General features: G+C 45.5%; 2 protein-coding genes across 3 annotated transcripts; one reads left to right on the top strand and one right to left on the bottom strand.

Moving 5' to 3' along the window:
• Positions 1 to 15239: 15239 nt before the first annotated feature.
• On the bottom strand, positions 15240 to 61051 carry IFTAP (intraflagellar transport associated protein). Of its 2 annotated transcripts, none has more exons than XM_073658144.1 (8): positions 60952 to 61051; positions 46282 to 46431; positions 42966 to 43115; positions 30779 to 30903; positions 30355 to 30420; positions 29201 to 29270; positions 25703 to 25815; positions 15240 to 23767 (listed from the first exon to the last, which is right to left on the bottom strand). In XM_073658144.1, exons 1-8 carry the CDS (start codon positions 60965 to 60967, stop codon positions 23549 to 23551), a joined length of 909 nt encoding a protein of 302 aa, XP_073514245.1. In that variant the 5' UTR covers positions 60968 to 61051; the 3' UTR covers positions 15240 to 23548. The 2 variants fall into 2 exon arrangements, with proteins under 2 accessions (XP_073514245.1, XP_073514246.1); XM_073658145.1 differs by lacking the exon at positions 15240 to 23767 and adding an exon at positions 24690 to 24836.
• A 3325-nt stretch (positions 61052 to 64376) lies between these two features.
• RAG2 (recombination activating 2) lies at positions 64377 to 65942 on the top strand. Its single transcript, XM_073659445.1, has one exon. It carries the CDS (start codon positions 64377 to 64379, stop codon positions 65940 to 65942), a length of 1566 nt encoding a protein of 521 aa, XP_073515546.1.
• Positions 65943 to 72089: the final 6147 nt, after the last annotated feature.

Below are 72089 nucleotides of genomic sequence, written 5' to 3'. Positions count from 1 at the left end.
GTAACTGTCCGGTACAAACGCCTAATTTGTATGTTCGGGTTCACTCATCTCTAGTTTTGGATGCGTGGTACTTGTCTTTTTCTATAGTTAAGTTATTTTACTAAACAAAAATGTGCAGGACACAATTGATAAAATATAAATGTGTTTTATTGTTTTCAAATATTAAAACATAGAAAAGAAAAGTCAGTCAAACACAGGGGACAACAAATAGGTGAACAACCCTAAAAAGTCAAGAGGTGTCAGCTCCAAGCAGGACACACAGAAAAATATGATAAAAGAAAACCCAGGTACAAATGGAAATAACATTATTATGATTATTAATATTAATAATAATAATAATAATAATAATAATAATAATAATAATAATAAAGGCTCACCTGAAAAGCAAAGTGCAAAAAAATACTTGACATAGAAAGTCATGAATATGGATACATTATGAATAAAGTTACAAAGCAAATTTTGATAATACAAGATGCAAGTGCAAAATGAAGAAGAATCAAACATGAAAGTAATGTATATTTAAACAAAAAATTAGAGACTTGAATATATAATATAAAGTGTGAGTGCATGGCTATAATAAGCATACACAGTCGTAATGTACAGTCAAAAAAAAATAAAAGCATGGAGAAAGTAGATACAAGTAATAGAGGAAAGGAAAACCCACCAAAAAAAAACACACGTTTCATTTTAAAATGATGCATCCTGCACAATTTCTCAGGGAAAATCATTGGCTCCGATCTTGGACTAGAGATTAGTAAATTGTTTGTGTCAAATTTTAGGAAATTCACTGGACCCGGCAAATTCGATCAATTTGCAATTTGATTCAAAGAATGAATCAAAAAGTCAAAAAAGGTGTCAATGAGTCAAAAAAGGTGCCCACTGTCATTTTACACAAAGCAGAAGATTGCATCAGCCAAAGAAGACTCACATGATCTCTGGCGCGGCTATATAGGCTTCACTATAATGCCTTACAGCTATTAAATCACATGGTATAACCCAACCAATCAGGAGGGACTGTCATAGCCTGTATAAAAGCAGAGGCAGGGAATGCAGCAGCCATTTCGTGATGAATTTGGATAGTGAAAGGTCACAGCTCAGCAATAGGAATATCAGTCATCCGGCAACTATTCATTATATGCAAGTCCTTTACTTCAGGTTATCTCCTCCTTTGTACTGCGGCAATCGGTCTAAGACCGAAACGTAACGTTTATATTTGGATTGCACTACAATAAATCATAATTCTTTGTTCATTTTGGAATGCCGGACTCCTTGTCTTTATATTGTATCTATGGAGCGGTATCCTATACAAGCAACCAATCACACGAAGTGACGTATATCCCGACTGCATCACATGGTACAGCGCAACCAATCAACAGAGACTATCATAGCCTGTATAAAAGCAAAGGTAGGGAAAGCAGCAGCCTTTTTTTTGGTGAATCTGGATACTGAAAGGGTGTCGCAGCTCAGCAATAGGAAGTAGGGTGAGAAAATCATAAAACACTGAATAAACATTACAGATAATGTGTGACAGCACAGCCGTGATAACAGGAACCAGCAGTTTCCCCATAGCCATACATGTTGAGCTCACTTCGACATTACTAAGGCTGCCTTAAAGAGATGGAAAAGTGTTCAATACATTCCTAGGGGACCTTAAAGTGTCTTTTTCAGGCACTTGGAGGGTTTGCAGTACTTGCAAATTGTGTCAAGTTGTTGGACTACAAACCAAATAAAAGAAAAATTTCAACCGAGCTGGCAAATTCGAATTTCTAAAAATTTGGACATCTCTAGTCCGGACATCAATTTTGGGACCGAAGAAGTCCCCATTTCTTTGGTGGTTGAGTGTAATGGTACAAGGGGGGTGTCCTTATATTCTTACAAGACTCTAAATAAACAATCATCAATAATTTCCAGCGATGGGTTGGTCAGCAGTGCTTTGGCCAAAGTAGCGAGGACAATAAGTTTGATGAGTTTTCAGTACAGAAATGTTTCGATTTGTCCTTGGCGAGCCGACCATCTTGATATCTAAACATTTGATATTCTCGTTGCCGCACACTTCCGTCCACAATCAACTGAGCTCAAGCGATTTTCTTTTACAGAATCTCAGCCCCAGCTCGTTCCCCAGTAATAAAAGAGCCATCAGTTTAGCAATTTCTGCTCCATTCCTCGCTTGGAAAATGCAAATTACTTACAACACACGCAAAAAAAAAAAATATATATATCAGCTATTTTATCTTTTGTCAGCCCTGTCAACCTTGGTTTGAGAAAGTAATTTACAAAATAAAAAAAAAATTATGTTGTCAATGCGCTGAACACTTCTCGAGAACAAGAGTCCAGAAAATGAGAAGATGGCTGCAAGTTCAATCCCGGAGCAATGAGCGGAGAGAGGAGCAGGAATAACAATGTGTAATGTGACATTTCCATCAGCGGTAAGTGCAGCATGGAAGGCGATATATGGAAATAATTGTCCCATGATTCATAATTCATCAGCGGGGTCAAAGGAACTTCTTCAGAAGACGAAGAGGGGATGGGGTCTTGTCTGACCTTCTTGGTACACGGCGGCTCTGATTGCTGGAGCAAGCAAAGTTTAGAGATAGATGACTAGGCGATGTAGAATGTCAAGACGAAAGAGGGAGAAAAGTGATGCAAGAAAATAAAATATAAGAACTTTTAGGCACCCAATCCGCACCACATTCTGGTTTGGAAGGGATTCAGAACCCTTTGGAACTTTTGCACTTAATATTATAAGGCTGGGTTCACATCTACATGCACTAATTCCAGCGTTCCACTCTTGGTACGGTGAATCCTCAAAGCCTCTAGTCCGGATTCGCTGATGGAACACAGTACAGACTGATGAGAACTGACCAGAGCAATAGCAGCAGAGCTGGGATTTTCAGGTTGCACACTTTTGGTAATGTAGCAGACCCCAGCAATGCAGATCTTGGTTCTTCAGGTTTCACACTTGAGGTGAAGTAGCGGACCCCAGCAATGCAGCAGAGCTGTTTTTTTCAAGTTGCACACTTTTGGTAATTAGCAGATCCCAGCGATGCAGCACAGATGGATTTTTCAGGTTGCACACTTTTAGTAATGTAGCAGAGCCCAGTTATGTAGCAGAGTTGGGTTTTTCAGGTGGCACACTTGTGGTGAAGTAGCAGACCCCAACAATGCAGCAAAGCTGGGTTTTTCGGGTTGCACACTTTTTGTAATGTAGCAGATCCCAGTTATGTAGCAGAGCTGTATTTTTCAGGTTGCACACTTGGGGTGAAGTAGCAGACCCTAGCGATGCAGCAGAGCTGGGTTTTTCAGGTTGCACACTTTTGGTTATGTAGCAGAGTTGGGTTTTTCAGGTTGCACACTTGTGGTGAAGTAGCAGACCCCAACGATGCAGCAGAGCTTGGTTTTTCAGGTTGCGCACTTTTGGTTGTAAACTTGTGGTTAAGTAGCAGATCCTAGCAATGCAGCAGAGCTGGGTTTTTCGGGTTGCACACTTTTTGTAATGTAGCAGAGCCCAGTTATGTAGCAGAGCTGTATTTTTCAGGTTGCACACTTGGGGTGAAGTAGGGGACCCCAGCAATGCAGCAGAGCTTGGTTTTTCAGGTTTCACACTTTTGGTAATGTAGCAGATCCCAGCGATGCAGCAGAGCTGTTTTTTTTTCAAGTTGCACACTTTTGGTAATTAGCAGATCCCAGCGATGCAGCAGAGCTGGGTTTTTCAGGTTGCACACTTTTAGTAATGTAGCAGAGCCCAGTTATGTAGCAGAGCTGGGTGTTTTAGGTTGCACACTTGTGGTGAAGTAGCAGAGCCCAGTGATGCAGCAGAGCTGGGTTTTTCAGGTTGTGCACTTTTGGTTATGTAGCAGAGTTGGGTTTTTCAGGTTGCACACTTGTGGTGAAGTAGCAGACCCCAACGATGCAGCAGAGCTTGGTTTTTCAGGTTGCGCACTTTTGGTTATGTAGCAGAGTTGGGTTTTTCAGGTTGCACACTTGTGGTGAAGTAGCAGACCACAACGATGCAGTAGAGCTGGGTTTTTCGGGTTGTAAACTTGTGGTTAAGTAGCAGATCCTAGCAATGCAGCAGAGCTGGGTTTTTCAGGTTGCACACTTTTTGTAATGTAGCAGAGCCCAGTTATGTAGCAGAGCTGTATTTTTCAGGTTGCACACTTGGGGTGAAGTAGGGGACCCCAGCAATGCAGCAGAGCTTGGTTTTTCAGGTTTCACACTTTTGGTAATGTAGCAGATCCCAGCGATGCAGCAGAGCTGTTTTTTTTTCAAGTTGCACACTTTTGGTAATTAGCAGATCCCAGCGATGCAGCAGAGCTGGGTTTTCAGTTTGCACACTTTTAGTAATGTAGCAGAGCCCAGTTATGTAGCAGAGCTGGGTGTTTTAGGTTGCACACTTGTGGTGAAGTAGCAGAGCCCAGTGATGCAGAAAAGCCGAGTTTTCAGGGTGCACACTTGTGGGAATGTAGCAGAGTCCAGAGGTTGTAGAAAAGCTGGGTATGTCACAAGGCACACGGGCAAAGAAAAACAACAATATTAATGGTAGTCTGGATTAGACATACAAGACACCAGCAAAACCCAACAGACCCCTTGAATATAATAGGGTCCATTGGGTTTCCATCATGGTGTCCTTAACTGTATTTTGCCTGGGAATTTTTGGCTAGATCTCTCCTGCAGATGTGAATGTAGCTAAACAGTAACTTGGGCTAATGCATCTTGTTGGTTTCTTGAGATTTTGTCCTGCGCAACTGAAGGCTAGCATACCTCTATCTGTCCTGGATGCTGCAGGACAGTCCTAAATTTGGGGAGCTGTCCTGTTGTCCCAGGTGGTCAGGGTTATGTCTTGACTTCAACTGTGTCCTTTGAACACAATGATAGTGCAGTGAGCAGGACCTTCAGGTCACCTAACACGTCACATAACTAGGTAGCAGAGTCCAGCTCAGCTATCACAGCACGTAGGCAGGCAAATGTGATGATTTTGTAAGGGCATCATACTGCGTGGACAGTACTGTGGGACACTAGGGGTACCACACTGTGCGGGGGCCTGTAGGGTTTGACCGCGCTCCCCCCTATGACTTGCAACCAGACGAGCTGGAAGAGAAGCACCAGACAGCTCAGAGCAATGGTCAGGTACTGGGTGGAGCAGAGCGAAACACGCTGCGAGTCGGGCGGCGCTTACGAGGTGTGCGAGAGGCCAGCATAAAAACAATTATTTGTCCCTCTTTCTTAAAGAAGCCCTCCTCCTCCTCCTCCCATCAAAGTTTGTATCCTCTTAATATATTGCAGTGATCATATTATATAGCACTTTGTACTTACAATTGCTCACTTTGCCTTTCTACCCAGATGATTCTGCTCTTTTCTCTGATCTATGTAGAAAACAGGAAGTCTCCTGTCCCTGCATTTATTATTCCCTCTTCAACTCCTGACCCAGCTGCTCCTCCTTCTGACAGGGACTTTTGCAGTGACTCATGACTCATACAGAGAAAAGAGACCTCCTGTTTGTACACAGAGCTTAGACTGATTCAGCTAGTCAGGTTTTCATCATGTGATGTCATAGACCTAATGGAAAAGAGAAGAATTAGCTGGGTAGAAAGGCAAAATGAGCAATTGTAAGTACACAGTGCTGTATAATATGATGACTGCAATATATTAAGAGGATAAAAATGTTGATGGGATGAGGAGGAGGAGGAGGGCTTCTTTAATTTTCAAAGTCAAAGTTGGGTCAGTTACAATGTAGCAGTTTAGCCGTTCTATTGAGAGTCTCTGACATTCTTCTCTTGGGTTAATTCATTGTACACTGCTCAAAAAAAGAAAGGGAACAGTTAAACAACAGAATATAACTCCAAGTAAATCAAACTTCTGTGAAATCAAACTGTCCACTTAGGAAACAACACTGATTGACAATCAATTTCACATGCTGTTGTGCAAATGGAATAGACAATAGATGGAAATTATTGGCAATTATCAATACACCCTCAATAAAGGAGTGGTTCTACATGTGGGGACCACAGACCACATATCAGTACCAATGCTTTCTGGCTGATGTTTTGATCACTTTTGAATGTTGGTTGTGCTTTCACACTCGTGGTAGCATGAGACGGACTCTACAACCCACAGAAGTTGCTCAGGTAGTGCAGCTCATCCAGGATGGCACATCAATGTGAGCTGTGGCAAGAAGGTTTGCTGTGTCTGTCAGTGTAGTGTCCAGAGGCTGGAGGCGCTACCAGGAGACAGGCCAGTGCACTAGGAGATGTGGAGGGGGCCGGAGGAGGGCAACAACCCAGCAGCAGGACCGCTACCTCCGCCTTTGTGCAAGGAGGAACAGGAGGAGCACTGCCAGAGCCCTGCAAAATGACCTCCAGCAGGCCACAAATGTGCATGTGTCTGCACAAACTGTTAGAAACAGACTCCATGAGGGTGGTATGAGGGCCCGACATCCAAAGATGGGGGTTGTGCTAACAGCCCAACACCATGCAGGACGCTTGGCATTTGTCACAGAACACCAGGATTGGCAAAGTCGCCACAGGCGCCCTGTGCTCTTCAAAGATGAAAGCAGGTTCACACTGAGCACATGTGACAGACGTGACAGAGTCTGGAGACGCTGTGGAGAGCGATCTGCTGCCTGCAACATCCTTCAGCATGACTGGTTTGGCAGTGGGTCAGTTATGGTGTGGGGTGGCATTTCTTTGGAGGGCCGCACAGCCCTCCATGTGCTTGCCAGAGGTAGCCTGACTGCCATTAGGTACCGAGATGAGATCCTCAGACCCCATGCAAGACCATATGCTGGTGCGGTTGGCTCTGGATTCCTCCTAATGCAGGACAATGCCAGACCTCATGTGGCTGGAGATTGTCAGCAGATCCTGCAAGATGAAGGCATTGAAGCTATGGACTGGCCCGCCCGTTCCCCAGACCTGAATCCGATTGAGCACATCTGGGACATCATGTCTCGCTCCATCCACCAACTTCAAGTTGCACCACAGACTGTCCAGGAGTTGGCGGATGCTTTAGTCCAGGTCTGGGAGGAGATCCCACAGGAAACCATCCGCAACCTCATCAGGAGCATGCACAGGCGTTGTAGGGAGGTCATACAGGCACGTGGAGGCCACACACAATACTCAGCCTCATCAGGAGCATGCCCAGGCGTTGTAGGGAGGTCATACAGGCACGTGGAGGCCACACACACAATACTGAGCCTCATTTTGACTTGTTTTAAGGACATTACATCAAAGTTGGATCAGCCTGTAAAGTGTTTTTCCACTTTAATTTTGGGGGTGACTCCAAATCCAGGCCTCCATTGGTTAATAAATTTGATTTCCATTGATGATTTTTGTGTGATTTTGTTGTCAGCACATTCAACTTTGTACAGAACAAAGTATTCAATGAGAATATTTCATTCATTCAGATCTACGATGTGTTATTTCAGTGTTCCCTTTATTTTTTTGAGCAGTGTAGTAACCTGCAACCATATAAAACTCGGCCCAGATCAGAAGGGGTAGTCGGCCTCTAAATGTAAAAAGCAAAGATGCAGGTCTCCAGCGCAAGATCTAGAACATATCCCCTTCCCTAGCATTTAGCATTTATAGCACTAGAACCTGTAGCACCTGAAGTCACCAAGAACTTCGTCAGAACCTGCGAAACGTGAAGGTTTTGACTCTCTGACATTGCAGAGATCAGGAATTAGGACACATAAGTTACTCGCAGATTGTTTTTGCTATTTCAAACCAAACTCAGACGTTCAGGGATATTATACACGGAGTCTCCAATACTAGTAAAACAAGGCGATAGAGAGGGCAAACAGGGCAACTGTCCAGGGACCTTCACCACATGGGGGCCCAAGAGGTTTCCATTAGCCCTTGTATAAACATTATATCAGACAACAGACAGTTATCAGCTTATTATAGGGGTTATACGAGATTGGAATAACATGACAACTTTCATCCAGGAACAGCGCCACTCTTGTTTAATGGCTATGTCAGATACTGCGGGCAGGCCAATGTTACAGGAGTAAGGCATGAGATAGAAGACGTACAGTATATGTGATGAGAGTCGATTCACTCAACTAAAAATATGTTTGCATGGGATCTCTACCACTGGAGTGCTTCCTGTGCTTAGGAGTCCAGTGGGCGGTCCTAATAAACGAATGACATACAAGAAAGGCTGTCAATTACAGCTTAGAACCGCCCACTGGACTGCTGGGATTTAAATAAATTTAGATACATTGGAGTCCAGTAGGCGGATCTAAGCAGTGATTGATCCGCAGGTAGGAGGAGGTTGGCAGGGTTCTCGTCCGGCAGCCATTGGCCACTGGACCATGGTCCTGAGTATTTTGCTCATGTCTATCCGTTATACCAAATCTTTTCCTACAATCCTATATATCAATCCACTCCGCTCCTCCTGCTCTATAACCTGCGGCTGCTGTATTGCAGATACAACCTAGCAGTTTTCCTTTGCATTGTGGTGTCTTCATTTTGACCCAGTTTCGAATCATTTTCTGATCTAAAATCAATTAGCTTGCATTTCCCCTTTAAGAGATGGGCCTTTTTTTTTTGCTAGAACTAATATTAACCAATTTGAATTTTCTGCCTTTTGCCTCTTTTTTTTTTTTTTTTTTTTTTTTGCAAAATAAACATATTGCCCTGCAAATAAAATAATGGGTTTTGCTTTGTGCGTCCGCCATTGTGTTCCCTCACAGTAGGGACTATAAAAATGACCACCGTGATTATCCACCAGCATGGCGGGAGGCAGCACAATTCTCATCTCTCATCTATCCCTCCATCAGGGACAGTGTTTTTCGCCTGTACAGAATTTTTGTATTCACGTCTCTGGGGTTTTCTTGTAGACAGAATGGGTTGTTGTTTTTTTACAATGTAAAAACAAGAACATCTATGATGTTAACTAATTAAAGTACATCCCTGTTTGCCTGCACACAAAGCAGCAAATGTATCCTGGAGTAGTAAATGCCTTATTTATCACATGGTATAATGCTGCCCCCCAGTGGTCGATTACAGTATTGCATATAAAAAAATTTTAAAAGAAATATAATTTATATTAAGTTGGTGTTTTTACTTTTTCATTACAGTTCTTTCTGCAGTGTAGCAGCGGCAAAAAGTGAGCTGTGACTACATGACCAGTGTCACAGCCAAAGTCCCCATGCAGCCCCAGACTTAACGCTACTGTGGTATCAGGCATCAAGATGTTATTTGAAGTGCGGCCTCCATGGATCGGATTTGTTTTTCCAGGACATTCCCCTAGATGCTCAATCGGATTGATATCTGGAGACAATCACTTCAATCTCTTTGTTTCTGAACATTTTTGCAGTCATATAGAGGCGTTAGCCTGGCTTCTTATGCTAAATCATGCGGCAAGGCCCTTTAAAAAGTCAATATTAACGTTTAGGATTGATCTCTCTATTAGGTGAACCTAGAGTTCCCGTCCTTTTCCTCTGTGAAGAGGCTACGGCTATATTTAAAATTCCCATAGAAGCTTTGCGTGGTCTACAAGTCTCCTTACACCATCTTAGAAAAACTTTACCCATTAGATCACCTGTCAGAAGGCGTTCATCCAGCCAAATCAAATCTGCTGCTTTGCACTGATGAGGGGAAAACACCCTGAAACATGTGTCTGCAAATAGAATAATAAAAAGCCAAACCAGAACCTCTATTTGCAGACACACGTTTCAGGGTGTTTGCCCCTCATCAATGCAAAGCAGATTTGATTTGGCTTGATGAGCGCCTTCTGACAGGTGATCTAATGGGTAAAGTTTCTCCAAAATGGTGTAAAGAGACTTGTATGTTATGCAGTGCTCCTCTGGGAATTTAAATATGCAAGTAGCCTCTTCAGAGAGGAAAAATACCGGAACTGTAGGTTCCCCTATTGAAGTTAGCAATCCTAAAAGTCAATATTTACCCTTTAAAGTGCCTTGCCACGTGACTTAGAATAATAAAAAGCCAAACCAGTATCTCCAAGTCATGTGGCAAGGCACTTTAATGGGTAAATATTGACTTTTAGGATTGCCAACTTCAATAGGGGACCCTAGAGTTCCAGTATTTTTCCTCTCTGAAGAGGCTACTTGCATATTTAAATTCCCAGAGGAGCATTGTATGGCCTAAAAGTCTCCATACATCATCTTAGAGGAACTTTACCAATTAGACCACTTGTCAGAAGCCTCTCATCCAGCCAAATCAAATCTCCTGCTTTGCACTGATGGGGGGCAAACACCCTGAAACATGTGTCTGAAAATAGAGATTCTGGTTTGGCTTTTATCATTCTAAGGTCAGGCGGCAAGGCTCTTTAAAGGGTCGATATTATGATTGCTACCTTCAACAGCTAGCATTGGAGTTCCTGTCCGATTGCTCTGAAGAGGCAACTTGCTGAAACAGACTCTGCCGCTATGGAAAGACATTGCCATGAACTTGGTACTTGTTCTGTACAATATTTAGGTTGGTGTTTGGTGCGATGTCACATCCACATTAAATAAGCACCCAAAGATCCGCAGTAGAATATTGCCCCATCACGTTGCCTCCGCAGGCTTATCTTCTCCAATAGTTCCAGCTCATCCCCATGTATGTGATGCTCAGATAGCCAGATTTTTCCAAACTGCTGGGAGTTGTAGTTTTTCAAACATTAGGAGACCACTGATTTAAGATCATATGTTCCTTACATCTCACATATGACATTACTCGCACTGTTCACTTCAGTTTCCAGCGCACATCTGCTCGGTGGCATTTCACAGTTTGGCAAACGACCAAGAGAAGTTTGTAGATCTTCTATTGGTTCACGAACCAACTTCAAAAATCCTCAGGATGACTTCACAGGTTACTGAGCCGGGGGACAAACACCTGTCAACCATCACCAAGACACTTCAACCTGGCCGCCATGACCCAGTAAGGCAGTGGGAAGACCGTGGTTTGGTTGGTGAAGATTGTATCAGCTCTACACCCACCTGTGCCAACCGTCAGCCTCCACAAGAAAGCCTTCTGTGGTGGGAATGCCCTCCGTTATCTCATCTCATCTCTGCGGTGTGTGCATTTGATCTCAGCTCAGCAGCCTGCACCCAGGTCCCCTCCGCTGCAGGTTCACACATATAAGATGAGGTTTAAGAAATACGACAGAATTAATTATTTGTGATGGACCATATCTGCATTTCTTTACGGTCTTCTTTGCAAATTGATTTCTGATATTGAGTTGCATTGCAGCAGGTCTCACTGGTTGGGATAAGACAACTCTATGGGGGGTGCAGCAATACATGGCCCCCGTAAGCCTAAGTGGACCTCTTATCTCTGGAGTGATGGAGTCCGTTTGAGGTGGACTTGACAGTGGTGGAACCTTTGCATGAAGGTGAGCAGCAGTCCATCTTCTCTAAAGCTGGATTATTTCCCTTGAATTGTCCACCGCCGTGCTGAACTCTTAGGTTGGAGCAGATATTGGACAGTAGACTGCCCCATCTATAGCAAAATCATAACTTGAAGGCTCAATGCAAAACCTGCAACTGTGACCCAATAGTAGTTCTATTGCCCTATTTTCAGTAAAGGGGACTGTTGGGTCTTCTCAAGGACCAAGTGTCTCTGCAACCACTCCACTTCCCTCAGCTGCAAAACAGAGGCATTGAAACTTTACGTCACCTTGACCAGCAGTTGAGCTGCCATGTCTAAGGCTCAAAGTGAAGAAGTATGGAGCCTCACTAAAACCTGACAGTGGGAAGAAACGAGTCCACCGTCTTCTTGGGTTCACCACCACAGCTCTTACTGCCTGCTCCAGCGTCACCATCTTTGACGCTCTTCTTCTGTTTTTTTAGCAGTGACAACCTACAAGGCCTATACCACAAAGGAGGGCAGCAGTCGTCATGGCACGGCCACCATTTCTGTTAAGACTCCACTTGAAGTCCTTTTTTTTAACCCTTTCCAACATCTTTACGTCAAGGCGCCGAGATAGCTGGCACACACCTTGACGTACCATTATATCATGGTGGTTGAACGTGCTCGAAAGCTCGAAAGAAATAAGGTGGCCGGGAGCAGAGAAACATCTAATCCAGGTTGCTTAGTCCCTTAGATGCTGCAGTCAATAACGACCACAGCATCTAGGTGGTTATACAATCCTAATGGTGCCCTGTACCGCAATTGCTGAGTGCCAATGGTTTGTAGGCATGGATCCAACAAAGGCACAAACGCCTATGTACCTACTAAGAAATGTCTAATAGATTGCCTGTTAGCTTGTTACTGACAGGAAATTGGAAGTAGCGATCCGAAAAGTCAATATCGACTCTTTTATAGGTGGCGCTAGAGTTGTAGTCCTCTTCCTCTCTGAAAAGACATTTTGCATATTTAATTTCCCAGAGGAGCATGTATGGCTTCTAAGTCTCCTCAATCGGACATGCCAGGCTTGGCTCGTCACTCTCAACAAAAGATAAAAGTTACTCCTAGACCCCCAGTCCAGAGCCTCTCACCTGGCCAAATCAGATCTCATACTTTGCACTGATGAGAGGCAACACCCTGAAACACCGTCAATAAATTGAGATTCTGGTTTGGCTTTCATCCGAAGTCATAATGCAAGGCTCGTTAAAGAGACTCTGAATAGACAATTTGCATATTTAAAATTTCCCAGAGGAGCATGCATGGCTTATAAGTCTCCTCACTCTGACACGCCAGGCTTGGGCTTGTCACTCTCCACAAAAAGAAACATTACTCCTTAGACCTAGCTTACTGAGAGACCTTAATCCTTTGGCATAGTGACAATAGAAGTGATCAGGAGATCTCATTGAGATGTTCCGTAATGGAAGAAATTAAGAAAAAAAAAAAAAAAAAATTCCATAAAAATAAAGTGTTATTTTGCAGAAATGGTTCCATTATTCAGGTCGTTAAGATTGTGGTGATGTATATTTTTTTGGGGGGGAACGTCAGGTTATATAAACCGCATGGTGAAGAATGTAAAAAAATAAATAAATAAAAATAAAATAAAAATAAAATAAAATGTACTGCAAAATGTTTTTGGGGAGAAAAAAAAAAAAAAAAAAGTAACAGATGATGAAAAACAAGAAGAAAAATTATGCTTTGTCCTTAAAACAGGTTAGAGGGGTCTGCCTGGATAATTTTGGCCTCTAACTGTTGTTTTTAGGATAGAATATCCACAAGATGCTCCAATATGAAGGGTCCTGTCCCTTTAAATACAGATGGACTTTTTTTCTTCCTTGCAGACAGGGTTAAAACTTTCTTGACGGAGAGCAGCGAGCACAATGTAAGCAAGAAGTGATCGCATGGCGCCAGCGCAGTCCTGTCCTCGAGTGCGGTTTTAATTGAAGGCTACAGTCAATACTCTTTCATGAACAAATTATTGATTCCTACTAGCAGTTGAATTAGCGGATTTGATTTCTCTGGTAATTACTAGCGAGGGTGCGGAGAATTAAAACGGAAAGCTCTCGCTCTAGAATAGCAGCGGGTTTAAATCGAAGGAGGTCGGGGACTTTAGGAAATGTTATTTTGATAAGGGACCAAATATTTGTCCAGTTCTCGTCATTTCATTAGTACGAGAGATGAGAAAATCAAACAGAGGAGAAAGAAAAAAAAGGAAAGCGACGCCGAGAACGGCGAACGATGAGGACGCCGGAGACCATAACCCGACTGTCCAGTCGTTACCATCCGAATAAATATCAGAACGGTCCTTTCATGACAAATAAACGAGTTGCAGACATTTTGGCGATTCCCTGGTGCTCACTGGTAGAGTTTCTTCCTCCGGTCTTGTGAAATTTCAAATTCCGAGTTTGGAGTTGTATGAACAGACCACTGTCCGGATTATTGGATGACATAATGCAAAAATCCTTCATTTCTCTGTTTCCTTATTTGACTTTATCTCAGCGTAGGAAGAAAAACAAAAATATATTCCTAGAACCAATTCAAAGGCCAATTTTCTCTGCCATGTTTCCTCTCCCCATTAAAAATGAATTGTAAATATACTTTGTCACAGAGAAACATTTAAAATCCATTACACATCTCCAGAGAAGGGACATCTCCCCCCTTAGAATTAATCCCAGATGTTTAATGTAACAGGGAAAGTTAGAGAGAGACAACACCTCCTTTGAAGCAGCAGCCCCCTGCAGGGTCCAGGTAATTAAGACAGGAACCAGATACCAAAATGGACATTCATTTACGCAGAGGAGAACTGCCTTCCCAGACAGAAGCTTTCTCTCAAAGAATGTGTCACAGACAAGCCGATGCCAGTGTACAGATATGAATATTGGGGTTTGCATCTATCCGATATTTATCGGAGAGAGATTTTTGACGTCGTAGGGAAGGGATGAACAGAACGCATTCATTCACATCACTGTACGGCCATTCTAACCCCTCCAACTTAATAACGGACCGATATATGATGCTACACAGGTCATGCAAAGATAAAATCACGATAAGAAATATGACAATATTTACTGCCTGGGACCTCCAGGGGCGAAGATATCCTGTAAGTTTAGGATCTCATAAAATTCTAACAGACCTAGCACATCCCACAATCAGCCCCCATATTAGCTCACAAAGTGGACGTATGTGGGCGTAACTTTGAGCTAATAAAAAGCAGTAGTTGGGTTTGGGTCACTTGTCAGTCCTGGAAGGTACAACTTGCGGTGGGTTGTGGCAGTTTTCCTAAGGGATACCTCTGTCCGCTAAGCTGTAAGCCATTTCCGTGACACAGGTTTAGTACTTTTTCTTTTGTTATCCCTTTTTATCTTATGTAATTGTATATACCGTATTGTCTTGTTTCCATTTTGCATCATCTTGTATATTTTTTATAAACACTGCCTACCTTTCGGGATTAGATATATAAAATTTAATAGCTTTGTTCCTCTTGCTCTGTAAACCACACCCCTGAACCCATACGCTATCTGTAACAGGTGTCCAATCGGCCTGTATAAACAATTGGAGGTGACAGCTGGTGGTTCTTTTTGTTATTGTGGAGTGATCAGTGACCGTACCGGGATATAGATATATATATATATATATCTATTCCATGCATTGGAATCAGGTCTATATACCATACGCTCACTGTGAGTTCCCAAATAACCGGCCTAGTAGTGGAAGCAGCTGTGGCCTTGTCCATCACTCGTCAGCCAATTGCGTAGTTACTCTGATGATTGGATGTGGCGGAGTTGCGTTTCCCTGACGTATTGGTGGCAGCGGTCGGATCTGTGTGACCTCTCTGGTGTAATTTGTGACAAATTGGTAATAGTGGTGGGATCTGAGTGTTATCCTTGACAACTGTCAATTTTAATAATTCTTTATTTTATTAATCAAAACAATTGAGAAACAGTTTTGCATAAACAAGAAATGGGAAAGACTAGTGATATGAAAAGTGCAAAAACGTGTTATAAAAGGCGAAACACAATAACAATAGATGCAGAAACTACTAATTGTGAACCTGAATATGGCGCACTAATGGAAGTGGCTGAGGTGGGACAAATTTCGGTATGAGTCTTGGGAGATGAGAGGCGTTGTGAGGTGGGGTACCATCTGCAGGAAAGGAGGGGTAAAGGTACATTTTTAGGATGGGTGTGGTGAAAAGGAGGTATCTTTTGAGATTAGGTCTGGATATTTCTTTATCCAATGTATCCATATTTTGACAAATTTCGGATGAGTGTTTCCCAACTGGAAAGTTCTTCGAGTGATTGGATTTTTGTGATCCGTGCAATGTGGGTGGGGGGGGGCAGGGTGTAGCCAGTGAAGGAGGATTAAGTGTTTCGCCGCTCCCAGAAGAAGGTCCAGTAGATCATTTTTGCTTAGTTTGAAGTTTATGGAGGGGCAAGATACGAGTACTTCAGAGAGGATCAAGGTGTGGATGATTAGACCTAGGACACGCAACGCTGATTCTATTTTGGCCCGTGTTAATTCATCATTAATACTCATTTTTTAAAGGGGACGTCCAACGAGCTGATCTCCAAGATGAGCTAGTTCCTCCAGAGGGAGAAGTGGCTCCTGCTTTCTACTCTGGCAACAGAAAGTGGTCTAAAGTAGACAACCTCTTTAAATTAACATTCGCTAAAACAAAACAACTGAACACAATAAAGACCCCCAAAGACATTACATTGCTTGGCTCGCCCGAGCTCTCCTAGGTTCTCTATGAGAGCCGCTGCCAGACAAAAGAATCAGGTGTTGGACATCCAATTGGCCGGATTAGTCTCCCCCCGACATCACCTGTCAGCTGAGAGTCACGAGGCCCCGTACTTTTTAAACTGTCAGCAGATATCGTCAGGTTTGGCCGACATTGGTCTAATGTCTATGGGGGCATTAATGTTGGTACTTGTGACCCAGGCTTAAAAATGCACCATTATCCCTTTAAGAGTGGGAGTGACTCAAGAACAGGATCCCCAACTCTCCTGTGAGTCTGTCAGCAGGATGAGATCAGGACGGATGGTGAGGAAGTCTACTGTTGGATGAGGCCTACTGCAATCGTTTAATGCGTTGCAATAGTTTTAGAATAATCTATTATTTTGGAAATCGGTAATAACACTTTCCTCCCATTTTATGACTTGCATCCCGCAGTTTTCCCCTCTTTAGGATCTCTTGGGGCAAGCGGATGAAGACGAGCTGCTAGGATGATGTCTCCCATATGCAACACACGCAGACGTGAATAATTCCTGCTCCCCTATCTCTATGCAGCACATCTGCAGAAGCAGCAGCATGGAGGACATTATACAGCAGTACTGAGCAGTGTAGCTGTGAATCCAGCTCTGGAGTAAGGTAAACAGGTCTGTGTTTATGCCTCTCCCGCTCTGCTCCTTCTATTACCCCTCTACATGGACTTCAATAGGCAACTGTAACCTGATCCCTCAATGAGATGGCAGTCCTTGTCTTGAGTAAGTCAGATTTTATCAGTTTTTCAGAGAGCATGATGACTTCAGGAGATGAGGTTTTGAGAGAAAAAATGTCTTAAAAAGGGGAGAAAAGACGTAGTTACTTACCGGTAAAGGGATTTCTCAGAGCCCATGACGGCACCACGGAGAGAGGGGATCCGCCCTTCAAGGACAGGAAACCTACAGATAAAAGGGCGGTATCTCTCTCCCGCATCAGTTGTTTACAGAGCATGAGAGGACCACCAGGTTAGTAACACGAAATTTTACAATTTAAGAACTCGTCAGAGTCACCACGTGGCTACAACAGGTAACTAATAAATGTGCACACCCACACGTGAAGGGAAGGAATGTACGGGTGCCGTCATGGGCTCTGAGAAATCCCGTTAAGGTAAGTAACTACGTCTTTCTCCTTCCCCCATGAGGGCACCACGGAGAGAATTACAGAGAAGTGACTCATTAAGGGGGGACCACAGCTTCCAGAACCCTTCTCCCGAAAGTAAGATCCGAAGAAGAGGTTAAGTCTAGCCGGTAGTGATTAAAGAAGGTAGAGGGGGAAGACCAGGTTGCCGCCCTACATATCTGCTCTATCGTAGCACCGGCCTTCTCCGCCCAGGAGGCTGCCACTGCTCTTGTTGAGTGGGCCTTCAGTTTCTCCGGGGCAGCTTCTCCACGTGAGGAGTACGATAGTGTGATGGCCTCCCTTATCCATCTGGCCAGCGTGCCCTTAGAAGCTTTCTTCCCCTTACGAGGGCCTTGAAAGCAAACAAAGAACTATCCTGCCTACTCGTGTCGCCTCTAGATATCGGATTAGGCACCTTTCTGACGTCTAGTGTATGCAAGACCTTCTCTTTCGTGTTCCTAGGGTTAGGGCAGAAAGAAGGAAGGGTGATTTCCTGTGACCTGTGAAATCTTGACGCCACTTTTGGTAGATAGGCAGGGTCGGTTCTCAGAGTAACCCTATCCTCCGAGATTTGTATGAAGGGGGGGCCTGCCGATAGGGCCTGAATATCACTAACCCTACGTGCGGATGTGAGAGCTACCAAGAGAATTTTTAGGGATGCTTCCGACAGGGGTTCAAAAGGGGCCTCCGTTAAAGCGGAAAGGACCAAGTTTAAATCCCAGGGTGTAGTATTTCGGGATGGGATGGGTCGGGATCTAGCTGATGCTTTAATAAACCTAGATACCCATCTATCCCTAGCTAGGTCAAAATTCCAGGATAGCGGCCAATGGAACCTCCCCATCCAACCTGGAACCTGAGACTGAAAGGAATTTCTTCCAGGTTTTCCCGTACAGCTCGGTGGTCACTGGTTTTCTACTTTTAAGTAGTGTGGTGATAAGATTTGGGGAGAAACCTTTGTCTTTCAGAAGAGCCCTCTCAAATTCCAGGCTGTCAAGCGTAAGCTTGAAGCCTGAGGATGGAGAACCGGACCCTGAGAAAGAAGGTCCGGAAGAACCCATGGGTCGGAGATTGATAACCTCCTCATCCATGAAAACCATGCCCTCTTTGGCCAAAAGGGGGCTATCAGGATTACCCTCGCTTCCTCTTCCCTGATTTTCCTCAGAACAGCTGGAATCAGAGAGGTCGGAGGAAAAGCGTAAGCTAGAGGGTAATTCCATGGGATCATGAAGGCATCCACGGCTACGGGGTTCCCTTTGGGATTTAGGGAGCAAAAAGTGTGTTTTCTTGTTCCGATTCTTGGCGAACAGATCTATGGAGGGCCGGCCCCACATTTGTACAATCTGCCGAAAAACTGACTGACTTAATTCCCACTCGCTCTGCTTCAGCTGTGTCCGACTCAGAAAGTCTGCGGTGCGATTTTCTATCCCTTTTATGTGTAGAGCGGATAGGGATTGTAAGTTCTCCTCGGCTAAGCGAAAGATAACCTCTGTCGTCTGCATTAGGGAATGGGACCGTGTACCCCCCTGGTGGTTCAGGTACACCACTACTACTCGGTTGTCTGAAAAGACCCTCACGTGATGTCCTTGTAGTGTATGCATGAATTCCCGGAGTGCCCGCTCTACCGCTAGGAGCTCCTTCATGTTTGAGGACATTAGTTTTAGGCGCTCTGTCCAGACCCCATGAGCTACAAGGTTGTCGAGGCGAGCCCCCCAGCCCCCAGGACTTGCATCTGTGGTCAGGATTTGAGGTGTCGGGATAGTCCAAGGAATCCCTCGGCCTAGATTGTCTATGTTTCCCCACCATTCTAGGGAAAGTGTGGTTACTGCAGATAGCGTTAGCTGCCCTTCTAAATGCCCTTTTAGGGATTTTTCTGCCTCTAGAATTTCCCACTGTAGGGTCCTGGTATGTATTTGAGCCCATTGGACGGCCGGGAAACATGCTATCAGGGAGCCTAGAAGGGACATGGCTTTCCGTAGGGACATGGATGGGTGGGACTTTGCCCGTGACATCAGTCCTATGATTTTGCAAATTTTCTCTGCGGGGAAAGGACACTCCTGTCTTTTTGAATCCAGCACGATGCCAATGTATTCCTGTATCTGGCATGGTAGTATTTTGGATTTCTCCAGATTCAAAAGCCATCCTAAGAGAGTCAAAGAATCCATGACATTTCCCAAATGGGATTTGCAGTCTAGGAAGGTGCTGCCTATTACCAGGAAGTCGTCTAGGTATGGGACGACCAGGGTATTCTGTTCCCTTAGATGAGCCATTACCTCTGCAATAATCTTGGTGAAAACCCTTGGGGCTATGGCGATGCCGAATGGGAGTGCAGTATGTTGATTGTGTCTGACCACTCCACGGATAGGAACTGCTACTCTGAGGAACTTCCGGTAGTCTTTGTGTATCGGGACGTGATAATAAGAGTCTTTTAAATCCAGGACGGCCATAAAACAATCGGGAAACAGGATTTTTACTGATGATTTTATTGTTTCCATTTTGAAGGCTTCCACCTTTAAAAGTTTGTTTAGCTTTTTTAGACTCACAATCGTCCTGTAAGTCCCATCTGGTTTTTTTCGCAGTTACAACGGAGAATAGAATCACTTGCCTTCCTCCTCCCCCGGGACTTCCTGAAGGACTGCCTTCCCTACCAGTCCCTGGATTTCCTGCTCCAAGGGCCAGCTGCTCCTCGCTTGAGGACCTTTCGGGGGTCACGACAAAGTTTTGTTGAGGGAATGTGAGGAACTGAAGTTTCAGGCCCGATTGTATTAGGTACAGAATCCATGAGCTGTTGGATATTAACTCCCAGGCCGGGAGAAAGCCCGAAAGCCTCCCCCCCACCCCGGGGCAAATCTTCATTGGGAGGTCTTTCTGCTATCGCTAGGGGGGGTTTATTAAATAGGAACCCTTTGGTCTTCCTTCTCCTGTCTTCCCACCTATCCTGGTCTTTAGTGGGTTTTCTACGGATAAACCTCTTACTCCGAAAAGGTTTTCTGTAAGCATTGTTAGACAGGATAGGGAAACGCTTCTTATTGTCCCCTGCTTTTTCTAAGAGGTCATCAAGAGCAGACACAAATAGAAACTCTCCTTCACAGGGGATGGAGCACAATCTTGATATAGTCTGTAGATCCCCAACATTTGAGCCAGAGGGCTCGTCTGGCCGCGTTAGCAAGCCCTATCGCTGTAGCACCTAATCTGACGGAATCCGCCGAGGCGTCAGCTAGGAAGGCCGCTGCTCCTTTCATCATCGGGATAGATTCAAGAATCGTGTCTCTATAAGTTTTCTGCCTTCGTTGCGTTTCAAGCTGATCCAGTCAGACCATTAATGACCTGGCCGTACATGTGGCTGCTACCGCAGGTTTTAGCCCCCCCCCAGTGGCTTCCCAGGAACCCTTTAGAAAGGAGTCTGCTTTCTTATCCATGGGGTCTTTTAAGACGCCCATGTCCTCAAAAGGAAGGGAGTATTTCCTTGAGGCTTTGGCTATGGAGACGTCCAATTTTGGCGCTTTCTTCCCAAAGGAACATGCAGAGTCCTCCAACGGGTACTTCCTTTAGGCGAAAGGAAGCCCTTCCTCTCCGGTTTACTCCACTCCTTCTTAATTAAAGAGAGGACATGCTCATTTAGTGGAAAGGACCTCCTATTTTTTTGATCTAGCCCGCTGAACATTATATTTTAGATAGATTTTTTGGGCTGGGGATCTGCTAACCCCCTGGTAGACCTGACTGCTTTAATGAGGCTGTTTCCTCGACAGAGGAGGACAGAGCTGCTTTGCTATCTGTAGACGAGGAAGAGGAAGAGGAAGAGATCGATGTGTCCGAATCTTCGCCATTTTCAGAACTGCTAGATCGGGACTCGGGGGATATGTTTTTGGCTTTTTTTAACCTTTTACCCCCCCGGAAGGATTTAATGGTATTTTCGACTTGTGACTTAATTAGGTCTCTAAGCTCAGAGGCAAATTTCGGGGTTCCCTCACATATAGTTTGCTCAATGCAGGAGCTACAGAGTCTCTTATCCCAAGTAGTGGGTAGGGCTTCTGTGCAAAGTGCACAGGTCCTATTCTTTAATTTCCCTGTACTCTTTCTTCCCTAATAAGAGACAAAAAGAGAGAGAGCGAGGGCCCCTAGTTACAAAGTGGACTTTCAAGAAGATCACTTACCAGACAGAAGAGCGGGTACCGGTTCAGGAGGTGGAGCCATCTTTGTAGTCCTCCTGGAAGACGCTGAGGTGGAGTCTTTGCTGCGCTGCGACGATCGGCCGGAGCGCCCGCTTCCACTGCTACGGCCCTGGTACCCCGTTTCTTCCGGCTGCTGACAGCGTGCCAGAGCTTTAAGAAGCATCTTCTGGCGTCCTCCGCTGTCTTTTAAGGCACTGGGAGATCCTCCCATAGTGCCTGTGGTGACCCAGCGCCCCATCCTCCCCCGCACCTGCGGGAGGACGGCCGCGCCGACGCATACTGGCTACCCAGTCATGCATTGCGGCGCCGCGTCATTCGGAGGCGCCCGGCGCGCTCGTGCATGCGCGGCAAAACCCGGAAGTACGAAAGAACGCTTCCGGGCAGTGCCGCGCTCCCACCTGCCGCAACCAGGGGGGACCAGCACAGCACCTCGGCGGGCCCCGACCGGCTCTGTCTTCTTCGTCTGGACCCACCCCCCGCACACCCTAGAGGCCCACTAACCCCAGCGGTGGCGCATCAGGGCACTGCAGCAGCCAAGGCAGGGAACCCCCGCTGCCTGGATCGGACTGGCCGGGCATCCCACGACGTTCATCTTCTAGCACCCCGCAGGTATGCCTCCTCAGGAACCGTAGGATCCCGTCAAGGACAGGAAACCAACTGATGCGGGAGAGAGGTACCGCCCTTTTATCTGTAGGTTTCCTGTCCTTGAAGGGCGGATCCCCTCACTCCGTGGTGCCGTCATGGGGGAAGGAGAAAATAAGATTTCTCAGCTAAGATACATTACAAAGTCTCTCATAATCTTATAACTGTCGATTTATGCAGTTTGTTAAAGGGAATCTGTCAGCAGGTTTTTGCCATTTAATCTGTGATTCAGGGGGACAGACCCCGATTCCAGAGATGGGCTGTGTTTTGCTGCTTCAAGATAATCAGTGTTTTATCATCAGGAGATTATCACTACAGGACTAGGTGTCTGGTGTCTCCTAATGCAACTCCGCCTCCAGCACTGATTGGCAGCTTTCTGTGTTGTGGGCGGGGTTATAAGGGCTCAGCATTCCGAGCTCTGTAGCTGAGACAACTGTGATTGTATCGAAATGACAGCGAGTCAGATTGATGAGGTCTTCATTTTTAGTGCAGCAAAAGTGACAGCACATGGTCATGATTCCCCTGTACTGGCAGCACGAGTGGGCGGTAACGTGACAACAAGTATACAAATTGCTCACATTGCCAATACAGGGGAATTGCACGATTGGACAGACTGCAGTCACATCAACTGACTACAGGCTTTTCTTTCCAATCCCTTCGATTTACACCGCTTTTGTGGTGTAAGCTGTCATGAATTTGTTAAGCCCTGCCTGTTTCCACTAAGCTCTGCCTACTCTTCAAAAAGTTAGTAAAAAGCAGCGTAAAAAGTTGCAAAATTTTTGCAAGCAGTGCAAAGATTTATAGCAAAATTTCAACTTTACATCATATTTCTGGCGTAAACTTTCGAATTGACTGCGCATTTTTTTCTAAATCTGACAGATGCAGAGTATAAGAGCCAGGTTTAACTAAAAGGGGTGAGAATTAGTTTTGCTTAAAGAAAATTTATAAAAGATCCACCTCTTTTTTTTTTTTTTTTTCCCCAAACCTAATATTCTCATATTCTAAGTGCAGAAATCTGCAAAGGGGAATAAATCCCATTGTCACTATTATAATCAGGCAAAGAAAAATCCATTGTCCTGAGGGTTGTAAGCAGAATTCCCAGATTTGTGAACTGTATGGAACAATACCCATTTGGCCATTGTGGTTGTCATCCAGCTTTTCCGCAGATGTAAACCAAATGAAGGGTGACTCAAATTTTTTTTTTAGCATTCGACAGGTTGCATTGTGTGCGGCGCCGTGTGCTCAGACGGTGGCGCTCCTGCGAGCTCATCCCTTACAAAACACACAGACACGATGAAACAAAGCAATAAGCGGAGCTAGACAACGAGTCAGAAGAAGCAGCATGAGCTCGACACCAGCAGAGTCTCGTCTACACACCTGACCACCCGAATCAGCGGCGGCGGCTAAGCGTCGCCCGAGCCGAGCACACGCCAAGTACTAATTATATGAACTCAATATGGTGCGCATCTCGCCATCAATCTGCCGCTCGCTAATTGTATGTGATCTCTTCTAGCACAGAACACCGGGAACTTTATTTCCGTCATCTGCAGAGTGAAGAGCGGAGACATGAAGGTCCCTCGTCAGGTCTGCCTCGCCGTCTCCACCTCCTGAGGTTCCCGTAATTTTCAGGAAGTTCATCTCCTCCGCAGAAACTTTAGAGGTCAGCACCACGCGGTCATAGTCGAAGCTTTGATCCAGAGAAAAGGGCTGAATGTCGTCACCGAGATGCTGTAAGGGTGGGGAAACGACAATGGAGAATTCCTTAAAATATGGGCAAGAATGGTAAAGACTGAATTAGAAATTTGGGGACATTTAAGGGTTTGTTGTTTTTTTTTTTATCACTGATTGCTGGGTGACCCAAATTCCTCTGTGTAAACAGAACGGTAATGAGCATGTGCGACCATTGCTTTATTGGTGGTCGCACGTGCTCAGAACTTCTCCACGCAGAGAGAGGACTTTCAGCTCTCAGGATCAGTGGAGGTAGGGGTCTCAGCAGCAGCAGCAGGACCCCCAGTGATCATACATTTAGCATCTATCCTATAGATATGACAAATGTTGTTTGTAAGACGACCTTTTTTAACTCTATATTGCCCTGCAACACCCATTCCTTAAGTCGCTTTCCTGGGAAAACAGGACTGCTTGCAAGTAGGAACGGCTCCTGGTTCTAGTTCGCAATCAATATGGATCTTGGATGTTCTTGTCACGTTTGGCGGATTTCCTTAATCATTGTTCCAACATGCAGAAAAGCGTTTTTTTTTCTTCCATCACCAATTAATCCAATATTTGCAGATCAGTAATATATCTGGCAGGATCAGATCATTTTACCTCCTGTCAACCAATCAGATCTAGCTGTTCCTTTTCTACCTTCTTTAACAACCAGTGAGAATCCAACTTTTTCTTTTAGGCCTGGTGGCCCTCGGATTGTCACAAGGTGTCCCTATGATAACACTGATACAACAGTAAATGGAGTTTGGTTCTTTACTAGAATTTATTAAAACTCTTTATACAAATTAAAAAAGGAAAAATAAACTTCTGCAAATCAAGTGACCCGAGACTGAGAATGGTTGTGTTTACAAGGAGAGCGTAAATCCATTTGTATCACTGCCGGGATATTATTATGCAGACAGAAATGCAATAAATGCACTCTTGAAATTTATGAACCTCTCGGCTTCGCTTCTTGAGACGCTCCATCTAGTGAGCTTAGAGTAAGATTACGGAGCGCGCTAGACGCCGGCGATTAGGAAATCCTCGCCACGGTAAATAACAGGCGTCCGCTCCGGTAGGAAAGTGCGCAGGTCTGCAGAGGAGAGCGAGCAACGGGGAGGGAGAGGAGAGGCGTGTGAAGAGGTCAACATGGTGGACAGCAGGGTGAAAATAACTAGGGGGCAGCAGGCAGGGCAGGAGTGTGGGGGGCAAGGAAACTGGGGGGTAGGAGTGGTGAGTGCAGGAAGAGATAAGCATAATGGACAGAATGGCGTGAAAGAGGGGATAAAAGTGTGCAGACCAGTAAAAAATACGAATAAAATAAAAAATGACAATGGCATGAAGAAAGACTAAGCCGAGCGGTTAAAGGGCGCCAAAGACTAAGCCGAGCGGTTAAAGGGCGCCGAAGACTAAGCCGAGCGGTTAAAGGGCGCCGAAGACTAAGCCGAGCGGTTAAAGAGCGCCGAAGACTAAGCCGAGCGGTTAAAGAGCGCCGAAGACTAAGCCGAGCGGTTAAAGAGCGCCGAAGACTAAGCCGAGCGGTTAAAGAGCGCCGAAGACTAAGCCGAGCGGTTAAAGAGCGCCGAAGACTAAGCCGAGCGGTTAAAGAGCGCCGAAGACTAAGCCGAGCGGTTAAAGAGCGCCGAAGACTAAGCCGAGCGGTTAAAGAGCGCCGAAGACTAAGCCGAGCGGTTAAAGAGCGCCGAAGACTAAGCCGAGCGGTTAAAGAGCGCCGAAGACTAAGCCGAGCGGTTAAAGAGCGCCGAAGACTAAGCCGAGCGGTTAAAGAGCGCCGAAGACTAAGCCGAGCGGTTAAAGAGCGCCGAAGACTAAGCCGAGCGGTTAAAGAGCGCCGAAGACGGAGTAGAAATTAGTATATGCTTACGAGAAAATACAGACAGCTAGATGCAGAGCACATTACATAGCACTGTATCCCCAATCATTGGCTCAGTGCTGTACCTCCACTGCTGTACTCTCCACCCCGGAGGACGTGTGACTCTGTAGACACGTATTTCTTACAATGGTCTTATTTGAACCATCCAGATCCAGTTCAGCCTCTCCAGGAAATAACACTGAAAGGGGTAAAAAGAGAACTAGATTTAGAAAATAACTATCTAAAACTTTATTATGGGGCTACAATTCATTCGTTTTAAATAGGTCTATAACAATGTTCATCCTTAGCAGCAGAACAATCGGCTTCCTTTCCTATACATTTCAATGGTGAGGGCGGCCACCACCCCTCTCCGCCCCAGGTAAGGGCCCCAGAGGCATCTGCTTATGTTTCAAACACTCTTTCGAATGTTAATTCAAGCAAAATAATTTACATGGATCGGTTTCATCACTTGGCACCAAGGGGCATAAAAAAAATATTTTAACATTTTTTATATTGGACTATAATAACCATAAAATATTCCTCCTTGATGTAAAACATGGCAGCAGTAGTAAATGTCAGATAATAACAAGGCTCAAAAATTGTCAGGGACTATTTTTAAAGTTAAGTGAAGTAACAAACATGTTTGCAATCCTCCTCGGTCATGGCCACAAGAGCGGAGCAATCAGCCGGTGTTTACGGGGGGAACGTGTCAGGTAGAGAACGTCTCAGCTCTAAATTTAGCCCTGTGTGACAGTAAATGAAAGCGTCTAATCTGCAGGCTTCATTCTGCCGGGTAATGTTTAATCAAGCAGCTACTTCACAAGCAAAAAGTCTGACAGCAAAAATCAGGAGGGGCGGATGACTGGAGAAGGACGAGAACGGCACCAAGTCACAGGCTCAGAACACAGCCCGCATGGATTAGGAAGTCAATCCAGTCCTGGTCCACTTAGTTCTCTTCTCAGCAGGATCTCAAGGGGCCTTCTCTTCTCAGCAGGAGCTTGGCTGCTTGACCTGGGCTCGAAGGGCTAGTCTACTCTACAAGATATCAAGGGGCTACTCCGCTCATCAGGACCTCAAGGGGCTCATCTACTCTGCAACATATTAGTAAGGAGGTCAGCTGCTTGGTAGGACCTCGAGGAGCTTGTGCTCCCTGCAAGATATTGGGGAGGACAGTCTGCTCAGTGGGACCTTGAATGACTCATCTACTCTACAAGATATCAAGGAGGCCCCTATGCTCAGCAAGACCTCATGGGGCCCTTCTCTTCCCTGCAAGATAATAAAGGGCTACTCTGCAATATACTGAAGTGGCCTCTCAGCTCAGCAGGACCTTGAGTGGCTCATTTACGGTGCAAATATTAAAAAGAGGTCTTCTGCTCAGTAGGACCTTGAGGGGCTCATCTACTCTGCAAGGTACCGAAAGAGCCCCTCTGCTCGGTGGGACCTTGAAGGGCTCATTCACTCTGCAAGGTACTGAAAGAGCCCCTCTGCTTGGTGGGACCTTGAAGGGCTCATTTACTCTGCGAGATATCAAGAAGTTCCTTCGGCTCTGCCAAACCACAATGTGCTTATCTTCTCTGCAAGATAACAAAGGGCTACTCAGATTGTCTGCTCTGCAAGATATTGAAGTGGCCCCTCAGCTCAGCAGGACCTTGAGTGGCGTATTGAAGGTGCAAATATTAAAGGAGCTTGTCTACTCGCTGGGACCTCAGGTGCTTATCTACTCTGCAAGATATCGAAGGAGCCCCTCTGCTCGACGGGACCTCGAATGGCTCATTTAATCGGAAAGACATTGAGGGGGCCCCTCTGCTCGGTGAGACTTCGAGGGGCTCATTTACCCTGAAAAATATAAAAAGGGCTCCTCTGCTTGACAGACCCTCAAGGGGCTCATCTACTCTGCAATATTTAAAGAGGCTTTTCTGCTTGATGGGACTCTACGCTCATTCAAATCTCCTAGTATAATCCTGGATGTGTCAGGACTAGATATTTTGGATTCAATGGTCAGTAGAGGAAAGCTTATTGTTAAAGAGAACATGCAAAAATTTTAATATGAAATCAAATCCTTAGAGTCTTGTGTTTGACCCAGGAAGGCAAAAGACCGAGCAGCTTAATCACCATGATAGTATATAAAATGCTGTAAAACTAGTTAAAACACTGATTTTCCATGGTCATCCCGGGGGGATTCCAGCGCTCCCGCTCCTTACGGCTGTCACAGTACCTGCCAGGAGCTAACTAACAAGGGACAAGAGCCAGGTTACAGGGAGATTCTTGCCAAATGAACATTTTTGCAAATACCAGAGTAAATTAATTGGAGTCCATTCATTATGCAGTCCAATTACTATGAACCAAATAAGAGCAGATCCACATAGCACTCCGCCATCTCCCTCGGCTGCGAGCTCCTCCAGCCTTTGTGAATATTTGATCCCAGCACACGCAGAGCTCGCTCGTCTGCACTGACCTGAATATTTTCACTTTTCCTATACGTTTCAATACAGTTTTTACTTTTTAGATCCAGCCGACTGCTGCGGAGGAGGAGGCCGGGTAGGAGTTGGGGGGTCTACATAAACCATTTTATACCCCAGGAAGTTGGCTCTTGGCACTTGAGCGGCATAGGCCCGTGATGATCCTAATTAAGCTGCTAATTACGTTCTCGGTGGAGGTGATTAATGAGCAACAGGAGTGCTTTGCAGGCTGCCAATGGCGGCAATGAGACAGATAATTGAGTAAGTACTGACGTCTGATGCTAGATGCAGTCTGCAAATTATTTTACTAGTTCCCCTGGTTCAAAAGACACTTAAGGCAAAGGAAATCTGGAAGGAAGCTGAACAACCTGTGGCTTTTAGTATAGAACTACAAGTCTCAGCACAGACATGCAAGGAGAGTGAACGGTATATGCTCCAGGTTTTGCAGACGGACCACTGTATCCTTTAGTTGGCCGCCTGTTACTTTAAGTTGAGTGAACTGGGCCGGGGACCATGACCGGAGACGGCACCGCCATCCCATGACCACCACCGATGCCATCTTCTGTATTGAAGCATCTAATGAGCGTGTGCAAAGGTCATTATGAAGGGAGAGGGAGCAGGGGAGCTCTGACATCACCTATTGTGAATGGTGGATCCTGTGTTATCTACTGTATATAGAGGTATTATCAGTCATTGTACAGGAGGAGGAGGTGAGCTGAGACATCACCTATTGTGAATGGTGGATCCTGCGTTATCTACTGTATATAGAGGTGTTATCAGTCAGTGTAATCCTGCCTCTGCTGATAATGAGCCTGCTGAAAATGCTTCCTACAAGAACAGCAAGTAGGAGTCTAACAAAAGCCCCAATGGCCACTGAAAATTGTACGATTATTAATTTTGTTTAGTAAATATGGATGAGAGGTGACACTGAACACTCGCAGTCGGGTTCGCCTGCAACAACCCCTTTAAAAAGCTGCAGTTAGAATGATAAACTGGCGTCTATATTAATTCCAATGTCATGTCCACTTTAAGAGTTTACACCAAGAGTCGACCTGTTACACTGAACAGTAAAAGCTTTTCTTGGTATTGATCGCCGCGTCTATAAAGCAAAGAATAAGGACATACAAACACCGGGACCGGTCTCGTCATTGTCCGAGCCTGTGTCGATATCTGAAGAATTGAAGTAATTGTCCACCTGAGAAAAGGAGAAAAGAAGCAAGATCAGAACACAAAATAATGTGTAATAATGGCGCCAACGACAACAACTTATATATAAAAAAAATAACAAAAAGGACGCGCATTGGCAAAATCAGTATAAAAAGAAACCTTAGAGCAAATGTGTCAACAAGTGTCTTGATTTAAACATTAAAGGTTTTATTATGTTTTCCATATCACTATTTAATAAAAAAAAACTGAAATCTTACAAGTTTTACACTCACCACTAGGAGAAAAACACTTCCTGTTCTAAATAGATAACTTTTCAGCAGTCTCGTTATTATTACAGACAGAATTACAATAAAAGGTAACACCTCTATATACAGTAGATAACACTGGATCCACCATTCACAATAGGTGATGTCACAGCTCACCTCCTCCTCCTGTACAATGACTGATAACACCTCTATATACAGTAGATAACACTGGATCCTCCATTCACAATAGGTGATGTCACAGCTCACCTCCTCCCCCTCCTGTACAATGATTGATAACACCTCTATATACAGTAGATAACACTGGATCCACCATTCACAATAGGTGATATCACAGCTCACCTCCTCCCCCTCCTGTACAATGATTGATAACACCTCTATATGCAGTAGATAACACAGGATCCACCATTCACAATAGGCGATGTCACAGCTCACCTCCTCCTGTACAATGACTGATAGCACCTCTATATATAGTAGGTAACACAGGATCCACCATTCATAATAGGTGATGTCACAGCTCACCTCCTCCTCCTCCTGTACAATGACTGATAACACCTCTATATACAGTAGATGACACAGGATCCACCATTCACAATAGGTGAGAGTAACGTCTTGGGCTCGGGAAGGAGCATGCAATAGGCGGCTCCTCTCCACGTTCTCCTCCCACCGCCCTGTGATTGACAGGTGTCTCCTTTCCAATGTATAGAGAGATCTGTCAGTCACAATGAGCAGGGCAGGAGAGTGAAGAGGCGATGCCCATCGGACCACGTCTGACACATCCGCCACTAATTTTACTTTCTTGACCTCTGGCTTTTTACAGAGTTACTCCCCCATCCCAGAAACACTCACCTGCACTCTGCCCGGATGGGTCAAGCTGTGACAGATGCCCACTGTGGTCCCTTCACCAATGGTCAACTGCAAAAAGAAAAGATCACCTTACTCATTCATTCAGTGCTGGCACCTCCCAGGATCAGTTCTGGCCCGGACCATGGATTATATGACCCAAAAGGATCTATAATGCAGCAACTTCAGGCTGGTAGAGGAGATATTAGGCCGGGATTCGCAGAAGTTCGGTCATCTGAGCGAACCCTAACATGGAGAGTCATTCCCTACAAATTGTCTGGAACGTTTACTAAGACTGGTGTCACACGTCAGACAAAGGGTTAATAGAAACCCACTATATTGGCCTCCGATGATGCTTTGGGGGCTCCTTCGTCTGATAGTCTACTTTCTAGTCCAGACGTACATTAATTACAGATGATGGTCCCAGTACCTGCTCGGGTTCGTCTTGTTCGTTACCAGCACCTGTCTTATCTTCTGTTCTTTGAGGGGTCTTTAAGGAACGAGTCTTCATTTGTGAGCCATCAAACATGACCTCGGGCTGCTGCCGACCGGTCCCTAATAAGCAAATGTGGCAGTAAACTGCTGCATCAAAAGGTTTATGCAAAAATAATAATAATAATAATACAAGGTAAATGAAGTCTGACATAGACAAATGGAAAGTTACACACCCGGGACAAGAAAACTAATTTTACAATTAAGTAAATAAATGATTAAACACTTGGTAAAACCAAAACTGAGATATTGGACCGTCAAATCGAGGAGCAAGCAGCTGATAGCAAGGCAAATAAAAATAGGCGATGTCACAGCTCACCTCCTCCTGTACAATGATTGATAACACCTCTATATACAACAGATATCAGTCATTGTACAGGAGGAGGAGGTGAGCTGTGACATCACCTATTGTGAATGGTGGCTCCTGTGTTATCTACTGTATATAGAGGTGTTATCAGTCATTGTACAGGAGGAGGAGGTGAGCTGTGACATTACCTATTATGAATGGTGGCTCCTGTGTTATCTACTGTATATAGCGGTGTTATCAGTCATTGTACAGGAGGAGGAGGTGAGCTGTGATATCACACATTCTCCAACGGCCCCCAACTATAAGGGGTCTTTATTAAAAATAGGTCCTGTGGCTCCTGCACCCACTACAGTTATGCCCTCAAGATGACAGTATAATAGGACAACTTTTCTTTCTTCGAGGATCGCGAATATTTTTACGAATGCCACAAACATTTCTTTCCTATTCGTTTACCTAAACAATATTCTGCCAACCAACCCGGCATGCCCCAGATGCTCATTTGGAGAAGTGATACGACACTTGCCGATTACCATGCCTCGAGTGATGTCACGTGGAGGCCATCTGAACTGAGGCATATTTTTACTTTCATGCTACATGTGCTATGAAGTGCTTGATCAAATGTCCTCTGGAATTACACACTATGGGGCATAACAAAAAAAAAAATAAATAAATAAAATATATAATAATCAAAGAAAATCAATGTTTTATGCTCTGGCGCGATTCGCATGCTCCTAGCCCCCCTACTCCCCGCTGCTTGTTACCTTCTGCTAAGCCCCTCATAAAAGTTTCATCCTTGCTTAAGCTCCTTCCGTCAAGACAAAGACATCTGTTCCGAGATGGCCCTTCACAGCCGGATATGTATCAGGTATGAAAATAATATTCCTCTGAAGATTGAAGAATAAAAAAAAAAAAAAAAAAAAAAAAAAAGTCCTGCGGTCTTGAAATTTAGCTCTTCACATCAGACAATAAAAGGGAATCTTTCATCGAAATGAGGAGTATATGGTCTCCAGAAGAGAAGACAATTCCGAGCTTATTGCCTAGATCCTCGAGACTCAAGCCAACATCAATTACTAATCACCGGCTGGGCATGTAAGAGCTCGCCTCCTGTTATTTGACACTTTTATTTTGCTGGGTGCCCTTCTCACCTACCTTTCATGTGGAGCCTAATCTTGCTACCGGTGCACAAAGGCGAGGAGAATACCTTTTTGGTAATCTCTCTATGGGGCTTTACAGAAAGGGGAAAAAAAATTAGGAACCCAAGAGAGAGGCTCCTTCTGAGCTTAGCCATGAAACAAAGGATTTGTTAAGGATCTTACAATGGAAAGTTTTATTCCCCGATGAAAGGAAAACGTGTCCTTTATTTTATAGAATATTTATACATTTTTTCTTGCCCCCCCCACCCAACATGGGGCCCTTGAAGACAAAAAAAAAAATGTCTTCGCATAAAGTAAGAAAGAAAATTTCATTTGTTTGCTTGCTGTGAATTAGACAGCATTGCGAGTTTTATTTCGAGACGTCTCTAAATGTGGAAGACGTTGGAAGAGATGGTGGATTTTTAACCCTCTCGTAGTTGACCCTACACTTCATATTGAAAAGGACTCTCTTTGATTGTTCAAAGTCTCTTGAAATTTCATGGACCTGGCCTTGGATCAAAAGTCTATTTTACAAGTGGAAGAAGACTTCACGAGATCAACTTGTAGGTTGAAAAGGTCGTCTCAATCGCAGACGGTGCCGGACAGAGGATCCTTTCGATGGTTCAGCATCTATACTAAAGATGATCACATCCACAATGAGTATCATGGCATGTCCGTAATGTACACACAGAACAGGAGAAATGTCAGAGTGTGATGTCAAACGATTTATGAGCGGAGAAAGACTTCACAAGATCAACCTCTAGGATAGAAAGCCATAAATTAAAGACAGTGCCAGATGGAGGATCTTTGGGCTCCTCCTGAAGGTCTAACACTTTGTCAGATTGAGGCTCTCTGGGCTAGTTCTAGGGGGCCGACGCTGTGCTAGACTGAGGCTCTTTACAGGTTTCCACCCTGGGCTAGAATGAGGCTCTTTGGGCTCGTTCCAGGTTTCCACCCTGGGCTAGACGGAAGCTCTTTGGGCTCTTTCCAGGTAGACTGAGGCTCCTTTGTTTTTTTCTGAGTTTCCACCCTGTGCCGAACTGAGGCTCTTTGGTCTCTTTCCATGTTTCCACCCTAGCTAGAATGTGGCTCCTTGGACTTCATGTCAGGGACCACCCTGTGCCGAACTGAGGCTCCTTGGGTTTGCTCCATCTAGGGATTCATTCTGTGCTGGACTGAGGCTGAGGTTCAGGGTACATCCTGTGCCCAACTGAGGCTCCTTGAGTGCATTCTCAGGGTCCACTTTGTGTGCTGGGCTAATGCTATTTTGGCTCCTTCTCAAGTTCCATCCTGTGCAAGACAGGCACCCACCGAGGGACCATCCTTCATCTATACAGGACAAGTGCACATCCAGTACTAATGTCAGGGCAACCTCTGCTGTCACGTTGTACACAAAAGATATGATATTTATTAAGATCTGATCGGTTATTTGCAAATCAATCCATAAGAAATAGACCCAAACCCAACGAAAGTCCGACCATTAAAGTAAAAAAATGAAAAGTTGTGCTCTTCTGGTTTTCGGGGTACTGGTTGTTCTAAGAGTTCATTATTGTGTTAAGAGTCTCGGCCCAAGAGTATTGTCTATTATGCCAATAGCCCAATTCAACTTTGGAAGGATCTTAAACCCAGAAGAAAGTTTTTTTATTACCATCAGGCACTTAAAAGTGTTTACTAATAAATCACCTATCCACAGGGTACATTATAAATGAATGATCGCTGGGGTCTGACCACTAGAACGCTCATCGATCCCGAGAAGGCCCCAAAGTTCCCCACGTCAAGAGGTCCGGTGTTGTACATGCCTCCACCATTCACTTTTATGACACTGATGAAGAGAGCTGTTCTGTCAGTCCCATGGAAGTTAATGGAGGGATGGTCACACATGTGCACTACCACTCCATTCACATAGGGGATGTTGGGACCCCGTTCTCAGGATCAGTATAGGTATCAATGGCCAGACCCCCAGAGATCCTTTATGTGTCACCTATCCAGAATTTTGGTTACAGTACTTTAAGTATTTGTAGTTAATTGCAACTTTTTGCAAAAAAAATCTGAAGCAAATTTGCACACAAGTTGTGAATACCATTTTGTGTATACAGCTTCTATGCAATGCGTCTCCATGGTTACAGACCACAAATAAACTATGCAGTCTGATCTTACATTCACGGGTCAAGCCAGCCAAACATGCACGCTCGTACAAGCTGAGTGTGCATGTGTATGGAGGAAATGGGGAAAGATAACTGTCTATTGTGCATGGCAAGACTGACTTTTTACAGAGAGGAATATTAAAGAGAAAGTAACATATGGCTGCAAAAGCAGCTTTCACAGGGTTGTGAGTAACCATAGACACACATAGTACAGCAGTGGGGCTGTGTGCACAAAACGGATGGATATACAAGTATATTATACCCTGTATAATATATATATATTATGTAAGGTGGCAGCTGGACAGGTCCTGGACAGTAGGCATTTGTCAACAAGGTGGCAAGCCTCAGTGATGTTGGACCCGGAGAGAAGCAGGTTCCAGCACATATAGTGCTGGAAGGTGTTTTTTTTTTTTTTTTTTTTTAAAATGGGCCCAGATTTTGGGTCCGGGTTTTAGGAACGCCAATAACCTGGGTGGGACCGGTCGTTCCCTTACCTCCAATTTCAGGATTTGGAACAGGCTGTAAAAGGCCGTTCAGCTGCTTCATTCAGGGTCTGGGAGCAGAGGTGGAAACACCTCTGTTAGGGTCCTGACAAGCTGCAAGTGTCTCTGAACGGGTGAGCCCGTACCTCAAAATGGATCATTTACTTTTAGGTTATCCCTTTATGCCCGAAAAGGCTGTTTTATTTACCTGGACGGTTTATGGACATTTAATAAAGCGCTCATCTGTTTTGAATCAAAAGTCCCAGATCTTTGTGTGCACCAGCATCTACCAGAAAGCTGATCCTTTACAATAGAATATAAACTTCTATACATTTTTTTTTTCTTTATAATATGAGACGTTTAGGAATCTAAGTCTTTTTTCTAAGATCTCCGTTTCTCTCTTCAGGTGAATGACTTTTTTTTAATCTTGCATTAATGTATTCTTCATGAGAATATGCTGCATTATACATAAGACGTCTCCATGATATTCTAATCAGACTGGACACTGGATCTCATGCGACTGTCGAGATTCCTCTTCGCTGGAGAAATTTCACCTAAATGAAGCGGCTGCCGGAAGGATACAGCTCTCTGAATGATTAATGCTTATGTTCAGTTTAGTGCATTTTGCTGATATGAAACATTCAGGAACATGGTTTTTTCCCGCGGTCTGTTACAAATTAAATTGGTTAAAAAAAAAAAAAAAAACAAACCCGTCTGCTTTTGACTTTTTTTTTTTCTTAGGGATCGTTGCACTGTTACTCTTTCTGGAAATGTCTGATGAATTGACAACTGGGTGTTACCCTTCTCTGTCTCTTTGTCCAAGGGGTGTGCACTTGACGCTGTCTGATAAGCACCGACAATAGGGATAGATCTTATTGTAAAGGGAATAGTATCGCTCCGCTATCAATTTGTACATTTCCAGAAGTTACGGGAAGAGCTGAATATTTTTAGCTGAAGAAAGATGCTAAGCAGTTGCCTGTGCTCATCCGCGTCACAGACGGATGCAGGGACCGCCTGCTATTACATGCACGGCTCTCGTCCATAAAACGGATGACACTAGTGCAGAGGTCCCCAACCGCCGGTCCGCGGACCAGGACCGGGCCGTTGGGGTTTTTCAGCCGGTCCGCGGCACCGCCACAGACAATCACTAAACATTGACAGTGTGCTCTGGTCTGCGGTGGCTCAGAGCACACTGTGTGGGGTGGATGCTGCCCGCTGTTCTAGACTCCCGCAGGGTAGACCTGTAGAGGACCTGTGATGACATCAAGGTACATAACTGTGATGTCACCACAGGTCCTGAAGCAGGATGAAGCAGGGGCGGAACTACCGCCCGTGCAGCCGGTTCATTGAACGGGGGCCCCGAGGGAGAGGGGGCCCCTCCAGCAGGGCCGCCATCAGGGCATGACTGCCCTGACTCCAGTATGGGGCCCGGCCGGTAGGAGCCCCCTCGGAGCCCCCCTCTTGTGCTTCTCTCTCCTCATGGGGCCCCCGGCCCCATGCAAAGCGCCGGGTCCAGGACATCTCATAATTCCTCTGACTTCCGGTCATGTGACGGCGCCGTCACATGACCGGAAGGCAGGAGAACCTGGTGTCAGCGATTTGGACGAGCGCCAGGATTCTGCAGGGATCGCATGGGGGTAAGTATAACAAGTTTTATTTTTTTTTAAATACAATTAACTAGGAGTGGAGGGAATGGGAGATGCACATGGGGGGGAGGGGAGAGATGAGAGATGCACATGGGGGGGGAGGGGAGAGATGAGAGATGCACATGGGGGGGGAGGGGAGAGATGAGAGATGCACATGGGGGGGGAGGGGAGAGATGAGAGATGCACATGGGGGGGAGGGGAGAGATGAGAGATGCACATGGGGGGGGAGGGGAGAGATGAGAGATGCACATGGGGGGGGAGGGGAGAGATGCACATGGGGGGGGAGGGGAGAGATGCACATTGGGGGGGAGGGGAGAGATGCACATGGGGGGGAGGGGAGAGATGCACATGGGGCGGAGGGGAGAGATGCACATGGGGCGGAGGGGAGAGATGCACATGGGGCGAGGGGAGAGATGCACATGGGGCGAGGGGAGAGATGCACATGGGGCGAGGGGAGAGATGCACATGGGGCGAGGGGAGAGATGCACATGGGGCGAGGGGAGAGATGCACATGGGGCGAGGGGAGAGATGCACATGGGGCGAGGGGAGAGATGCACATGGGGCGAGGGGAGAGATGCACATGGGGCGAGGGGAGAGATGCACATGGGGCGAGGGGAGAGATGCACATGGGGCGAGGGGAGAGATGCACATGGGGCGAGGGGAGAGATGCACATGGGGCGAGGGGAGAGATGCACATGGGGCGAGGGGAGAGATGCACATGGGGCGAGGGGAGAGATGCACATGGGGCGAGGGGAGAGATGCACATGGGGCGAGGGGAGAGATGCACATGGGGCGAGGGGAGAGATGCACATGGGGCGAGGGGAGAGATGCACATGGGGCGAGGGGAGAGATGCACATGGGGCGAGGGGAGAGATGCACATGGGGCGAGGGGAGAGATGCACATGGGGCGAGGGGAGAGATGCACATGGGGCGAGGGGAGAGATGCACATGGGGCGAGGGGAGAGATGCACATGGGGCGAGGGGAGAGATGCACATGGGGCGAGGGGAGAGATGCACATGGGGCGAGGGGAGAGATGCACATGGGGCGAGGGGAGAGATGCACATGGGGCGAGGGGAGAGATGCACATGGGGCGAGGGGAGAGATGCACATGGGGCGAGGGGAGAGATGCACATGGGGCGAGGGGAGAGATGCACATGGGGCGAGGGGAGAGATGCACATGGGGCGAGGGGAGAGATGCACATGGGGCGAGGGGAGAGATGCACATGGGGCGAGGGGAGAGATGCACATGGGGCGAGGGGAGAGATGCACATGGGGCGAGGGGAGAGATGCACATGGGGCGAGGGGAGAGATGCACATGGGGCGAGGGGAGAGATGCACATGGGGCGAGGGGAGAGATGCACATGGGGCGAGGGGAGAGATGCACATGGGGCGAGGGGAGAGATGCACATGGGGCGAGGGGAGAGATGCACATGGGGCGAGGGGAGAGATGCACATGGGGCGAGGGGAGAGATGCACATGGGGCGAGGGGAGAGATGCACATGGGGCGAGGGGAGAGATGCACATGGGGCGAGGGGAGAGATGCACATGGGGCGAGGGGAGAGATGCACATGGGGCGAGGGGAGAGATGCACATGGGGCGAGGGGAGAGATGCACATGGGGCGAGGGGAGAGATGCACATGGGGCGAGGGGAGAGATGCACATGGGGCGAGGGGAGAGATGCACATGGGGCGAGGGGAGAGATGCACATGGGGCGAGGGGAGAGATGCACATGGGGCGAGGGGAGAGATGCACATGGGGCGAGGGGAGAGATGCACATGGGGCGAGGGGAGAGATGCACATGGGGCGAGGGGAGAGATGCACATGGGGCGAGGGGAGAGATGCACATGGGGCGAGGGGAGAGATGCACATGGGGCGAGGGGAGAGATGCACATGGGGCGAGGGGAGAGATGCACATGGGGCGAGGGGAGAGATGCACATGGGGCGAGGGGAGAGATGCACATGGGGCGAGGGGAGAGATGCACATGGGGCGAGGGGAGAGATGCACATGGGGCGAGGGGAGAGATGCACATGGGGCGAGGGGAGAGATGCACATGGGGCGAGGGGAGAGATGCACATGGGGCGAGGGGAGAGATGCACATGGGGCGAGGGGAGAGATGCACATGGGGCGAGGGGAGAGATGCACATGGGGCGAGGGGAGAGATGCACATGGGGCGAGGGGAGAGATGCACATGGGGCGAGGGGAGAGATGCACATGGGGCGAGGGGAGAGATGCACATGGGGCGAGGGGAGAGATGCACATGGGGCGAGGGGAGAGATGCACATGGGGCGAGGGGAGAGATGCACATGGGGCGAGGGGAGAGATGCACATGGGGCGAGGGGAGAGATGCACATGGGGCGAGGGGAGAGATGCACATGGGGCGAGGGGAGAGATGCACATGGGGCGAGGGGAGAGATGCACATGGGGCGAGGGGAGAGATGCACATGGGGCGAGGGGAGAGATGCACATGGGGCGAGGGGAGAGATGCACATGGGGCGAGGGGAGAGATGCACATGGGGCGAGGGGAGAGATGCACATGGGGCGAGGGGAGAGATGCACATGGGGCGAGGGGAGAGATGCACATGGGGCGAGGGGAGAGATGCACATGGGGCGAGGGGAGAGATGCACATGGGGCGAGGGGAGAGATGCACATGGGGCGAGGGGAGAGATGCACATGGGGCGAGGGGAGAGATGCACATGGGGCGAGGGGAGAGATGCACATGGGGCGAGGGGAGAGATGCACATGGGGCGAGGGGAGAGATGCACATGGGGCGAGGGGAGAGATGCACATGGGGGGGAGGAGAGAGATGCACATGGGGGGGAGGAGAGAGATGCACATGGGGGGGAGGAGAGAGATGCACATGGGGGGGAGGAGAGAGATGCACATGGGGGGGAGGAGAGAGATGCACATGGGGGGGGAGGAGAGAGATGCACATGGGGGGGGAGGAGAGAGATGCACATGGGGGGGAGGGGAGAGATGCACATGGGGGGGAGGGGAGAGATGCACATGGGGGGGAGGGGAGAGATGCACATGGGGGGGAGGGGAGAGATGCACATGGGGGGAGGGGAGAGATGCACATGGGGGGGAGGGGAGAGATGCACATGGGGGGAGGAGAGATGCACGGGGGGGGGGGGGGAGGAGAGATGCATGGGGGGGGGGGATGAGAGATGCACGGGGGGGGGGATGAGAGATGCACGGGGGGGGGGATGAGAGATGCACGGGGGGGGGGATGAGAGATGCACGGGGGGGGGATGAGAGATGCACGGGGGGGGGATGAGAGATGCACGGGGGGGGGGGATGAGAGATGCACGGGGGGGGGATGAGAGATGCACGGGGGGGGGGATGAGAGATGCACGGGGGGTGAGCTGCACATGGGGGGGTGAGAGCTGCACATGGGGGGGGGGGGTTATGTTTACATAACTTTGTTGCCTTATGAAGGGCGGGGGGGGCCCCCAAAAATTTCTTGCACAGGGGCCCACTACAGTCTGTGTCCGCCCCTGGGATGAAGTAAATGCAGCTGCCCTGTCCTGCTGCAGGGCGTGATGGGGCCTCAGTGATGCGGCTCCTGGCACAGCACATTATGTGGGGCTCCTGGCATAGCTCCTGGCGGGGACCTGGTCTACACTATATGATAAGTATGCACTAAACTCCAAATCCCTCCATTACCCCGCCCCCATATGACCAAAGCCCCGCCCACCCCACCCCCTCCTTGCTGGGCCATGGAAAAATGATCTTGCTTCAAGCCGGTCCCTGGTGCAAAAAAGGTTGGGGACCACTGCACTAGTGCATGCTGAAATTTTTTTTCCAGACATGAAAGGGATGTGTTCCCCTTTAAAACTTTATTTTTTTTATTTATTTTTTTTTTACTTAAATGCATACATATTGGGCTAAATATATTTTTCGCTATTTGTGTTTCATTAAAATTTTTGCACTATTTTGATTTTAGAGGCTCTTAGTTTCATTGCACATTGCTGGCTGCAGAATGAGTTAATGGAGAATATGTCAGTGAGCTCGTTCTGAGGGGAAGTTTATAACCTTTTTACTTGTCTTTCTCTGAACTCTTCACAGCAGATATAAAGTTAGGTCCATATATATATATTATAATTATTAAATTATTACATATATGATTATATATTTAATAAAAAGTTATATGTAAAAGATAGAATATATATGAATAATACTACATTTATTATAATATATAATTTTTAATTCATTTTTTTATTTTAATAATTGTAATACATTTAATAATTATAATATATATATTATAATATATATATAATTTGTAATTCATTTTATTGTAATTATAATATATATAATTTTAATTCATTTTTTTATTTTATATTATTTACCTTTTCATATGTACTTCATTTTTTAAATATTACTAAATGGTGTCCAAATTTGATGGAGATTTTTTTATTAAGTTTATTTATTTTTTTAATAAAAAAAAAAATCTTCTCCATCAAATCTGAGCACAACTTTGTAATATTTTAAAAATGAATAAATAAATCTGAAAAGGTAAATATAAAATAAAAAAAATTCTATATATAATTATTAAAAATATATTGTATCTATTACATATGTGATAATTTTTATTAAATGTGTATATATATATACACATACATGTTATAATTTTTTATTAAATATATATATATATATATATATATATATATATATATATATATATATATATATATATATATATATATATATATATATATATATATACATATACACATACACACACTACATTTATCAGATATATCTATTACAGTCATTTCTGAAAATCCCTTTTGTTATTTTATGATGCGCAGTTTGGATATTTGGATTGTTTTTCTGATGCCCTTGAACAAGTAATGGGTACGGCATAATCCAGAAGCTGTTTTGGTGCCGTTCTTGGGGCAGCGCAGGTTTTCCAGTTACTTTATGCCTGGTTAGCAGAACAATAACAACATTAAGATAAAAGGAGCAGATGTTACCAAGTGGGCTGTGAACTCAAAACAAGCCGAAATATTCACGGGGGACTCTGTACGCTCAGACCGTAAAAACCACAACTTTCCACCCTCCGGCCGCCCCTCCGCACATTTCAGGAATCAAACTTAAAAGACAACGGGCTTTACTCTGTTATGTGCGATCTTTGCACGGTGCTAGATTTGCCCTTTGGTGTTTAGGCCAATGCATTCCTATATATAATCATGCGCCGAATCTCAAAAAAAAGAAGAAAACAAAAACCGCAGATACATGTGACGTGTATATTTTTTTTGTAAGTAGAAAATATTAAAAAAGTGCATTTTATTACCTTTTTTTTCTATAGGGTTCAGCTCAATTTTTTAAATGGGTACAATTGCTTGTAAAAACGAGCAACTTTGCAACTGGTCTCTTTAAAAATACTCTCTGTTCTCAAGAATGGAGGGTTATTAATGCTACAGTTTACAGCTCGTTGCCTAGGTTATTAACCACCGCTGCAGTCCATCAGAGGTGGCCGTTCTCCTAAGCAAAGAGTGCAGCGCTTACAAGCTGTTTGCTAGAGCTTGTAATCGCGCTTCTGAAGCTGGCCGAATCCCTGGCTCCAGTCATCTTTAGTCCCCCTGCGCTCCTCTGATGCGCCCTCTGCTTGCAGCTTGGGACAGCGCACAGGGCAGGCTAGCAGCGCAGCCATGACGCGCGCCCGAACTGTCAATCTTCATTCGCGCACAGTCCTTGGTGAGCAGGAAGTGTGCTCCATCCTCATTAATATTTTATTATTGCAGTCAGAAGGGGGTTTTTTTCTGATTAATTTTTCTAAATATATTAGTCAGTTTTTTTGTTTGTTTTTCTCTGCCAATTTTTTTTTTTTTTTTTTTTTTTTTTTTTTTTTTTTGAGTAATTTTTGTGATGTATTGTGTTTTTTTATTTTATTTGTTACAAAGCTCCAAATCCCTTGTAAAGACTTAAAGAGCAATTCACTTCCAAAAATTATCTTTAGATGTGTCAGGACTGTAAATATAAGCAACTTACTAATATATCTATGTGTATAAAGGTGAACCAATATCATTATCTGACCGCCCGCGGTCCTGGTGGCTCCACTTCTGACTTGGTTTCCCGTGTCGGCACATCATCAGGGTTGTGCCTCAGGGGGGCTGGCCGATGGGCTCATTATAATAGTCAAGCCTGCCCCGTTCTCTGTATAGACAAAGAGGCTGTCTTAGTAACTGAGCAGTCAGCCAGCCCCCTTCACCCACAACCTTGATGTGCCGACACAGTTAAGGAACACAGAGCCAGAAGTGGAGTGATGAGTACATTGTGGACCCACTGGAAAGAAAAAAGTACACTATGGGCAAGCGGGTCAAAGTCTCCGCAACGGAGAGTGCCTTTAATAGGATGCCAGATATTTCAGCACTCCTCGATATAAGGCCCTGTGTATTAGTGGATCGTACCTGGTGGGAGACGGGTGAAGGTGGACAGGAATTCTTCATACGTCTGTTCTGGGACACTGATAAAGCGACTTAAAACGCTATTTGCCATTTCATCATCTGTTACAACCGGCGGTGACGTCTCATCAGAGCTGGGCATGATGGAGCTCCAACCTACAGAGTCACATCGACAGAAAACACAAAGGGAAAATGCGTTAGCCGGGATCATAACTGTGGGACTATTTTCAATTAGTGATGAGAGAGCACTAAAATGCTCGGGTGCTCGATGCTCGGGTCGAGCAAATTGTAAAACTCTGTGCTTGACCCAAGGAACGAATATAATTGAAGTCAATGGAAACTCTAGCATTTTTCCGGCCCCCTGACCCACCCTGAGGTCTGGAGAGGGTCTAAAAATTGGTCAAAATCGATGGAAGCAGCACTGAAATGACATGGGAACAGCATGGTGAAGACCCCTGGAAGCATTTCTGACTCCCAGGTCACTGCTGAGAACAGAGTATTACGCCACTTTTACGGACTCACAATAAAACATACAAAAATTAAACCAAAATGGATTTTCCTGGGAAATATGTTAAGGAGCTTCCTTTCCAGGGTAATGACTTGTATATAAGGCAAAATAAATAAACAAAAATGCTCCTCCACACCTTGGATATGTTCACATGTAGCGTTTTTGATGCGTTTTTTGCACTTTTGCATTGCTTTCAAACCAAGACAAATGCATTCACCGTGAAATGTCATTTTAACATTTTACAACCTTATCTGGCCATGTGGTGTGTGACATCATCAGACACATGCATATAGTGCTGAAAAGACATGGGAACAGCATGGGGAAGACCTCCGGAAGCATCTCTGACTCCCAGATCACTGCCTAAAAGTGTGCCCATCACAAGTGATCCTTGGCGCATGCGAAGATGCCTCCCGCCATGCACCGGTCGTTGCAGACTTGCAACAATCACCGTCCACGTCCTTGTCCCACTGCAGCGTTCAGTTGTCCCTACCCCATTCCTTGGAATGCAAGCGCTAGTATGCAGCCAGCAACCCACCCACAGGTTGCAATACTATACTGAGAAATTTTTGACAGCTGTTTGCACTTGAAATGTGGCCTTTTAGGCTAATGGAGGCGGAAGCTGTCCACAATCTTATGGCGGCGACCGGGTATCCATACTCGGTCCCCAGCCACCACTATTTCTCCCGATGTTGTCTCCGCCACAAGCACAGGTCCTACATTACCCGTGCCCTCCCCAGTGCACTTAGGTGGGAAGTACCGCCTAACCACAAACATGTGGACAAGTGAATGTGGGCAGGGAGGGTACGGAGCCAGTCCACATTAAAAATGCAGCCATAGAGTGTCCGGGAACCTTCCCACACACTTTTCTTAGCCAGGACTGCTTCTCAGCAGGGTTGGACGGGCCCACCAGAAAATCCTTGGGTGGGCCCTGGCTTCTCCATCAGGAGAGTTTATGATAGGCGCAAACTTTGCAGCTGCTATGGGGCTCTTGAGCGGGGGAGAAAGGTGAGCCCTCAGAATCAAATCCACTTTTTACGGACTCAATAAAACATATAAAAACGAAGATAACATTTTTTCCAGGAAAATCGATTTTAAGGAACATCCTTTCCAGGGTAATGACTTTCACATAAGGCAAAATAAATATACAAAAATGCTCCTCCACACCTTGGACTATGTTCACAAGTAGCGTTTTTGAAGCGTTTCTTGAACTTTTGCATTGCTTTCAACGGTGAAATTTATTTTCACCAGTAAATGTCATTTTAATATTTTACTACCTTACCTGGCCATGTGGTGTGTGAGACTTGATCAGGCACATCATGTTACATTTATGAAGGAGGGACTCAAAGTCACAAAGCCTATTTTTACAAGGCCATCAGGCCATCTGAGGTGGGCAAATTTTCTTTTTCATATTAATACTGTAAAGTTTGAAACTTGGATGTCCAGCAGGCAGCCCTCACAATTTATAGAGCGCCAGCAGGCGGCTTCCACTATTTTTAGAGAGCCAGCAGGCGTCTTGGAGAACGTTGAGACCAAGATAGTAAACCACATCATTTAAATGTTTACTGTAAATGGAATGAGGCCTACAAATAAAAACACAGTACAATATGGTGGAGGTTCAAAGATATTTTGATGTTGTTTTGCTGCCTCTGCACTGGGTGCCTTGACTGTGTGCAAGACATCATGAAATCTGAAGATTCCCAAAGGATTTTGGGTTGCAGTGTAGTGCCCAGTGTCAAAGCTGGATTTGCATCCTAGATCATGGGTCTTCCAGGAGGATGATGATACCAAATATACTTCAAGAAGCACCCAGAAATGGATGGAAACAAAGCACTGGAGAGTTTTGAAGTGGTAATTCCAGCTCCAGTAGCGTTAAGTCTCCCACCACTACCTCTTACATACAGAAGCTACAAATAAACTGCGAATGACACATTAAATCAGTAAATTTCTGTCAAATTTTCAACTTTGATGAATTTGTGAGTACAGATCACCGTAAAAATTATGAATCGGTCAGTGAGTGTATGGGAAAAAGTCAATCTAGTTATGGACTGTGGAAGAGATGTATGTGACCAGAATGAACACTCATTTCCAGCAGATGTTACCACCTAGCACCTGTCCCTATTCTAAATACAGAAAACAGCGGTATCAATGGGGAATAGAATAGTTTGTTTGTTTTTCTCTGCCATTTTTTTTTTTTTTTTTTTATATATAATTTTTGCATTCAGTTTCTTTCTTTTTTTTTTGAGTAATTTTTGTGATGTATTGTTTTGTTTTTTTTTTGTTTCGTTTTTATTTTATTTGTTACAAAGCTCCAAACCCCTTGTAAAGAGTTAAAGAGCCATTCACTTCCAAAAATTATCTTTAGATATGTCAGGACTATAAATATAAGCAACTTACTAACATACTTATGTGTACAAAGGTGAACCAATATCATTATCTGACAGCCCGCGGTCATGGCGGCTCCACTTCTGACTTGGTTTCCCGTGTTAGCACATCATCAGGGTTGTGCCTCAGGGGGGCTGGCCGATGGGCTCATTATAATAGTCAAGCCTGCCCACTTCTCTGTATAGACAAAGAAGCTGTCTTAGTAACTGAGCAGTCAGCCAGCCCCCTTCACCCACAACCTTGATACGTCGACACAATTAAAGGAGCACGGGGCCAGAAGTGGAGTGATGGGTACATAGTGGACCCTCTGGAAAGAAAAAAGTACGCTATGGGCAAGCGGGTCAAAGTCTCCGCAACGGAGAGCGCCTTTAATAGGATGCCAGATATTTCAGCACTCCTCGATATAAGGCCCCGTGTATTAGTGGATCGTACCTGGTGGGAGGCGGGTGAAGGTGGACAGGAATTCTTCATACGTCTGTTCTGGGACACTGATAAAGCAACTTAGAACGCTATTCGCCATTTCATCATCCACTACAACCGGCGGTGACGTCTCGTCAGAGCTGGGCATGATGGAACTCCAACCTACAGAGTCACATCGACAGAAAACACAAAGGGAAAATGAGTTAGCCGGGATCATAACTGTGGGACTTTGTTTTCAATTAGTGATGAGTGAGCACAAACGCTCGAGTGCTCAATGCTCAGGTCGAGCAAATCGAAAACGCTCTGTGCTCGATCCAAGGAAAGAATATAATTGAAGTCAATGGAAACGCTAGCATTTTTCCAGCCCCCCGCCCCACCCGGAGGTCTGGAGGGGGTCTAAAAATTGGTCAAAATCGATGGAAGCAGCACTGAAATGACATGGGAACAGCATGGGGAAGACCCCTGGAAGCATTTCTGACTCCCAGGTCACTGCTGAGAACAGAGTATTACGCCACTTTTACGGACTCACAATAAAACATACAAAAATTAAACCAAAATGGATTTTCCTGGGAAATACAGTTAGGTCCATATATATTTGGACAGAGACAACATTTTTCTAATTTTGGTTCTAGACATTACCACAATGAATTTTAAACAAAACAATTCAGATGCAGTTGAAGTTCAGACTTTCAGCTTTCATTTGAGGGTATCCACATTAAAATTGGATGAAGGGTTTAGGAGTTTCAGCTCCTTAACATGTGCCACCCTGTTTTTAAAGGGACCAAAAGTAATTGGACAATTGACTCCAAAGCTATTTCATGGACAGGTGTGGGCAATCCCTTCGTTAGGTCATTCTCAATTAAGCAGATAAAAGGCCTGGAGTTGATTTGAGGTGTGGTGCTTGCATTTGGAAGGTTTTGCTGTGAAGTAAACATGCAGTCAAAGGAGCTCTCCATGCAGGTGAAACAAGCCATCCTTAAGCTGCAAAAACAGAAAAAAAACATCCGAGAAATTGCTACAATATTAGGAGTGGCAAAACCTACAGTTTAGTACATCCTGAGAAAGAAAGAAAGCGCTGGTGAACTCATCAATGCAAAAAGACCTGGGCACCCACGGAAGACAACAGTGGTGGATGATCGCAGAATAATCTCCATGGTGAAGAGAAACCCCTTCACAACAGCCAACCAAGTGAACAACACTCCAGGAGGTAGGCATATCAATATCCAAATCTACCATAAAGAGAAGACTGCATGAAAATAAATACAGAGGGTTCACTGCACGGTGCAAGCCACTCAAAAGCATCAAGAATAAAAAGGCTAGACTGGACTTTGCTAAAAAACATCTAAAAAAGCCAGCACAGTTCTGGAAGAACATTCTTTGGACAGATGAAACCAAGATCAACCTCTACCAGAATGATGGAAAGAGAAAAGTATGGCGCAGGCGTGGTACAGCTCATGATCCAAAGCATACCACATCATCTGTAAAACATGGCGGAGGCAGTGTGATGGCTTGGGCATGCATGGCTGCCAGTGGCACTGGGTCACTAGTGTTTATTGATGATGTGACACAGGACAGAAGCAGCCGAATGAATTCTGATGTATTCAGAGCCATACTGTGTGCTCAGATCCAGCCAAATGCAGCCAAACTGATTGGTCGTCGTTTCATACTACAGATGGACAATGACCCAAAACATAAAACCAAAGCAACCCAGGAGTTTATTAAAGCAAAGAAGTGGAATATCCTTAATTGGCCAAGTCAGTCACCTGATCTCAACCCAATTGAGTATGCATTTCACTTGTTAAAGACTGAACTTCAGACAGAAAGGCCCACAAACAAACAGCAACTGAAAACCACCGCAGTGAAGGCCTGGCAGAGCATCAGAAAGGAGGAAACACAGCGTCTGGTGATGTCCATGAGTTCAAGACTTCAGGCAGTCATTGCCAACAAAGGGTTTTCAACCAAGTACTAGAAATTAAATAATTGTACATAAAATGTTCATCTGTCCAATTACTTTTGGTCCCTTTAAAAACAGGGTGGCACATGTTAAGGAGCTGAAACTCCTAAACCCTTCATCAAATTTTAAGGTGGATACCCTCAAATGAAAGCTGAAAGTCCGAACTTCAACTGCATCTGAATTGTTTTGTTTAAAAATCATTGTGGTAATGTCTAGAACCAAAATAAGAAAAATGTTGTCTCTGTCCAAATATATATGGACCTAGCTGTATGTTAAGGAACATCCTTTCCAGGGTAAGGACTTTCCTATAAGGCAAAATAAATAGACAAAAAACAAAAATGCTCCTCCACAACTTGGGCTATGTTCACACGTAGCGTTTTTGATGCGTTTTTGCACTTTTGCATTGCTTTCAAACCAAGACAAATGCATTCACCGGGAAATGTCATTAACATTTTACAACCTTATCTGGCCATGTGGTGTGTGACACATCATACACATGCATACAGTGCTGAAAAGACATGGGAACAGCATGGGGGAAGACCCCCGGAAGCATCTCTGACTCCCAGGTCACTGCCTAAAAGTGTGCCCATCACAAGTGATCCTTGGCACATGCGAAGATGCCTCCCGCCATGCACCTGTTGTTGCAGACTTGCAACAATCACCGCCCACATCCTTGTCCCACTGCAGCGTTCAGTTGTCCCTACCCCATTCCTTGGAATGCAAGTACTAGTATGCAGCCAGCCACCCATCCACAGGCTGCAATACTATACGGAGAAATTTTTGACAGCTGTTTGCACTTGAAATGTGGCCTTTTTGGTTAATGGAGGCAGAAGCTGTCCACAACCTTATGGCGGCGGCGACCGGGTATCCATACTCGGTCCCCAGCCGCCACTATTTCTCCCGGTGTGGTCTCCGCCACAAGCACAGGTCCTACAACATTACCCGTGCCCTCCCCAGTGCACTTAGGTGGGAAGTACCGCCTAAGCACAAACATGTGGACAAGTGAATGTGGGCACGGAGGGTACGGAGCCAGTCCACATTAAAAATGCAGCCATAGAGTGTCTGGGAACCTTCCCACACACTTTTCTTAGCCAGGACTGCTTCTCAGCAGGGTTGGACGGGCCCACCTTGAGCGGGGGAGAAAGGTGAGCCCTCAGAATCAAATCCATTTTTACGGACTCAAAACATACAAAAACAAAGATAAAATAGATTTTCCTGGAAAAAATGTCAAGGAACATCCTTTCCAGGGTAATGACTTTCACATAAGGCAAAATAAATATACATAAAATGCTCCTCCACACCTTGGACTATGTTCACACGTAGCGTTTTTGAAGCGTTTCTTGAACTTTTGCATTGCTTTCAACGGTGAAATTTATTTTCACCAGTAAATGTCATTTTAATATTTTACTACCTTACCTGGCCATGTGGTGTGTGAGACTTGATCAGGCACATCATGTTACATTTATGAAGGAGGGACTCAAAGTCACAAAGCCTATTTTTACAAGGCCATCAGGCCATCTGAGGTGGGCAAATTTTCTTTTTCATATTAATACTGTAAAGTTTGAAACTTGGATGTCCAGCAGGCGGCCCTCACAATTTATAGAGCGCCAGCAGGCGGCTTTCACTATTTTTAGAGAGCCAGCAGGCGTCTTGGAGAACGATGAGACCAAGATAGTAAACCACATCATTTAAATGTTTACTGTAAATGGAATGAGGCCTACAAATAAAAACACAGTACAATATGGTGGAGGTTCAAAGATATTTTGATGTTGTTTTGCTGCCTCTGCACTGGGTGCAAGACATCATGAAATCTGAAGATTCCCAAAGGATTTTGGGTTGCAGTGTAGTGCCCAGTGTCAAAGCTGGATTTGCATCCTAGATCATGGGTCTTCCAGCAGGATGATGATACCAAATATACTTCAAGAAGCACCCAGAAATGGATGGAAACAAAGCACTGGAGAGTTTTGAAGTGGTAATTCCAGCTCCAGTAGCGTTACGTCTCCCACCACTACCTCTTACATACAGAAGCTACAAATAAACTGCGAATGAAACATTAAATCAGTACATTTCTGTCAAATTTTCAACTTTTATGAATTTGTGAGTACAGATCACCGTAAAAATTATGAATCGGTCAGTGAGTGTATGGGAAAAAGTCAATCTAGTTATGGACTGTGGAAGAGATGTATGTGACCAGAATGAACACTCATTTCCAGCAGATGTTACCACCTAGCACCTGTCCCTATTCTAAATACAGAAAACAGCGGTATCAATAGGGAATAGAATAAAAAAAAAATTTGTTTGGTTGAAGCAGCAAGGAATATAAGGCAATAATCCTTGTCTGAATGCGTGTAATATGCTCTCTGTAGTGTGATAGCTCATCCATACATGAATTGCAGATGAGAAGTAATATTGTAGAATATAAAACAGATTTTAACCGGCCCGAACAAGGTTTTTTTTTGGACATGACAGCACCAAATTGAAGGAACGCAAGCAATCCTGCCTCCTTTGATGAATTTCTGAGTGCAGATTATATTAAAAACATGAATCTGTCAATGATTTCTTGAAAAAAAGCAATCAAGTTATTGACAGTGTAAAAGATGTATGCGACGACAATGAACACTCATTTCCAACTGATGATACCTAGCACCTGTCCCTATTCTAAATGCAGTTAACAGCGGTATCAATAGGGAATAGAATAGATTTTTTGTTTGTTTGGTTGCAGCAGCAAAGAGTATAAGGCAATAATCCCTGTTTGGATGCATGTAATACGCTATCCATAGTGAAATAGCTCACCCGTAGACGAATTGCAGATAGGAGAGGCAATATTGTAGAATATAGAATCGATTTGAATTGGCCTTCCCATCATTATTTAGCGGGTCTCCTATCATGTTATTGTGTATGCAGTAAGTGCAACGGCTGCCAAAAATTAGGACGCACTCCAATATCCCTTTGAAGAGCAGTGGAGGGCCTCAGTAAAAAAAAATGGTTTCCGATTATTAAGGAATGGGTCTCCTAGACTGGTAATGCCCATGCACTAAGGGCATGGGCTGAAAAACATTTACCCCTGGGGAGTATACATATATATTATATGGAATGTTAGAGGTAGGCCTCTAAAAATGGTTCCTACGGGCATCATAAAACACCCTTAAAAAAATTAATGGGGGTTTTGCATGATGGTCACCCTGGTGATAAGGTGGTGGAGGATGAGAAGGAGGAGGAGGATGACATAAAAAAGATGAAATCCTGAAGCGTATACCCATGTGTGGGTGTGAAGAGGTGCATGGGAATAGACCTCAAAAAAAAAAAAAAAAAAAAACACTGGATTTGAGTTTATATTCCGCTGCTATCATCCGGTGGTGTCGAGGAGTCTGGGCCAATCCAGCCCTTGCTCATTTTGATAGGAGTCAGCCTGTCAGCATTTTCAGATGACAGGCGGATGCGCCTATCAGTTATAATACCAAGGCGTAGAGAGACAGTTCATGCCACGTGTCCAGCTTGGATACCCAATAGGTGTAAGGCACAGAGGAATCACGGAGGATGCTGGTACAGTCGCCAAGGTACTCCTTCAGCATCTTCCAAAACTTTTCCCTCCTTGTGAGACTACCGCGCGAATTAGGGCCTGGGCACTGGGAGGGTCTGCGAAAACAGTCCCAGACCTTTGACAGCGTTCCCCTGCCTCTGCTGCATCTGGGTTGTGTTTCCCTCGCCTGTACTCCTTGGTTGTCAAAGGAACTGTGACCTCTGCCGCCAGCATTGTCAGATGGGAATTTTTTTTTAATAATTCTTCAACAAGGGTCTTCTGGTACTGCAACATTTTATTAGACCTCTCCAGGGAAGGAGAGATAGAAAGTTCTAATTTTAGCGCCACCAGGTTCCGGCCATTGTCACACACGATCATGCCTGGCTGTAGGTTCAGGGGTGAGAGCCACAGATCTGTCTGCTCCGTTAAACCTTAGAACTCTTGAGTGGTGTGCTGTTTGTCACCTAAGCATATTAGCTTCAGCAGAGCCTATTGCAGATTGTCCGAGGCAGTGATGCAGTGCTTCCAGCTGGCGGCGGATATTGACGTTCCCGGAGATGGAGGGTGAGGAGGAGGAGGTGCACGAACTGCTGTAAAAGGTGGGGACAACCCTGACTGACCCAGGGCCTGCAATCCCCAGCGTCAGTACGACGTGTTCCATCCCAGGGTCTGACTGGGTCACCAGCTTCCACAATATTCACCCAGTGTGCAGTCAGGGAAATGCAGCGTCCCTGCCACAAGCGCTTGTCCACGTGTCCATGGTTAGGTGGACCTTCCCAGTAACGGTGTTGGTAAGGGTACGGGTAATGTTAAGGGACAGATGCTTGTGTAAGGCAGGGACAGTACACCAGGAGAAATAGTGGCGACTGGGTACCGAGGGAAGGCCGCCGCCATGAGGTCATGGAAAACTTCTGTCTCCACAAGCCTAAAAGGCAACATTTCCAAGGCAAGCAATATGTGGCAGTTTAGTATTGTGGTCTGTGGGTGGGTGGCTGCGTATTTGCTCTTGCATTCCAAAGACTGGGGTAGGGACAACTGAACTCTGTGCTGAGGACAACGACGTGGTTGCAAGTGTGCAATGACAAGTGCAGGGTGGGAGGATTCTTCACCTGCGTCATAGACAGGGGTATTTGGCGTGCACGCACAACAGCAGAAGAGGCAATGGTGCCACCCACAGACACCATCTCTGGACCCTGGCGTTCGGCCCAACTAGTCGGGAGCTTTGCCGTCATGTGCCTGATCATGCTGGTGGTGGTCAGGCTGGTAGTTTTGCTGCCCCTGCTGATGCTGGCATGACAGATGATGCAAATAGGCTTTTTTGGGTTAACTGGACAGTCTTTAAAAAAGTGCCAGACTCGGGAAAACCTAACAGTTGGACTGGTAACTTCCTTCGTGTTGGGGTTCTGGGGAACAGTTGCCCGCCTTGTGTCTGTGGCCACCACACTGCTTCTTCCTGCCTGTTGTGGTGCTACGGCTCCCTCCTCCTCTGCGCTGCTGTCCTCGCTCAGCATGTCACCTTCCCAGGATGGGTCAGGGACTTCATCGTCCACCACCTCACCCTGGTCCTCCTTCTGACTTTCTGGCAATTGTGTCTCATCATCATCCACCTCTTGCGACAGTAATTGCACTGTCCCACCGTCGCCTTCGTGTGATCCTGGCTGTTCAAATATTTGGGCACCACTACATGCAATCTCCTCTTGCCCTGCTTGAAGCGGACACAACGAGAGGCCAAAATCTACACTGCTCAAAAAAATAAAGGGAACACTTAAACAACAGAATATAACTCCAAGTAAATCAAACTTATGTGAAATCAAACTGTCCACTTAGGAAACAACACTGATTGACAATCAATTTCACATGCTGTTGTGCAAATGGAATAGACAATAGATGGAAATTATTGGCAATTATCAAGACACCCTCAATAAAGGAGTGGTTCTGCAGGTGGGGACCACAGACCACATCTCAGTACCAATGCTTTCCAGCTGATGTTTTGGTCACTTTTGAATGTTGGTTGTGCTATCACACTCGTGGTAGCACGAGACGGACTCTACAACCCACAGAAGTTGCTCAGGTGGTGCAGCTCATCCAGGATGGCACATCAATGCGAGCTGTGGTAAGAAGGTTTGCAGTGTCTGTCAGCGTAGTGTCCAGAGGCTGGAGGCGCTACCAGGAGACAGGACAGTACACCAAGAGACGTGGAGGGGGCCAGTACACCAGGAGATGAGCAGGATGCTTGGCATTTGCCACAGAATACCAGGATTGGCGAAGTCGCCATTGGCGCCCTGTGCTCTTCACAGATGAAAGCAGGTTCACACTGAGCACATGTGACAGACGTGACAGACTCTGGAGACGCCGTGGAGAGTGATCTGCTGCCTGCAACATCTTTCAGCATGACCGGTTAGGCAGTGGGTCAGTAATGGTGTGGGGTGGCATTTCTTTGGAGGGCCGCACAGCCCTCCATGTGCTCGCCAGAGGTAGCCTGACTGCCATTAGGTACCGAGAGGAGATCCTCAGACCCCTTGTGAGACCATATGCTGGTGCGGTTGGCCCTGGGTTCCTACTAATGCAGGATAATGCCAGACCTCATGTGGCTTGAGTGTGTCAGCAGTTCCTGCAAGGTGAAGGCACTGATGCTATGGACTGGCCTGCCCGTTCCCCAGACCTGAATCCGATTGAGCACATCTGGAACATCATGTCTCGCTCCATCCACCAACGTCACGTTGCACCACAGACTGTCCAGGAGTTGGCGGATGCTTTAGTCCAGGTCTGGGAGGAGATCCCACAGGAGACCATCCGCAACCTCATCAGGAGCATGCCCAGGCATTGTAGGGAGGTCATACAGGCACGTGGAGGCCACACACAATACTCAGCCTCATTTTGACTAGTTTTAAGGACATTACATCAAAGTTAGATCAGCCTGTAAAGTGTTTTTCCACTTTAATTTTGGGGGTGACTCCAAATCCAGGCCTCCATTGGTTAATAAATTTGATTTACATTGATGATTTTTGTGTGATTTTGTTGTCAGCACAATCAACTTTGTACAGAACAAAGTATTCAATGAGAATATTTCATTCAGATCTAGGATGTGTTATTTCAGTGTTCCCTTTATTTTTTTGAGCAGTGTATAAATGGAAATGTGAACAGCTCTTCGGAATGTCCAAGTGTGGGATCAGTTGTCTCTGGGTACTCGGCATGGTGGGAGGAAGGAGGATCAGGGTGAGGATTATGCGGTCCAGACTCAAGGCTGCTGAGACTGGACCGTGTGGAAGACAGGGTGGTGCTGGCAAACTGACTAAAAGCATTATCTGCTATCCAACCAACCTTTTCACACTGGTCTGGCTTCAAGAGTGGTGTTCCACGGACCCCTACAAAGTGGCACAGGAAGCTAGGTCAACATGATGTGGGTGTTTGTTGTGCTCCCTCAGCAGGTACAGTTTCACCTTGCCCACGACCTCGGCCTCTGCGTGCACCATCAATATCACGTCCACTTCCCCATCCCCTACCACGCGCCTTGCCCATTTTAAAATGGGGTGTAATATTTTGCAGGTTCAACAAAATTTCACGATTATTATCGCAGTAATATTTGACCACCTCAGATGGACAAGTTTCACGGCTTGCACTATATAGCAATGCTATTCAAATCAACCCAGTGTGGCTGTGGGCTGTTAAACAAACGGACCAGTATAAATTATGTATTTTGCTTTTCACAAAAATTAGCAGGATTAAGAGCAAAAAGAATATTATTGTCCCAGATATCTAGGGCTATTGATCTGAGTTCCAGTAGCAGAAGAATGTGCAATGGACCCTATTCTGTACTATACTAGCTCTCCACAAACTCTGTCTAACGAGTGCCATCAGCAGTTCATTTGAATGGCAAAAAAGAATAAAACACAAAGTAAAATTAAAAAAATGCATATTGCCATGAGATTGTACAAACCATTGATGTAGATGTTAAACCCTAATGCACGACCCCTGCCCAAACGCCCTTTTTTTGGGAGGGCAATGCCCTGTTTGGACAACCCCCTTTAAAGGGTTATCTCATTAAATACATAGGTATCTACAGGGTAAGTGCTAAAGCTATGACCGCTGGGGGTCCGAGGGTTGGGGCTTTTAGCAGTTTCGAGTATGGAGGTCCAAGAAAATTATTCCAAGACGCCAGGAAAATCTGAACGGGAAATAGTCGCACTCGCCGACTCCAAACCTCTTACTTGACACCGCTGCAGGGTTTGTCGTCCCGAGGGGCTCAGGCGGCACTAACCACATCATCTCGGTGGTTTAAATGCAAATTTTGGGGGTTTTAGAGAAGGAAATATTTTCTTGTGTTTTCCAGGCTCCAGAATACGGCGGTTTATGGTTTACGCAAGAAAATGAATACTTGACAGACAGGACAGGGGCAAGAAAAGTCAATTCTTCCCCTAATCAGATGCATTTTTCTTTTAATCAGAATGAAATTCCGAAAATTGCGACCCTTTTACTTTCAGGGGCCACATATCAGCCACTTGTACATCACTGCGCCTGGTTCCCACTAATGCAAAATCCCTGGTCTGAAGATGGACCCCTATACTAAATCCTTAAGAGGATCCCCATCTACAATGATGGTAGTAAAGGGACCATCTCCCAACACCAATAAGAAAAACACCCTCAACAATCTGGAAATTCCCACTTTTAGACGTTATTAAGATAATCTCCATCCCTTTTCTGGCCCACTACCACATCTGGAATATTGGGACTGTTGACACCAATGGGCCCGATTCACTTGCAATTTTTTTTTTTTTTTTTTTTTTTTTTTTTTTTTTAAGTCACTTGACTTTTTTCTTGTGGTATTCGCTGCCTTTTTTGGTACCAAATTCATCAAAATGTTGCAGAAGTTCACACATTTTGCAAAAAATTCTATAAAAGCTTTTTAATTCTGTCTTCAGCGCAAAACGTTGTATAAAAAGTGTCACAAAAATTGCCTAAAAATCCACTCTAGGCAGGGGAGGTCAAGACTGGAGTACATTTGCTCCAAGTTTTCCAACTTTTTTGGAAAAGTTGTGAATAGAGCAAAAACTTCTGGAAGCCCTAAACTCTGCCGACATGGGCAAACTTAGAAAAAAAAAGCAGATAAAGACATAAAAAAGTGCCTTTAAAAAAAGCGCAACCTGAAAGATAAATGAGGCACAAAACACTAAACTAGACAAAAAAAAGGCACAAATGCAAAATTACGTCTTGTGTGCGATACTGGTGATTTCTAATGTAGAGGATGGGTCTGTGGGGCCCCTGAAACACTGGACCCGGGTGCATTTTCTAGCTCTGTACCCCCTAGAGCTATATAGTCACCTGATCACAACAATGTTTAATGATAAAAACTCAAATAAAATAATATTTAAGAATTTCTATTTAAATTTTACACATAGTTTTTGCTTTTTTTTTTAATAACTTTTTTTATGTTTTCTTTTACTGAGGGTGAGGAATGGGTTAAGAGCGACAAGTCTGGGTAAAGCGGTCACAGACGGTTACCCACATCACCCTGGGGTGAGGGGCACATCTGCACAGACAGTTCCTGGTACATTCAGTTCATTGCTGGAAGACGAAGACACTGAGGGGAACATATAACCAGGTGAGTCCTATATGCCACGGATTCTAGAGCTCCGACCCCCCCCCCTAAGCCTGGGAGACTACTTGTCCTGCACATGTGAGACCCCTTCCATAACTATTCCTGCCACCTACCTTCACATAGCAGGCTCCCATTGATTTCTGACGCTACCACACTGTAACAAACCCCCAGCTCTACTCATTCCCAGAACACTATCGCTCCTGCTTTTTTTTCAGGAACAGCGCCACCCCCGATCACAGGTTGTCTCTGGTATTGCAGCTCAGCCCCATTGAAGTGAACGGAGTTGAGCTGAAATACGAACACTTAGAACCCATGCTCATGTTGTTCCTGAACAAAAGCAAACGTGTTTTCTAATCCAGGATGGACAAACCCTTTAAATTAGGTGGGAGATCTCTAATAATGAAATCCCATAAAATTAGAAAGTAAAGTTGACATTTTTCTAGTTCCGTATTTTGCAAACAGATCTATGGCACAGTGCCGGCATTATCTGGGTTTGCAGATTTGCATCAGCCTCAGCATTTGCATCTGAAATAAGTGACTGTCTCAAAATCTGCACAGAAATTTTCTGTTGCATGTGAACACTGTTGTAACAGTTGCAATTTGTCATAGAGACCCCCAGCCCCTCTCAGACCCTCCTCGCTCACTCACTTATACCCTATCCTGGACCCTCCGCGCTCACTCACTTATAGCCTATCCTAACACTAAGGCTATGTTCACACAAGGTGTTTTTTCAGTGTTTTTTTAATGCAAATTTTCAGCTGCATTTTACAGGATCAGCAAAGCCTATGAGATTTCAGAAGTCTCATACACATTTTTTTTTTTGGACAGGATTTTGTGCTTTGCAAAACAGAACATATCACTTTTTTTCACCCATTGGAAGTAATGGGTGGTGAAAAAAAAACGCACCAAAAACACAAGTTTCAAGTTTTCAGTGTTTTTTGTGCCGGAATGAGATTTTTTTTTTTTCCACTCAACTTTATGTACATGCATAAAGGGACGAAAGGACAGTAAAAAAAAAAAATGCACCAAAAATCCTGAAGATCAGAAAAAAACAAACAAATGTGTGAACATAGCCTTAAATATATGTTTCGACTCGTCACTTTTTCAGGATCTCTGCTTGCTGAGAATGAACGGGCCGCACTGACTCCCTATGCTGAGCTGGGTGCACACTGGATAATTCTCATAGCTGAGACTTTGCTAATATTGTATCCAATTCTTGCAAAACAATGAAACTCCGGACTGATACAATGTAACAATGTAATAAGGGAGAGATCTGAGCTCACAAAGGATCATCTGGACTGGATACAATTGTGAAAACTCTCAGAAATATGGAGAATTTTCCGCCCAAGATGTGAATGACGTCTCCACTCACTGACAGCAAGCAGAGACCTTGAAAAATAAATATACAGGAACAGAAACAGTAGGAGACAGACTTGTTTGGTGTCACAACCAGCGAGGATTTTAGAAAGGACGGAGCGAATTAAGGAACCAGTCTGTAATATTTAGGAGAGTAAGGCATAGTGCCCACGATGCAGAAATTTTCCTGAGCATTTCTGCATCTCCTTGGCAGAAAAACGCATGCGTTTTTTGTTGCGTTTTTGATGCGTTTTTGCATACAGATTTGCCATGTGTTTTTCCAATGCATTGTATAGGCAAATACGCATGCAGAAAACCACAAGAATCGGTCATGTCTGGATTTTTTTCTGCGAGAGAAATCCGCGCAGAAAAAATCCTGACCATGTGCACAGAACTTGCAGAATGTCATAGGAAGTCATGGGATAAGGTATGCAATGCGTTTCTGGAGCGTTTCTGCGCTGCAAATCCGCACCAAAAAACACATCATGGGCACACAGCCCAACAAGGGTGCAATAAATAATGCACAGGATAAGGTTTCACAGCTGATTGGTGGCAGCAGCAGCTGCCGGACCCCCGCTGATCAGATATTGGTGGCAAGATTGATACATAAGTAGTGAACAACCCCTTTAATGTACAGCACTAATGAGTCCAACTGGTCTAGAAACATGATACAATATTAAAAAAGGTACAGATGTAGCAGAGTGGAGCTCGTCAGATGTAGTGCATTACGGAGCTGAACAGCGCAGCTCTGCCGACTGTATAGTGGCCGCAACCGGTACTGCACATCTGCTACCTATTCCGTTGACGGAACTGGGCAGCACCGCAGTTCTGGACACCGGGAACAGCTGATCGGTGGGGGTCACCAGGTGTAGCGCCCCCACCGATCAGACATTGATACCCTATCATAAGTATAGGCCATCGATGCACATTTCCACATAAACACGACTTATTATCCATGTTCAGCCTTCCGAGCGTTTATTTAACCATTTCAGTTCGTCAAAGAATCCAAGCAGTTAAAAGTGACCCGACCTTCCTTCTAGCATTTTCCGCTCTATACTTTACAATATAAGTCAATGGAAAGACGCCCAAGTGTCTTTGAGTGTTTTTTTTTTTTTTGCTAGCGGTTTATTCATTTTTGTTTAAATAATTGTTATTAACATTTTTATAACTATATACAAGAAAATAATAGGGAATATAACATAATAACTAGTATAACAACGGTTTGTTCATTTTAGAGTACGTCTCTCTAAAAATATAGGAAAAAATAAAAAGCTTGAAAACGACCAGAAACATTGAAAGAGCGCTCAGAAAATAAAGCACTAAAACAGTCGCTTTTACCGAAGCTTCTTCTTCTTGCAAAATTCGGCAGGTTTACCTGTCTGAAAAGGATGCAGAGTTAGGCCATGTCCACACGGTGTGTTTTTTTTTTTTTTTTTTTTTTTTTTTTTTTTTTAAATTTCCTGCTGCAAATCCACATGGATTTGCCCCCAAAACACATTGCAAGCCTTATCCCAGCATTTTCTATGGGATTTTTTGGAAGATCTGTGCACATGATCAGGAATTTTCCTTACAGGATTTCAAGTGCTGAAAAAGAAGCCGCATGTGCATCCTTTGTGCTGCATTTTTCCTATACAATGCATTGGAAAAAAAAAAACGCATGGCAAATCAGCGGGCAAAAAGACAAAAAGAAAGCATCAAAAACGCGAAGAATTTCCACAGTGTTTGGTGACGCCAAGACTGACGCTCAGCGCAGAATGAGGTTTTTTTCTTTTTACTTTTAACTAACAGGATAACGTTTTGTAGTGGAAAACCCTCCAGCAAACTTTTTTTTTGGAAGAGCGTTTCACCTCCCTAAAGAGTTTTTGCAGCCTTCTGATTGGACGACGCCTATTTTCGAACGTTTTCCATCAGGAGCCGCACTTTCTTTTTAACCACTGGGTGTTTGTCAAAACCTGGAGCAAAAAAAACCCTCTCCAAACACTGAACAGCAGAGTAGAAATGACTTCATGTGACTTTTGAAGCGTTTTTTTAATGGACCCATTAAGACAAGGAAAAATAAAAACAACTCAGTGTGCACATACCCTTAATTCAGAAGTCCATTTTTTAGCCAGACCAAAACATAAGAGTAAATAGCTAAATACTGAGCAAACAGAGACAAATAGATGCAAACAGAGGAAGCAAACACTCAGGCACTACAGGATTCAGCATGCCCTGTCAGTCACACAAAGGCCGCATAGATAACGTTAGACGCCATACCTGAGCATCCAAACATGCAGCAAGGCACGAGAAAGCTACAGGGAGAAAAAACTGACTGGTGTATAAGGGGGAAAATGGCTGACGGGAAATGTAGTTCATTTGTAGAAAGGACGCTGTCAAACAGATGAGAAACAAACTACATCTCCCAGGATGCATTGTTCAGGTTCCCCGCTTGAGGACGATGTGTAAAAGCAAGTCACGGTTGTCAAGACAGTCACTGGTTTGATGGGAAATGTAGTTCATTTGTAGAAAGAACGCTCTCAAGCAATGGAGAAAGAAACTACAAATCCCAGGAGGCTCAGGTCCTCCGCTCTACAACGTTGTGTAACTGTTGCCAGGCAACCACTGTGAAACTAAGAAGTTATACAATGGTGCAAACGGAAATCCTGAAGTTTTAGGGGTGTTTTTTAGGTTTGGGTTCCTTTCAGTTAAAGGGGTTTTCCATTACTCTGACAACACCTATTTAAATCCTGTAACATAAAAAAAAACTTCCACTGTCTCCCATTCTGCATCAGCACTATTCCAGCCATGTTGGCGCCAGCATGTTTGACCACCATAAAGTCATGTGCCCTGATCGCATGGCCCTGATCACAGTCGCTGCACCTTCCCACATGGCCCTGATCACAGACACTGCACCTTCCCACATGGCCCTGATCACAGACACTGCACCTTCCCACATGGCCCTGATCACAGACACTGCACCTTCCCACATGGCCCTGATCACAGACACTGCACCTTCCCACATGGCCCTGATCGCAGACACTGCACCTTCCCACATGGCCCTGATCGCAGTCGCTGCACCTTCCCACATGGCCCTGATCGCAGACACTGCACCTTCCCACATGGCCCTGATCGCAGACACTGCGCCTTCCCACATGGCCCTGATCGCAGACACTGCGCCTTCCCACATGGCCCTGATCGCAGACACTGCGCCTTCCCACATGGCCCTGATCGCAGACACTGCGCCTTCCCACATGGCCCTGATCGCAGACACTGCGCCTTCCCACATGGCCCTAATCGCAGACACTGCGCCTTCCCACATGGCCCTGATCGCAGACACTGCGCCTTCCCACATGGCCCTGATCGCAGACACTGCACCTTCCCACATGGCCCTGATCGCAGACACTGCACCTTCCCACATGGCCCTGATCGCAGACACTGCACCTTCCCACATGGCCCTGATCGCAGACACTGCACCTTCCCACATGGCCCTGATCACAGACACTGCGCCTTCCCACATGGCCCTGATCACAGACACTGCACCTTCCCGCATGGCCCTGATCGCAGACACTGCACCTTCCCGCATGGCCCTGATCACAGACACTGCACCTTCCCGCATGGCCGTGATCGCAGACATTGCACCTTCCCGCATGGTCCTGATCGCAGACACTGCACCTTCCCGCATGGCCCTGATCGCAGACACTGCACCTTCCCGCATGGCCGTGATCACAGACATTGCACCTTCCCGCATGGCCCTGATCGCAGACACTGCACCTTCCCGCATGGCCCTGATCGCAGACACTGCACCTTCCCACATGGCCCTGATCGCAGACATTGCACCTTCCCGCATGGTCCTGATCGCAGACACTGCACCTTCCCGCATGGCCCTGATCGCAGACACTGCACCTTCCCGCATGGCCGTGATCACAGACATTGCACCTTCCCGCATGGCCCTGATCGCAGACACTGCACCTTCCCGCATGGCCCTGATCGCAGACACTGCACCTTCCCACATGGCCCTGATCGCAGACACTGTACCTTCCCACATGGCCCTGATCGCAGCCACTGCACCTTCCCACATGCCCTGTGATCGCAGCCACTGCACCTTCCCACATGGCCCTGATCGCAGACACTGCACCTTCCCACATGGCCCTGATCGCAGACACTGCACCTTCCCACATGGCCCTGATCGCAGACACTGCACCTTCCCACATGGCCCTGATCGCAGACACTGTACCTTCCCACATGGCCCTGATCGCAGACACTGCAGCTTCCCACATGGCCCTGATCGCAGACTCTGCACCTTCCCACATGCCCTGTGATCGCAGCCACTGCACCTTCCCGCATGGCCGTGATCGCAGACACTGCACCTTCCCGCATGGCCGTGATCACAGGCACTGCACCTTCCCGCATGGCCCTGATCGCAGACACTGCACCTTCCCGCATGGCCCTGATCACAGACACTGCACCTTCCCACATGGCCCTGATCGCAGACACTGCAGCTTCCCACATGGCCCTGATCGCAGACTCTGCACCTTCCCACATGCCCTGTGATCGCAGCCACTGCACCTTCCCACATGGCCCTGATCGCAGACACTGCACCTTCCCGCATGGCCGTGATCACAGACACTGCACCTTCCCGCATGGCCCTGATCGCAGACACTGCACCTTCCCGCATTGCCCTGATCGCAGACACTGCACCTTCCCACATGGCCCTGATCACAGACACTGCACCTTCCCACATGGCCCTGATCACAGACACTGCACCTTCCCACATGGCCCTGATGACAGACACTGCACCATCCCGCATGGCCCTGATCGCAGACACTGCACCTTCCCACATGGCCCTGATCACAGACACTGCACCTTCCCACATGGCCCTGATCGCAGACACTGCACCTTCCCACATGGCCCTGATCACAGACACTGCACCTTCCCACATGGCCCTGATGACAGACACTGTACCTTCCCGCATGGCCCTGATCGCAGACACTGCACCTTCCCACATGGCCCTGATCACAGACACTGCACCTTCCCACATGGCCCTGATCGCAGACACCGTACCTTCCCGCATGGCCCTGATCGCAGACACTGCACCTTCCCACATGGCCCTGATCGCAGACACTGCACCTTCCCGCATGGCCCTGATCGCAGACACTGTACCTTCCCGCATGGCCCTGATCGCAGACACTGCACCTTCCCGCATGGCCCTGATCGCAGACACTGCACCTTCCCGCATGGCCGTGATCACAGACACTGCACCTTCCTGCATGGCCGTAATCGCAGACGCTGCATCTTCCTGCATGGTCAATGATCGTAGATGCTGCATCTTCCACATGCCCTGTGATCGCAGACACTTCATCTTGCCGCATTTGTCTGAACTCTGTCCACTAAGATCCCCAATGGGCGCACAATTTTGTAACCAAATCCTGAGGCCATTGGGCATGGAGTTTGTCTGGAGTTTCACATGCATGCAGCAAGACGCAGAGTCTGCAATCACAGGCGATGATTGAAGATGCAGCGTCTGCGATCACTCTACACATGGACCCCATTACTCAACAAACAAGCAAATCGCATCTTTCATGAGGCTTAAAAATAATCGCTGTTGGCAACACATATCCCCCCCGGGTGTAATTAGTTAATTATGTCATCATTGATGATCTGTGAGCATAACGATAAACTTCATGCTGTCTTCTACAGGTGTGATGACCCTTCAGACATTAGTCGCCTCCAATTATACCTCTCTGATCCAGCCAGGATTCTCCTTCTTTCGGTTCGGAAAACATGTCTTCTTCTTCGGACAAAAGGGATGGCCGAAACGTTCCTGCCCCACAGGCGTGTTTCTGGTGGATCTCAAAAACAATGAGCTGAAACTTCGTCCCACGACGTTCTCCAATGAATCTTGCTACCTCCCTCCACTGAGGCATCCAGCCGTAACCAGTCTCTCTGATAGTTCAGATGGTGAAGTCATACAATATTTGATCCATGGAGGGAAGACACCAAATAATGAGGTCTCTCAAAAACTCTACATCATCTCCTTGGCCTCCTCCGTCAACAAAAAAATAACACTCTGCTGTTTAGAGAGGGATTTAGAAGGGGATGTTCCTGAAGCAAGGTATGGCCATTCCATCAATGTTGTCCACAGCAGGGGCAAAAGGGCAGTAGTGATATTTGGTGGAAGGTCCTATGTGCCCTTGAATCAAAGGACTACAGAAAAATGGAATAGTGTTGTTGACTGTCAACCATGCATCTACCTCATCGACCTCCAGTTTGGTTTCTCCACCACCCACGCTATCAAGGAAATTCAAGATGGCTTTTCCTTTCATGTCTCATTATCCCGCAATGATACGATCTACATAATTGGTGGACATTCGCTTGAAAATAATCTAAGATCCCAAAACATCTTTAAAATTAATGTGGATCTCCTTCTCGGAAGTCCAGCCATAACTTGTCATGTTCTTCAAAGTCGACTCTCCTTTTCAAGTTCTATTGTGACCAGTTCTTGTCCATATGAGTTTTTCATCGTTGGTGGCTATGAGTCCGACAGTCAGAAGAAGATGATTTGTCACAAAGTTTTTCTAAGTAGCGACAACATTGACTTTGAGGAGGTGGAGTCTCCAGATTGGACGGGGGAAATTAAGCACAGCAAGACATGGTTTGGGGCAGATATGGGTCATGGAGCTGTACTTTTGTGCATCCCGGGGGACAATAAGAGTCAAAATTCAGATAGTAGCTTCTTTTTCTATCTACTCAGACATGGAGAAGAGCACAATATAATGACCCAGTTATGCAGTCAAGGATCTCTTGACGACCAAGAAGACTCCATGCCTCTTGAAGACTCCGAGGAGTTCATGTTCATCGGTGATGGGATGTTTACTGATGAAAACACCTACAACGAGGAAGATGAAGAAGACGAGTCGGAAACTGGATACTGGATCACGTGTTGTTCTGACTGTAATCTGGATATGAATACTTGGGTTCCTTATTATTCTACAGAACTTAACAAACCTGCCATGATCTATTGCTCCAGCGAAAGTGGACACTGGGTTCATGCCCAATGTATGGACCTCTCGGAAAATATGTTGATCAATCTGTCCGAAAACAACTTCAAGTATTTCTGCAATGAACATATTAAAATGGAAAGGGGACTGCAAACTCCTAAGAAGATGACCCCAGTCATGAAACCATCAGTGAAACGAGTAGGTCGAAAACCATCTATCAGCCGAATGTCACCTGGAAAAAAGTCTTTCCTCAGACGCTTGTTTGAGTAAAAGGTCCTAAATGTTTATCAGTCTAACAGTAGATTTGATATTTTTGATATTCCATTTACTGCCCCCCCCAGTAGTAGTCTAGTGTTCTTTAGAAAAAATGTGCAAAATGAATAGAAAACCCCCCATTATCGGCACAATAGAAAATTGACCTTTGCGTAGTAAATGCAATATTCTTTGCCCATACCTCTAAACTGTTTGCCTATCATATATTTCTTAGTTCTCCAAGTGACACATTAAAAGTAATAATGCATAATAACAGTATGACATATATATATTTTTTATTTATATTTTTTAGGACCGAAGGGATAGTAGCCAATGACCTCAGATCCGGCACTTGTCTACTTTTACAATGTCCTTGATTTTTTTTATGCCATTAATATAATAAATGATAAAACTGCACAAACTTTGAATGATTTGTAGATCTATATCAAACACTGATTTTGTAAACTTTATAATAATCTTTCACCTTGACGCTAGCTAAAAAAAAAATTACTCACAGCAACCATACCCGCTAATTTCTGGGACCGGCAGATGCTCAAATATGTATGGAGGCCTCCTGACTCTCCCTGACAGCAGATGTGAAGGGCGATAAGGATGGGGCCATTGGATTTCAACTGGCCAATCCTTTTGGTCTTGGATAGATGAAGAGATATCTGAGAGAAAATGACTCCACTCTTCCTAGTAAGGACACATGCACACTCTGCCGAGCACACATGTGTATGGAGGGGTTGGAGAAGATATCAAGCTTCGCTTTCGACATTCGGAATATGGACCACAATGTCTGGACTGGCCAGGAGTCTCCTGACCTTAACGCAACAGTTTCATAGACAGGGCTGGAAATATCATTGGTGCAAGAAGTAAGGGGGCCACCACTACTTCCAAAGCAGGTGGAATTGTGCATTATGAGGAGCTATTGGCCTGCAAAGGTCTCATATACTGTTCTTGAACAGAGGCCCTCTTCTGTGTGTGTCGGCTACTGCTCAAAATTATATATGAAGCTGTTGAGCTTGGGTGAGGAGATCTGTGGCCAGTCCAGAAGTCAACGTTCATAGTCGGACCTTGAATGTCAGAAGGGTGAAACAGGTCTTGGAACGTATATGCCTTTGGGTTATAGAGGTCAAAGGAGAACAAGCTCAGATTACTTTTGTTAAAGCTGGTTCCTTTAGAGCTAAGTTAGAAACTCTGCCTCTATAGGGGGGGAAGCAAACATGAAGATGTGCGTATAGAGATCAATTCACAAATCATGTTCTTATCACTTTCAATAAGGAAGAGCAGAGGTATAATGGTCGTTGCAACCGCTACTGCACCCGTACAGGATGGGAGTGCTCCAATGCTATTTTCAATAGAAGATGAGGATGCACATACAGCTGAAAACTGCTGCATAGCAGAGTGTGACCGGCTCCCTGCCCCCGCCCCCATTACCTATTTAAGCTGCAGGTGTATCAGAGGTCCGAAGCAGCAGGTCCCAACGCAGGAGGCGCCATGATGTCACCGCAATGTGCCGCCGCACCAGGCGGAGAAGGAAAAGGACTAAACGGCTCATCATGGGAGCAGTGAAAGGTGAGAGGCATGGGTGTTTTTTAATAATTACAGATAGCACAAAGGGGGACATTATTAATGTATGGGGGCCACAAAGGGGGACATTATTATTATATGGGGGACATAAAAGGGTACATTATTACTATATGGGGGCGATAACATGGGACATTATTACTATATGGGGGCCATAAAAGGGGACATTATTACTATATAGGGCCATAAAAGGGGTCATTACTACTATATGGGGCCATAAAAGGGGACATTATTACTATATGGGGCCATAAAAGGGGACATTATTAATATATGGGGTCAGAAAGGGGGACATTATTAATGTATAGGGGCCACAAAGGGGGACATTATTACCATATGGAGGTCATAAAGGGGGACATTATTACTATATGGGGGACATAAAAGGGGACATTATTACTATATGGGGCCATAAAAGGGGACATTATTAATATATGGGGATCATAAAGGGGAACATTATTAATGTATGAGGGCCACAAAGGGGGACATTATTACCATATGGAGGTGATAAAGGGGACATTATTACTATATGGGGCCATAAAAGGGGACATTATTACTATATGGAGGTCATTAAGGGTGACATTATTACTATATGGGGGTCATAAAAGGGGACATTATTACTATATGGGGGCGATAACATGGGACATTATTACTATATGGGGGTCATAAAGGGGGACATTATTAATATATGAGGGCCACAAAGAGGGACATTATTAATATGTGGGGGCCACAAAGGGGGACATTATTAATATATGGGGGCTACAAAGGGGGGCATTATTAATATATGGGGGCCATAAAGGGGGACTTTATTAATATATGGGAGCAATAAATGGGGCAATATTAATATTTGGGGACACAAAGAGGAACAGTAATAATATATGGGGGCCACAAAGGGGGGACATGACTAATGTATGGGGTCATAAAGGGGGACATTATTAATATACGGGGACCATAAAGAGGGACATTATTAATATATGAGAGCCACAAAGGAGGCAGTATTAATGTGTGGAGTAAGGCTGTGTGCACACGATGCGTTTTTAATGCTTTTCCGCGGAGTTTCTGCAGCTGCGGAAACGCATTAAAAACGCATGGTAGAAGGGCAGCAATGTTCCCCAATGGAAATCCGCATGTGCTGTGCCCATGATGCAGATTTTTCCGCAGCGTAAACGCTGCGCTCAAAAATCCGCAGCATGTCAATTCTTTGTGCGTTTACGCATGCGGAATTGCCATCTACAATGCAGTAGAAAACGCAAGGCAATGCCGCATGTGCAAAACGCGCGAATTACGCGCGAAAAACGCATGCCAAATTCCGCATGCGTTTTTCCGGGAAAACGACATGCGGAAATGAAGCGCAAATTTCCGCATCATTTGCGCATCGTGGGCACATAGCCTTATAATTATTATTTATGATTATTTATTATTATATTTATTCCATAATATTCCATTATAAGGAGGTTATTACTGTGTAGGGCACCAGGGGGAAGCTTTGACACTATGTAGTTTATGTAGAAGTGGAGGAAAAAGGGAAATGGTGATCTTAAGATAGAGGTCTGTATGTTGATTTCTGAACAGACGAGTCGTGGCTGGAAGTTTTCTGCGTTGGATGAAGAAGAAGAGGGAAAATTAATTACTTCAATCAGAGACTTCACTGGAGAGTATCTGGATTTCCCTGTACGGTATATACATATATCGTCTGCAGAGCGCCTATGTATAACTGATATCCACCTACATACGGTCACCTTATGGGGATAGTATTAGTGTTTTTAGAGTGTTTTTTTTGTTAAGACTGGATTACAGTATAAGGTCAAAACAATAAACTAGAATGTTCCTATTCATTAAAAACAAGACAATGTCTTGATCACAATACGAACCCCGAAATGTATTAGAAAGCTGCAGAAATGTTCATTATACCATGATTTGGCTTCATACACACGCTGCAGCATTTCTATAACTATTTATTATTATCACCGTCATTTTCCATAATCTTCATCCTCCAGTTTTCCATTTCTTCCGCAAATCCTGATATTGACACATAGCAGGGTTGGAGTGGGGTGTCGGGGGCCCACAGGGAGAACTGACTCTAGGGGCCCACCTACAGCCATATGCAAATATCTGTTATCCGCTCTCCCTGTTATAGTGGAGCATTGACTGGCGGCTCCTGCACATCTACTGTGCGACACTATAACTGGGATGGACATGTTTGCAGTAAAGGGCTTCTTTGGTTAAAACACGTTATCACCGATCCATGGGATCTACAGGATCGGTGATAACTTATTGATCGTTTGGGTCCGAACATTGGAAAACGCACCGATCGGAAGAATGGGGAAGTTTTATCCCTGACAGAACACTTATCCCCATTTTAAAATGCAGCGACAGCTGGGACGTCTGACCACAGCCTCATTCATTCTCTTGGGGGCTTCCAAAAAAGAGCAGCGCTCACAGCCACTGAGGGAATGAATGGATCAGTGGTCGCATCTCACATGCCGCTCCAGTCTAATGAGGAGAAAAGCTCCACATTCTGCCAATTGTGTCCCAGCAGTCAGACCCCCACCGATCAATATTATCACTGATCCTGTGGAGAGGTGATTACTTGTTCTCCCCGGAGAACCCCTGTAAGTGCATCTCTGACGCTCTGCTCCAAGTATTTAATCTCTAAGGCTACGGCCCCACTATCAGTATTCGGTCAGTATTTTTTCTCAGGAGTGGGAGCCAAAACCAGGTGAGGAACAAACAGAGAAAAGGTATAATAGAAGCAAGTCACCAATTCTGCATTTATCACCCACTCCTGGTTTTGGCAGCGACTCCTGAGAAAAAATACTAACCAAATACTAATAGTGGGGCTGTGGCCTAATGGAAAAAAAACTTTTCCTAGTTAATATCAGCAAGAACAAAATGACCGCCATATACAACACAGTTCACTATATCAACACCAATAATACCACATACAAAAGGGACAAATATCGCCACACCATGACTAGATCACATATTACCACCACATAGTGACCGAATAATACCACATACAAGGAACAAATACGGCCACACCATGACCAGACCACATATTACCACCCCAAAGTGACCAAATACTACAATACTGATCATGAATACAAACCACAATACTAACAACACTGTATATAGTGTCAGTGTACAGGTAACACAGTGATCACCAGTGACATTATAAACAGGAGCTCTGTATATAGTGTACAGGTAATACAGTGGTCACCAGTGACATTATACACAGAAGCTCTGTATATAGTGCACAGGTAATACAGTGATCACCAGTGACATACACAGGAGCTCTGTATATACTATATACACACGTGGTCAGAATTGTTGGTACCCCTCGTTTAATGAAAGAAAATCCCACAATGGTCACAGAAATAACTTTAATCTGACAAAAGTAATAATAAATTAAAAATCTATGAAAATGAACAAATGAAAGTCAGACATTGCTTTTCAACCCTGCTTCCACAGAATTTAAAAAAAAATTAAACTCATGAAATAGGCGTGGAAAGAAATTATGGTACCCCTGAAAATAATGTGACAAAAGGGACATGTTAAATCAAGTTGTGTCCACTAATTAGCATCACAGGTGTCTACAATCTTTTAATCAGTCAGTGGGCCTGTATATAGGGCTACAGATAGTCACTGTGCTGTTTGGTGACATGGTGTGTACCACACTCAACATGGACCAGAGGAAGCCAAGGAAAGAGTTGTCTCAGGAGATTAGAAAGAAAATTATAGACAAGCATGTTAAAGGTAAAGGTTATAAGACCATCTCCAAGCAGCTTGATGTTCCTGTGACTAGAGGTGCACATATTATTCAGAAATTTAAGATCCATGGGACTGTAGCCAACCTCCCTGGACGTGGCCGCAGGGGGAAAATTGATGACAAATCAACGAGACGGATAATATGAATGGTAACAAAAGAGCCCAGGATAACTTCTAAAGAGATTAAAGGTGAACTTCAAGCTCAAGGAACATCAGTGTCAGATCGCACTATCCATCGTTGTTTGATCCAAAGTGGACTTCATGGGAGACGACCAAGGAGAACACCATTGTGGAAAAAAAAATAATAAAAAAGCCAGACTGGAATTTGCCAGACTACATGTTGACAAGCCACAAAGCTTCTGGGAGAATGTACTATGGACAGATGAGACAAAAATGGAAGTTTTTGGCAAGGCACATCAGCTCTATGTTCACAGATGGAAAAATGAAGCATATCAAGAAAAGAAAACTGTCCGTACTGTGAAACATGGAGGAGGCTCTTATGTTCTGGGGCTGCTCTGCTGCATCTGGCACAGGGTGTCTTGAATCTGTGCAGGGTACAATGAAATCTCAAGACTATCAAGGGATTCTAGAGATAAATGTGCTGCCCAGTGTCAGAAAGCTTGGTCTCAGTCGCAGGTCATAGGTCTTGCAACAGGATAATGACCCAAAACACACAGCTAAAAACACCCAAGAATGACGAAGAGGAAAACATTGGACTATTCTGAAGTGGCCTTCTATGAGCCCTGACCTAAATCCTATGGAGCATCTTTGGAAAGAGCTGAAACATAGAAAAGGCAACCTTCAAACACGAGA

This window comes from Phyllobates terribilis, unplaced genomic scaffold, assembly GCF_046119375.1.
Source record: "Phyllobates terribilis strain yellow unplaced genomic scaffold, ASM4611937v1 Scaffold_13__5_contigs__length_258822181, whole genome shotgun sequence".
In the NCBI taxonomy this organism is placed as follows: domain Eukaryota; kingdom Metazoa; phylum Chordata; class Amphibia; order Anura; family Dendrobatidae; genus Phyllobates; species Phyllobates terribilis.
Note: the sequence above shows the minus strand (reverse complement) of the source record. Positions and strands in the feature narration are given on the sequence as shown.

Bases quoted from the DNA above. Each gene is read 5' to 3' on its own strand.
- IFTAP (XM_073658144.1), bottom strand. The intron at 43,116-46,281 runs GTACGATCCACT...GTGACTCTGTAG, and splicing joins CTTCACCCGCCTCCCACCAG to GTTGGAGCTCCATCATGCCC. The intron at 23,768-25,702 runs GTACAGCACTGA...CCACCCTTACAG, and splicing joins TGGAGAGTACAGCAGTGGAG to CATCTCGGTGACGACATTCA.
- RAG2 (XM_073659445.1), top strand. From the start codon at position 64,377: ATGACCCTTCAGACATTAGTCGCCTCCAATTATACCTCTCTGATCCAG.